The sequence below is a fragment of the Aquila chrysaetos genome, chromosome Z (genome assembly GCF_900496995.4).
Source record: "Aquila chrysaetos chrysaetos chromosome Z, bAquChr1.4, whole genome shotgun sequence".
Taxonomy (NCBI): domain Eukaryota; kingdom Metazoa; phylum Chordata; class Aves; order Accipitriformes; family Accipitridae; genus Aquila; species Aquila chrysaetos.
This window is the reverse complement of record NC_044030.1, coordinates 2,645-72,213: the sequence shown is the minus strand read 5'-3', so window position 1 is coordinate 72,213 and position 69,569 is coordinate 2,645. Positions and strand designations below refer to the sequence as shown.

General features: G+C 49.3%; 5 protein-coding genes and 3 long non-coding RNA genes across 11 annotated transcripts; 4 read left to right on the top strand and 4 right to left on the bottom strand.

The window, feature by feature from the left end:
* The first annotated feature begins 1,073 nt into the window (after window positions 1-1,073).
* TOMM5 (translocase of outer mitochondrial membrane 5) lies at window positions 1,074-3,148 on the top strand. Its single transcript, XM_030005696.1, has 2 exons — window positions 1,074-1,290; window positions 2,656-3,148. The coding sequence occupies exons 1-2, from the start codon at window positions 1,170-1,172 to the stop codon at window positions 2,688-2,690; spliced, it is 156 nt and encodes a 51-aa protein (XP_029861556.1). The 5' UTR covers window positions 1,074-1,169; the 3' UTR covers window positions 2,691-3,148.
* Window positions 3,149-40,001: 36,853 nt separating this feature from the next.
* Window positions 40,002-41,586, bottom strand: EMC4 (ER membrane protein complex subunit 4). 2 transcript variants are annotated; one of them, XM_030004445.2, is made up of 5 exons: window positions 41,458-41,586; window positions 41,265-41,364; window positions 40,936-41,089; window positions 40,200-40,360; window positions 40,002-40,074 (listed from the first exon to the last, which is right to left on the bottom strand). In XM_030004445.2, exons 1-5 carry the CDS (start codon window positions 41,529-41,531, stop codon window positions 40,039-40,041), a joined length of 525 nt encoding a protein of 174 aa, XP_029860305.1. In that variant the 5' UTR covers window positions 41,532-41,586; the 3' UTR covers window positions 40,002-40,038. The 2 variants fall into 2 exon arrangements, with proteins under 2 accessions (XP_029860305.1, XP_029860306.1); XM_030004446.2 differs by lacking the exon at window positions 41,265-41,364 and having other exon boundaries at window positions 41,458-41,546.
* A 2,061-nt stretch (window positions 41,587-43,647) lies between these two features.
* Window positions 43,648-53,294, top strand: LOC115336832. Its single transcript, XR_003921936.2, has 2 exons — window positions 43,648-44,349; window positions 52,960-53,294. It is a non-coding gene; the product is annotated as an uncharacterized LOC115336832 (long non-coding RNA).
* Window positions 44,945-51,151, bottom strand: LOC121232671. Its single transcript, XR_005931564.1, has 2 exons — window positions 51,121-51,151; window positions 44,945-47,868 (listed from the first exon to the last, which is right to left on the bottom strand). It is a non-coding gene; the product is annotated as an uncharacterized LOC121232671 (long non-coding RNA).
* On the bottom strand, window positions 53,067-54,487 carry LOC121232670. 2 transcript variants are annotated; one of them, XR_005931563.1, is made up of 2 exons: window positions 54,395-54,487; window positions 53,067-53,286 (listed from the first exon to the last, which is right to left on the bottom strand). It is a non-coding gene; the product is annotated as an uncharacterized LOC121232670 (long non-coding RNA). The 2 variants fall into 2 exon arrangements; XR_005931562.1 differs by lacking the exon at window positions 54,395-54,487 and adding an exon at window positions 54,029-54,369.
* A 3,277-nt stretch (window positions 54,488-57,764) lies between these two features.
* PRX (periaxin) lies at window positions 57,765-61,533 on the top strand. 2 transcript variants are annotated; one of them, XM_030005222.1, is made up of 5 exons: window positions 57,765-57,914; window positions 58,158-58,271; window positions 58,357-58,480; window positions 58,573-58,760; window positions 59,822-61,533. In XM_030005222.1, the coding sequence occupies exons 2-5, from the start codon at window positions 58,266-58,268 to the stop codon at window positions 60,431-60,433; spliced, it is 930 nt and encodes a 309-aa protein (XP_029861082.1). In that variant the 5' UTR covers window positions 57,765-57,914; window positions 58,158-58,265; the 3' UTR covers window positions 60,434-61,533. The 2 variants fall into 2 exon arrangements, with proteins under 2 accessions (XP_029861082.1, XP_029861083.1); XM_030005223.1 differs by having other exon boundaries at window positions 58,127-58,271.
* Window positions 61,534-62,869: 1,336 nt separating this feature from the next.
* On the top strand, window positions 62,870-64,534 carry HIPK4 (homeodomain interacting protein kinase 4). The gene is given in 6 exon segments (XM_030005221.2): window positions 62,870-63,303; window positions 63,305-63,462; window positions 63,464-63,669; window positions 63,672-63,784; window positions 63,787-63,928; window positions 63,931-64,534. Coding segments are annotated over 6 exon segments (1,437 nt in total). The 5' UTR covers window positions 62,870-63,078; the 3' UTR covers window positions 64,524-64,534.
* An 853-nt stretch (window positions 64,535-65,387) lies between these two features.
* On the bottom strand, window positions 65,388-67,621 carry PLD3 (phospholipase D family member 3). The gene is given in 9 exon segments (XM_030004004.1): window positions 65,388-65,711; window positions 65,815-65,915; window positions 65,991-66,156; window positions 66,225-66,364; window positions 66,454-66,654; window positions 66,849-66,920; window positions 66,922-66,977; window positions 67,056-67,176; window positions 67,616-67,621. Coding segments are annotated over 9 exon segments (1,128 nt in total). The 3' UTR covers window positions 65,388-65,446.
* Between the last annotated feature and the right edge of the window lie 1,948 nt (window positions 67,622-69,569).

Sequence of the window (69,569 nt, the reverse complement as noted above, 5' to 3'; positions counted from 1 at the left end):
ATCATATATTATGGTTGAAACAATAGACAAAGGGTAACCCAGGAGATAATTACAAAGTCTAGTCAAGTGATTAACTAGTAATTATTCATAAGTTTTGCAGTTCTTTGCTCTTATGACTAGATGTTCCTGTACGCTAGATGAGAACAATGTTCAAAATGACTACATGTGATTGAAGCTGTGTTAAGCTTCAAGATCAAAGAACAAGGACAAGAATAAAGACTTCAGGGACAGCCAGCAAGAACTTCAAATGGGTCGGTGGTCGCAAAAGCAGCCCTTCGACTCAGATGGATCCTTCATTGCGCATGATCGGATGTAGGCAGTACTAAGATAATCAGTTGCAATTATTTTTATGTGTATGTATACTAATCTGATTAATATGCAATTAGTTATTCTATATAACCTGTTAGTGCTAAAGCTGTGGCATGCACGCTAGGTGGAACCATCCCCCGTGCACCCAGCGCTGCAATAAAGAATGCCTGCTTTCTAAAACTCCAAACCGAGTCTTAGAGAGTTTCTTCGACCGGCTTTTCGGCATCACAGAGAAACTCTGTCTGCGGAGACCCCACCCTGAGCTCCCCACCCCCCCGGTCAGACCCGTCCGTGCTTTCAGCCAGGCACAAGCCGTTGCAACCACGGCCAGCAACCCTCGGAAAAGGCAGGCTGCAAACCCCAGGCCCCCTTTCCACAGCTCTGCCCTCTCCGGGGCCAGGCAGGCCGTGCTGCCGGCGGGTAAAGCCGCCGCCACGTCCCCTCCGGGCGGAGGGAAGGCGGCTCGGGACAAGCCGCAGTTCAAATCGCGGGCCACGTTTCTGAGAGGCTGCCTGGCCCCACCGGCGCCGCAGGCCCCACCGCAGCGAACCTCCCTGCGCCTGCTAGGCCGATGGAGCACTCCGGTTCCCAGGACCCCTCGGCCAGCCGACCCTCGCGGGCGGGAGCAATTTCCAGCCCACCCAACTCATTCCAGACCGAGACCGGGATCGCAGCGGATCCCAGCTCCCGACTGAAGGAAGGCCGCAGTTTCGCCGCCCCTCCTTGCGCATGCGCGGCCGCCGCAGACCCCGCCCGCCTCCCCCGTCACGTGACGCGGCCTCCCCTCCCGCCGCCACGTGTGTCCCTCCTCGGCAGCCGTAGTAGCGCCGGTGCGGCCTTTCCGCGGGGCGGCCGGCGGCATGTTCCGCATCGAGGGCCTAGGGCCCAAGATGGACCCGGAGGAACTGAAGAGGAAGATGCGCCGCGACGTTCTCACCTCTGTCCGCAACTTCCTCATCTACGTCGCGCTGCTGCGGATCAGTAAGTGTTCGGAGCGGAGCGGGCCGTCCGGTGCTGGCCCGGGGCCTGCGCCCACCGGGAAGGCCCGGCCGGGGGTCGCCTGTTGGCGTTTCGTAGGGATGTCTTTGCTTCGGGCAGCCTGGTGACTGTCCGTGGGGCTGTGGGGGAGAGTCTCTCCTCTGATCGGCGCAGGGCTTCGTGTCCCCCGGTGGCTGAACGCGTCCCCGGGGGGAGCGGGTGAGGTTCGGCATCCCAGCGGAGCTTCCAGAGCGCCGGCGGGGGCCTGAGGAGGCTGAAGTGCTGGGTTTCGGCGAGCAACAGTGTTACCGAAATCCGGAATAAAACTCCTTAACAGCAATGGGAAGAAGCAGGCGGTTCGTTTACTGCAGCGCTGGGGACACGGGGGATCGCTCCTCCAAAAGCGTGTCCAACTTAGTATCAAAATCCATCAGTCTTTATAGACTTTTTCTGTCAGGTCATTGTTACATAAGCTCTTTACATAAAAATGCATACTATGCTCGCTCTTAAGCTTAACCTTTATAATGATTGGTCCTTTGATTATATAACCTTATCAATATTCTTATTTAAAAAACAATCATTGGTCAGTTACACTTAGCTCTACTGATTGGAATCTTCGATACTCAAATTAAGATGGGAAGGGTAAGGGGGTTTCCAAGCAGCAAACTGGTGTCCATGACAGTTTCCTTAGTTTCTTGAAACAAAACATAGAAAAACCAGTAACTTGCTGGTGAGGTTTCTATGGTTAGCTATTTCAAATTTTAACAATGTTAAGGTTCCTATAGCCACACATAACACAGCTCCTAAAGTTTCTATGGCTACATTTCAAACTTAACAATCCTATACATTGTGCTTCACAATCTTACTTCTTAATCAAACCTAACTCTTCTATGTGATTAAATTCTGATTTCTTTACCAGAATATTTGCAACAACAGTGCTTCTGTACTTTTCTAGCGCATGAAAGAAAAAGGGCTGTGCTGTCTGTCTCATAGGCAGCGCTTTAGTGCGTTGCATCAGAGGCTTGCAGCTTTCCTTTCAGGATGCCCTTCTGTTTAGCCAACAAAAAGTGACGTTTGGGTGACTCTTCCCCCCCACCACCACCACCACGCGGTGGTATCGAGAACGCGCCCAAGGCTCTGACCTGCAGCACAAGCAGGCATACCTGATTCCCCCTTGAATCGTGCTGTCTCACCTGTTAAAGCAATCATGCAGGGAGAGAAGGGACCGTGTGGGAGGCAGAGGGTGGTATCTCACCCAGAGTCTGAATGTTTTAGATGCCACATAAATGTGCTGCAGTTTCATCACAGACTCACTGCAGACTTCTTATTGTCTTCAGTCACGTTCATGCTGTTTTATTTTCTTTTCAGCTCCTTTCATCCTGAAGAAGTTGGACAGTATATGAACACATAAGAAGGCTCAGTATATGAAAACATAAAATGGACTGTAGCTGCTTTCTTCTGTTTGTTAAGTAAACGTTGTGCCAGAGGCAGACATCCAATACTAAATGGTTTTAAAATGTTTCACTTAAGTGTATCTGACCTGCGAATGACAGCCTAGTTGTGATTATGGGGAAGATGTCTGTTGTCCCTGCGGGTGAATTCTGGTCACAGAATACTCCTTAGTATCATCAAGCAATGACTTGTGGTGGAATATTTCTTGTACTGTTTAAAAAAAAGTCCATCTCCATTTTGTATGAAGTGTTAAGTGCTAGCAAGTTGCTTTGTTATGCAGCTACCTCTAAACCGCCACGCGCTATGGCTGTCAACCTTACTGAACCTGTCTGTATGAAAAATGAAATCTTTAAGGAATCCAGTTCACAAGCAGTTTGATTTCAAATAAATGGAAGAGCAGTTGTGTCAATTCTGGTAGTGATTTTTTAATAATCATCGCTTAAACTAGAGGTCATCTGGTATTTTCCTGGCTCTTGTCTTAAGCTTGCTCTCTCCTCCACCTTTAAAGTCATCTTGTATTGAGGAAAAGCAAAGGAGAGTGAAAAAGACAAAGCAATGATGTGTTTTTCAGGTTGCTAAATGTATAGCAAGTCAGCTGTGAAACATGAACATGTAGTCAAGACTCAGAGAAGTGAAGGGGGGAAGGGCAGCTCAGCTTTATCCAGCAGGCCTGTGCCACTTTCCCCTTCAATTGGAACCTCCTGGATCTTGAATTTGCGCAAAGTCAAGCAGGAACAATGCCATATTTCTTCTCTGAGCTAGTAACTGAATTTTGGTCACAGCAGAGCTCTTTTTACTGTGACAAATTGCTGTATTCTAGTAGTTCAGGAGTGTTACTTTACTCGGAGGTCGCCCGCAATATTCTTACCTTGTACTGCTTACACTGATGTCAAAATAGAGGTATTTTCTTAGAGAAGCAGCTTGCTTTGTGAAAAGGATTGTGATTGTCCTCTCTGAAAGGGATTTCTTAAGCTCTGGGGCTGATGCTTACTAGTATGCATCGGTTTCAGATGACCCTGAACTGAGTTGCGAAAGCAGGAGTTGGATTTTCAGCCATTTTGGGTTACTTCTCTGTTTGCCTAAGTCTTAAAAGATAGATTTAGGATTTGACTAGATATCCTTAGATGAGTTGCACACCAGATCTCCAGAGACTTAAATATTTGTTTCTCAGACTTGTACTTAACTCCTTGAAGTAATTTTCACCTGGTGTTACAGGAGTGTCTGCAGAGCCACTTGCAGCAAAGGCACTGCTTGCTCTTTTCAGTTGCTCGCTTGCTCAGCTGAATGAACAATCCGTTCCTCCAGTTTACTGTGCCCTTTGCTGAAAGCACAGTACCTGTATGAACCATGGTAGAATATTTGTTGTGCTTGCCCAAATCTTGTGGTCACAAAGTCTCCTATGAAAAGCAAGGGGGAAGAGATTGTTAGGTCAGTTCAGACAGAAGGGGCAGACTTTGTTGTTGGCTGGCATCAGCAAAGAGAGGAATTACAAACAATGGAGAGACTTACCCTTGGAAATGTCCACCCTTCCATTTTGGCCAGAGCTTGAGCTTGCCTGCAGAAAGCTGTTCTTGAAGCATATGTAGGTTTGAAGCTGGAAGAGGGACAGATAGAGGAGGAGTGGGGACAAACAGTAAGGCCTATATATTGCCTCTTAGCTTCAGGCCTGATTTATTGTAAAAAGGCCTCCCAAGTACCCATCCCCAAGACAGGCAGGATTTGAAAGTGCGGTTCATGAATGGCAGGCTTGGAAACTGGGTATTAATTTGGAAGCATAACTGAGTAATTTGGAGACTTCTTACCAGAGCTGACACATGGCCCTGGAGCCTTGCATGCCCACTGCAGTCAAATGAAATAACCCAGTCCTATTTAGTTCTCTGGATTTTACTGGCAAATGAAAGCAAGGATATTCTTGAACTCATTTACTCTGCTGTCTTTGTAAAGTGGAACAAGCACAATTGAATAAATCGTGGGATTATACTACCCAGTTGACAAATTAATGCAGCAGGTAACTGCAGTGAAGTTATAATGTTGATGGTGGGAGTAATGAGATACATTAAAGAGTTTGGCTCTGCCTGTGCCAGGCAGAATCCTCAGCCAACCTATCCTCTGTCCAGCTATGGAGAATGGGACGCTGGTATCCCTTTTGGTCTTGGGCCTTTGTGCAGGGTCAGAGGTAGAGCGGTAGAGTCCTCAGGAAGTATAGGGATGTGAAGGTTTCTAGCACGCCAATTTCACTTTACTGTATCCTTAAAATCACATATTTGGCACCCATTTTTGTCCACTTGTAAACACGTTCTAAGGTGTAACACAGCTGACCTCTCAGCAGTTTTGCGTACCTCTGATCCTGAAGAAATGTACTTGCTCAAGAGTGGGTTCGAACTGGCTGTTGGGCACTGGTAAAGACTCTTCTAGGAAGTTGCTTTCAGGCACATTGAGAGATGAAGCCATCTCCTTATTAAAATAGGAGAAAATAAATGGCTGGTGTTTTTCTGGTGACTGTGGTTTTCTGCAGTCTCTGATAGGCCAGGCAATTGCATATTTCTCCTCCAAGGAGAACTAGAGGAGAATAAACAAGAAATACAACTGGATCTTAACTCTATCCTAGATAGTGAACCGGGATCTACAAATTGGCAAAATTGGCTGATAGACCCTTGTATCTGACAAAGGAGTTAGAGATGAGTAGAGAAATTTTTTACCCCCAAAACAAGGAAGCAACATTGAGACCTCTAATTAAGACCGAGACTACTGGTAATGGTCAGACGGAAGGAGCCCTGCAAGTTACCATCGAACGGTACCATATTCGGTGACTGAACAATCAAAATCCAGGAAAAATAGACTAGTCTAGCTCAAGAAACCAAGACTGAATATGTATGGAGCGTATCACTGACCGGTAGAGACCGGGTTTTATTGTCAGATGATGAGGCACAGGGGTACTGGGGGCCTGGGGTAATTTTGACCACCAACAGTCTGAGAGAACCTTGGGCCTTAACCCAATGAGTTCCATATTGGGCAGGGGGGTTGGATCCCATGGAACGAGGGGACCCAGTGTGTACTGAGACCCCAGCTATAAACCACTTAATCGAATGTCTGCAAAAGACTGCTTGTCTGCAGCTGATGCATGATAGGCGTTCAGTACCTCAGCAACCCTCCCCAAAGCTATTAAATGGCAACCCCGACGGGATGACTCCCTTGATCTGGGGCTTGCCTGACTCTTTAAAACCATATGCCGTCCAACTCCAGGACCGTTTGTGGGATGCATTAGCCTCAAGGGGAGGAAGATTGAACTAGCAGGGGGGAGCTATGACCTGGGGAAGTGGCACAAGAGTTGGCAGAAGAGTTGATTAACTATGGCAGAAGGATGGGCCTCACAGAGGGAACAGTTAAATCTAAACCCTCTGTGCATAGAATAGAACAACGGGAGGACTGCCCCCCGCCATGAAATCTAGGGGCAAAAAGAAATCTGTTGTGGGCTGAAGGATTTGAGAAGGGGGTTCCCCGGGGCATAACGGATGGCCTACCTACCTCAGCCCCAGAGAAGCTTATTCAAGCATGGAAAAAACAGAGGATATTACTCCTCAGGACGGAGCAACCCTCCCAAGGGAAAGGTGGGGCGGAATCGAAATCTAACGAGATGGCGATAACTGTCCCTCAAGCACCTACTGCCCCTGAAAAGGACTTGATTGATCTTGGGTGGGGAAACTGGACGTGCTGTCCCCAATAAGTGAGCCGGGGGATGGCCAGTGGGTCCACCTAAGAAGGCTTACGGAAAATAGTAAGGGAGACTTGTTAATTACCTTTCCCCTTGGCCCTTTTAAAACCCCAGTTACATTTTTAGTGGACACTGGCACTCAAGTCTCAGCGCTCCAAGCAGATGTTGCCGATCATAATGGCATAATCGCTGATAAAAACCAGATTCGGGTTACAGATGTTTTTGGAAACACCAAGCCACAGCCAATGGCTTGGGTTAAATGCTGGTTAGCTGGAAACAAAACTGCAGTAAAGGCTATCATGATTTTGGGAGCCTTCCCCACGATTATCTTGGGACTCCATCTATTAAAGGGACGAGCCTGGGTGGATTTGAAAGGAAGGGAATGGAAATTTGGGCTCCCTACTGCCTCTATGAGACTTTTATAGCAAGCACCTGCACTTCCCCCCTCCAAAGTTGTTAGTGTAAAACCCTACACCATGCCCCTGGGAGCAAGGGAAGGGATCACCTCAGTGATAGCTGAACTATGAGAGCAAGGGATAATTGTCCCCACACACTCACCTTACAATTCCCCAGTGTAGCCAGTCCAGAAATCCAAAGGGAAGTGGTGATTGACAATTGACTACCGGCATCTAAATACCAACATGGGCCCCTTGACAGCTGCAGTGCCTAACATAGCTGAATTGATTGCGACCATACAGGAGCAAGTCCACCAAATTTTGGCAACTGTTGACGTGACAGATATGGTTTTTATGGTCCCCTTGCAGGAAACAAACAGAGATAATTTTGCCTTTACATGGAAAGGCGTGCAATTCAGTCTTACATGTCTCCCCCAGGGATATCGCCACTCACCAACCATTGCTCACTATGCGCTGTCACAAGAACTGGCCCAAATTACTCACAGAAAGGGGGTGAAAGTATATCAATATATCAACGATGTACTGGTTGGTGGCCCTGCCACCACCATGGTGGGACACACGCAGAGATAATCACCCATGTAGAAAATTTAGGGCTCCAAATTCCAGCCGAAAAAGTATAACCAACTCCCATCTTCCGAGGTGAAGTTCCTGGGTATCTGGTGGAGGGGAGGAATGGTGTGCATTCCCCCTGAAACTGTAACTACCCTCAAACAGGTAAAAATGCCTGAAAATAAGAAGGAACTGCAATGTGCCCTAGGCTTGCTAGTATTTTGGAGGAAACACATTCCCAATTTTTCTATCATAGCCTGCCCCCTCTATGATTTGACACACAAAAGGGCTACTTGGGACTGGACTCCCATCCACAAAGAAGCCTTAAAATTGTTAAATTTTGAGGCTGGGGTATATCAGGCCTTAGGGCCAATACACCCGACAGATCCATTCCATATGGAGTGGGGTTTTGCAATTCATGGACTATCCATACATACATGGCAACACGGACTGGAGGGTCAGACCTACCCCATAGGTTTTTTATTCGTGCAGTTTCAAAGATGCAGAAAAATGTTACTCAGTTTGGGAGAAGGGTCTCTTTGTGGTTAGCCTAGCTCTGCAGAAAGCTGAAAGAATCGTACAGCAACAATCGATCATTCTATGAGGACCTTTTAAGGTCTTGAAACCGGTACTGGCTGGAACACCCCACCTGTGGGAGTTGCGCAGCGAAAAACAGTGAGAAAGTGGTACACGCAATTTGATCACTATTGCTACACACAACAGATAGAGGAGGGAACACCCCGAGTGCTCCAAGTAGAAGAGCCACCCTCTGACCACCCAGACACAGAACCTCCTCCTTCATGCATAAAACCTGCTCCTCCATTTGAACCCCACCTGAAGAATGTATGGTTTACTGACGCATCCTCTAGAAGAGAGGGACAGGTATGGAAATACCAAGCAATAGCCCTGCTGCATGTTGATTCAGGGAACCGAATCATGACAGAAGTTGAGGGAAGCACTCAGGTAGGAGAATTGGATGCTGTATGGACCGTAATTACCAAAGAGGCTGAAGCTAAAGAACCAGTGTTTATTTACACAGATTCATACACTGAGTTTAAGGGATATACCGAATGGCTCCCACTTTGGGAACAAAATCAGTGGAAGGGCGATTGGGTAGCGGCGTGGCAACGAGAAAAATGGGAGGAAATCTTGAACATAGCCAAACAGAAATCCTTTTTAGCAGGATGGGTTGCTGCACACCAGACAGGAGACCATCCAGCTCACCTTTTGAATAATCAGGTGGATTTGCTGACCCGCTTAGCAAGGTTGACTATAGAGGGTGAAGAGGAAAAGTGGGAATACTTATTGGAATGGTTGCATGTAAAACGAGGCCACTCAGGGAGCAAAGATTTGTTTAAAGAGGCAGTAAGTAGGGGATGGTCCGTAACCAGGAAATTGCGCGATACCGTTATTTCAGTGTGTGGTCTATGCTGTACTCAGCTAGAAGAACACAACCCTCTTAAGGACCAAGCCTTACACCCAAGGGACAATAAGGGACTATGGGATGCATGGCAGGTGGATCATATTGGTCCTTTCTGGGTTTCTGAGGGAAAACGCAATGTATTGGTGGGGGTTGAAATAGTATTGGGCCTAACTCAAGCAGAAATTGTATCTTGGGCAACAGGGGAAAGTACGGTGAAGGGGTTAAAATGATGGTTTAGCTGCTTGCCTAAACCCAGATCAATCCAATCAGACAATGGAAGCCACTATACTGCCGGGGTGGCTCAGGAGTGGGCTTGGGACAAAGGAATCCAGTGGGTTTCCCATACCGCACACTACCCCCAAGCGAATGGGATTGCAGAGTGTACCAACAGGCTTCTAAAGCGAGCCCTAAAACCCCACAAACCGCGATGGCCACAACCGGTGCCAGACGCAGTAACGAGAGTAAACGGCCAGTGGGGAATCAATGGTTGCCCACGGCTCACAGCCTTCTGTCCCAAGGCTCTGTCTATACGTCCCGGGGAGAAGAAAACCAGGGACCCTGTGAATCCCCTCCACTACCCAGGGCAGCCAGTCCTGGTGGATTTACCCACTGCGGGACCAGTGCCACTGACTTTGAAGGCCCCCGTCAATGTGTATGCATGGACAGCTACTGATGCCCGAGGAAGGCATCATCGAATCCACACTAGGTGGATCATCCTGTCTCTTTAATTATTTTCTGGTTTATGTATGTTTTACAGATTGTAAACAACCGTCGTGGGACTTATGTTTTCAATTGTTGACAATTATTATTTGTGTCGTTTGTCTACTTTCATTAGGAATATTTTTATGTTGTACTAAAGAAGGATTGGAAAATCTTTTTTTTGGTCATTGCTGTTGCTATCACCATTGGGATAATTAAGTCACAGGATGAACCCCCCAATTTAGCCTGGGAATTGATACAAGGGTTTATACACATCTGGAATCAGATGGACCAAGGGATATGTGTTGCTCTTCCTAGCTCAGCAACAGAAGGATTTAAGTTTTTTATGATTGGCCTAAATCTAGTGAAAGCATTAAATCAAAAATTAGATCAAGCAAAACAGAACAATGATACTTGGGAAAGTGATTCAGGGCAACTTTATAAACTCCCATCTAATTCTACTTGGGAAAATTTGGTAAATTCAACTTGTGTAACAAGCCCAGAAATAGGACACAATTTGGCATACCTTGACTATGAAACCACTAAAAATTGAACTTTAACACCGAATATAACTCGAACACCTTGTATCTTTGTACCATGGTGGGGTTCACTCAGTGAAAGTGAACATTTTGAATTTTACTACAATGTGTGTTGGGATGCAAATCCATGTATTGAAATCCCAGATTAAGAAGACAATATAAGTGCTTGAAACTGCAGCTATCGTAATTGGGCCTGGTCTTGGAGACACGTTTTAGGAAATTTGACAAAAGGGGAATGCTGTATCACCATCTACAATGCCTCCACCACTGTAGAGGAAGGACGTGCAAAGATGAAGGAGGTCACCAACAAGACTGGAGAACTATTTCAGGGAATGCAGCCGGTAGATTGGTTTGATGGGCTTAGCCCCGGATCATGGATTACATTGATATTGAAGTCTCTTGGACTCACGGGGTGGGGAAGATGGTTTGTAAATATCAGTCTTATGGTATTGTGTGGATTCTTGTTCTTAATGCTAGGCCTTGGAGCAGTTAGATGTATGATCTCTCACCTTCTGTCTTCTCTTTCTTCTGTACCTGTTTGCTACGTATGGATCACAGCCATCTAAGAAGAACTTGGAGTGTTTGAGCCACGGGGCGGTGTAGGAGATGACTTGTAACTCCCCAAAAGAAAGATTGAGAGGAGCTGACTGAGGGATGCGTGAACAATGGCAAGAGACAAAACCTGGAAAAGATAAGGGGGGAGTGGCGCGGAGGCCCTCTGAGCCTCCCTGAGAAATGGCTCAAACACGAAACGTCTCAAACACTCGCAGGTACCCTGAACTGAATAATGCAGGCCTTGCGCTCAATGGACTGATAAGGCTACCCATGCGGGAGGAATAGCGAAGGATGTGGAGACAAGATGGTTCTGCTCTGGTTCAACTTGTGAAGCTCGTTACGACAATGGAGATCATGGAGATCATGCTAAACGTATGTGACTACGACACTCGTCTCTCAACCTAAATCACGCTACACATCACCTGGGGAAGGGGGGACAACCTGAAACTGCCACTGTAGCAGGAGGGCAGGTCATACTGATACGGTGAACATAAAGGGGGAAGATAGGTGCCACCGTGTGTGGAATTCCACGGAAGAGCACTCTTACGAACCAGAAACCCCCCACTGGCTGGACCAATGCTGGAACCAGGACCAGTGATCTCTTTCTGACTATCTCTCCCTTCACCCTTCTCTCTCCCCCCACCTTTCTCTTTTCTCTTAGAGTTGTTAAGTAATGCAAGACGTACCTTATTGCTTGCCATAATTTGTTACATACCTAATAAATTGTCAGAGAAACCTAGTTTAAGACATACATTAATAACTGTGGGAATCTAATAAATGTTTGTATACAGACCTTGAGAATTGTCTCACCTTAGTCCACACCACTGGGGATTTGCAGATCTCAGTCACTCACCCTCCTCTTCTGAGTGGGTCGTGACAGCAGAGGAACACTCACTCCTAGTAGCGGAGATACTGGCCTGTACAGGTGGGGATTACGACTTTTCCGTCAGTTCCATCAATTGTTCGGACAGTTTTTCCACAGCCGAGATGCAGGCTCGTAGAGAGGAAGAGACATTTTCTTCATATTGCCGGAGTTGGTGAGCCATTTCATCCACCATCAGTGCCTCTTCGTCTTTCCAGGTCAGCAGTGCCAATGGGTTGGCATATGATGATGGCGTGCTCCATACAAACTTCCACCACATGGGTCGTGTGCATTAAACTTCGTCTCGATCTCTGGGTACTTGTGTGTTGTCTGGGTCGTAATAAATCATCTTTAGCATGGCTAATTCCCTCAGGTGCTGGATACCTCTCTCTGTGGTGGTCCACTTGCCTGGTTGACATATAATATCTTCCTTGAAGGGGTACCTTTCCTTCATGCTTGACGGGAGTCGCCTCCAGAGGCTGAGGGCTTGTGTCCCTTTTCCAATTGCCTTGTCAATGCCACCCTCCCTAGAAAGCAATCCCAGCTGCTTGGCTTCCCTACCCTCTAATTTCAGGCTACTACCCCCATTGTCTCAACATCAGAGCAGCCAGGTGATGTTGTGCTCACCTGGACAACGGCTGAAATCTTTTTGCATATCCCGCAGCTCACTCAGGGATAGGGATCGGGTGATTACCTCTGGTTCTGCCTCTTCCTCCTGTTCCCGTGATGACCCTGGTTCATCTTCATCCCTCACTAAGCGAACTGATTTTTTTTGTATATTTCTTCTTCTGTATGGGGGCGACTGATCCTGGCACAGGTTGGTTCTCTGGTTCAGCTGCAGTGCCTGTCACTGGGGTTGGAGTGTTCACAGTGCCTGTCACTTTGTTGTCAGATCCAGAAACCTTCTTTTCCCCTTGAGGGTACTGAATAGTGTTGAATAGGGCTCGATAGGCATGAGCCAGGCCCCAGCACATTGCAGTGATTTGTGTCTCCCTGGAATTGTCAGGGTGAGAGCATACTTTTTCCAAATGTTCTACTAGTTTTTCAGGATTCTGCTCTTGTTCAAGGGTGAAGTTCCAAAACACTGGAGGTGCCCACCGTCCTAGGCATTTGCCCATACTATCCCACACACTCTGCCACTCATAATTTTCCAGCCTCAGGGCAGATTTCTGGGTGATATTCTTAATAGTTTTTTAACCCTAAACAAGACCTGAACCACATTCAGGAACACACTAGTTCCTAGCAATAGGACCATGCTGGTTTCAACATTCCAAGGATATTCAAAATTTTCAAAATTCTGAAATGCTGTTTTAATTAGCCAGGAGGAGAAGGGGAAGGGGAAGAAAGGCATCTAGCCCGTAGATTGGCTTTCCGAGGAGAAAAGGTAAAGGGTATAATTATTAATAGTTTCCCACAGATGGCTCCTGAAGTATAGAGGTGATGACCATGCTGAGTACAAGTACTGGATTAGTCCCACAACTGATAATTTTGTCATACCATAAGCCAGTGTTGCACAGTGCATCAAACTGAAAACCTTAATCCACCTCCCACAGACGATAAGCAGCAGCACAGGGAATATATACAGCAAGTGAGGTGGTACATAACAGAACTCCAAAAATGAGCGCCACAAATCTAAGAGCCAATAAGTCAACATTGTGACCAGCAACTCTTAAACTAATATAATGAATGCTTGTAACAAATTTGTTTTAACATGCTCTGGTCAGATCTGTCATTATCTCAACCCTTCGAGCCCCATGCTGGGTGCCAAAAGGACTGTTGTGGTTTAACCCCAGCCAGCAACTAAGCACCGAGCAGCCACTCACTCACTTCCCCCCACCCAGTGGCATGGGGGAGAGAATCGGGAAAAAAAGTAAAACTCTTGGGTTGAGATAAGAACAGTTTAATAGAACAAAAAAGAACAAAATAATAATTATTATAATAATGATAATGATAATGATGATGATAATAATAATAATAATAATAATAATAATAATAGTAGTAATAATAGTAATAATAATAAATTGGAATGTACAAAACAAGTGATGCACAATGCAATTGCTCACCAATCATCAGCTGATGCCCAGTTAGTTCCCGAGCAGTGACCCGCACCCCCCAGGCCAAACCCCCCCACACCCCCAGTCTATATACTGAGCATGACATCCCATGGTCTGGAATACCCCTTTGGCCAGTTTGGGTTAGCTGTCCTGGCTGTGTCCCCTCCCAACTTCTTGTGCCCCTCCAGCCTTCTTGCTGGCTGGGCATCAGAAGCTGAAAAATCCCTGACTTTAGAATAAACATTACTTAGCAACAACTGAAAACATCAGTGTGTTACCAACAGTCTTCTCATCCTAAAGCCAAAACACAGCACTATACCAGCTACTAGAAATAAAATTAACTCTCTCCCAGCCGAAACCAGGACAAGCACTTAGCACTAAGAATTAGCACAGAAGAGTGTTTAGTGTGCCGCTCATTTTAGATAAAAATACTGAACTGGAAAGTGTATAAAAGTGCACCTGCAAAACTTGTGATGTGTAAGCACTGAAAAGCAGCACAACTTTTTTCTAGATCAGTGTTATATACAATGCAGCCTTTTTGTTCACAGGCTTGACATCATACTAAGATTGACATGGTTGTAATAGTGTGCAGCATGAACTGCTTCCAGTGGAAACCAAGTGCTGTTTAAAAGCAAGAGAGATTAATCATTGTAACATACACTCAATGCAATATACAATGGTATTTGCAGTTATCCCCTAATGTGAAAGCAATTACTTCATCTTCCAGCCAATTAACTCTTCTCCCGCATTTAAGACCTGTTACTAACTCCTGGTTTTTTGTTACGGAAGTAACTGTACCACATAATCTTTTTTTCTTTGGTCAGCTAAATAAATTAAGTCCTAAGTCCTGCTGTACAGTATTTTTTCCAACCTCTATGCATTTGAAATCCTCTCCAGGAAAACAACAGACCTATTATAATATGGAAAGCAGAACTATTATTCCAATGCCTGTCTCACTGTCATGCAAATTAGTGCCCTGGATGTATCTGTTTATTCAGCCAGCAATTACATCCCCGTTTGCTCTGCCTCTGCAGAACCATCATGTTCAGCTGCTTGTGCACTCCCACGACTAAGTCTTTCCAGCACCCCTTCAGAGACCCCAACTCTGTCCCCAGAACTCACACTCTCTTCTCTGCTCCCAAATTCCTGCCAACACCGTGTGCTTGGAACTCCCTGTCTGCTCAGGCAAGCCTGGGGTCCCCAGCAGTCTGACTCACCTGCAGATCCACTCAGTGGTCACTTCATATGTAGCTTCAGAGGGCTAGTGGGAATTGTGAGTACTTGCATAGGACATGAACCCCTGTGTTAAACCACTTAAAAGGTGTGTGTCTCCCATTGCCCACACTATTACTGCCTTAAAATGGCTGCCACGTAAAACAAAGCTGAAAAAACTCTTGCACAGATGTACAAAAGCCTCTACCAAATTTGGAATCACAAAGAATTAAATACTTTTGAGACGGGGAGCCAAAGGAACCTTAGTAGATATAGTAGATATATGGATGTAGATAGGAACTGTTTAATAATTATCTAGCTTGTAATGAAGTTAAAGGAATTTCAATAGAGGTAGGCACGGCCCAAGGGGATGAGAGGTGATGTTTAACGTTTGCATTGTTGAGGCTGGCTGGGGCAAGAGATAGTCCCTGACAAGAAGCAGAAGTCGACCCCAAGAACCAGCCAAGACCGGCCTTATGATTTGGATAAATGCCGAGGAGCGACTGAGTCTGCGCAGGGACAGAAGGTTAAGAGTTCACCGCGAAGAAGACATACAGCCTTCATCTTCACGACCCCCGACGACCACCCCAAGGAGGCACTGCGCAGGCGCAGTTGGATGGAACTTAGGGAAATTACTTCTTGGAACTAATTTTAATATGAAGCGGGGATAGGTCATGCCTATGTGTAGGCGTATTGTGAAACTCCATGTATATGTAACATTTGATTATATAAATTTAAAGCGAGCTGCCGCGTTGGGCGCGCACGACTTTGGTGGGACTACCCCCCCGTGCTGCCCAGCGCTGAATGAACATACCTACTTTACAACCTCACTGATTGTGGAGTCTGTTTCCGCACATCACTTTCTCTTTGATCTCTTTGCCCCAGAGTCCCAGCATCTATCCTTGCCAGCATTCCTACCTTTTACTAACCAAACCCTACCTCAGGCTTCTCCACCGTGGCCAGTGTTGTCGACCCAATCCAAGAATCACAGAATATCTCAAGTTGGAAGGGACCCATAAGGATCATCAAGTCCAACTCCCTGCTCCTTGCAGGACTACCTAAAACTAAACCATATGACTAAGACTGTTTTCCAGATGTTGTCCAAAAAGCGGATTTGTTACCCAGTGTGCAATGAGCCAATAATCACACACTCAGGAGAGACATTATTTTTTTCATATTTGCGCAAAGATGGGTGCTAGGTGGTAATTCCACAAAGCTAGCACGCCACACCAAAGAAAAACAATATATTTATTCTGTTACATGATTAGTAAAAACCCACCTAAATTTATGTCCATTGGGTAGTAGTCACCATCTCATCTACTATTGGCCCATTATATTTAAATTAGCCTCACTTGCTATGTAGATGAGCATGCATGCTCCTTGCAGGTGTGTGTGGGCAAGTTCTTCCAGCCTGGAATTGAGTTGGAAGTTGTGATCTCCCTGTGCCACCTTTACCCTTCCCCCAGTTCATGCTTCTTTGGCAATCATCCGGCTTTTGGCACCTTCTGGAGCAGGATGTTTCCTTCTTAACAGTCTTTAGTTCCTTCTTCAAGGGTATAGTCCTTAGCAAAGCATGCATTGTTTATACAAAGTAAGCAGGCCTATAGAGTGAAACTGTTGAGTAATGGTCCTCCTTAAAGGACAATGCATTGTGTTTAACCTTAAATTGAGCAGTATCACCACAGTTAGGCTGTAACTCAAACATGTGACTACATGTCCCCCGCTTTGAGACTTGTATGAATATTCTTCATATAAGTCTCATTCTAAATGCAGCAATTTAGAACTATATTTAAAAATTCATTGTATGCTTACATAGATACAGACAAATATCACTGCTACAACTATTAAGATTATTATCAATTTCTTAACCCATACACTTAACTCAGGGAACCAGGAAGTCAACCGTCTAAATACTTCTTCCACTCCAGTGGCCCCAGGGACAATCATTCCCCTCCTGGTTCCCTTGACTCACCTGATTCATGAAGGTGAGAAAAACTACCCACAACATTCTTCTCATTACTGGGTTGTAAAAAGGTAGTAAACTTGTACAAATAAAACAAAAATAATATTAAAATAATTCCCACAAAACAATATAAAAACACTTCCCCTTGTGTACACTGTAAATGCAGGATGCATTTTATATTAATCCAAGTACCATTCATGTACCTCTGTGCATTTTCAGCCAGTTTCCTCAACTCTCCACATTTTAGGAGGTGCTGCTTTCACTCGGATATAGTGAATCCACGAGTCAATTCCCTGCAGCTTCATGGCAGTATTAGTTGTCAGCAATACCAAATAAGGTCCTTTCCATTTTTCTGCTGGTGGCACTTCTTTCCAAGTTCGCAAATATACCTGATTTCCTGGTTTAAATGAATGCACAGGCGAATCCAAAGGCACAGGGGTTCTTATTTAGATATACATGTGGAGGGAAGAAAGAACAACTCTTGCCAAGGACAAGAGGTAATCACTAAGTATCTGGTCACCTTTGGGGCACATTTGGTTGCCTTTTCCAGTTAAATTTGTTATATAAGATTTTCCATACAAAATCTCAAAAGGGCTAACCCCTCTTCTGACCGTTGGAGTAACTCTAATTCTTAATAATGCCAATGGTAAAACTTCAATCTATTTCATGTGTGTTTCCTGACACAATTTACTAATTTGTCTCTTCATTGTTTGATTCATCCTTTCTACTTTCGTGCTCACTTGTGGCCTCCATGGGGTATGCAAGTCCCATTTGATCTGTAAAAATTTGGATACCCCTTGGACTACTTCTGCTACAAAGTGCGGTACTCAGTCTGAGAAGAATCCTTCCAGTACCCCAAATCTTGGAATGATTTCTTTCAATAAAACCTTTGCTACTTCTCTTGCCTTGTTGGTGTGACATGTGAAGGCTTCCGGCCATCCTGAAAAAGTATCCACAATCACCAGTAGATGTTTATATCCCTTACAACTAGGTAGCTCAGAAAAATCAATTTGCCAGTAATCTCCAGGTGTAGAACCTTTTCTTACCTCTCCTATGGGGGACCTTTTCTGAATTTTAGGATTATTCTTTAAACAAATTTCACATTTCTGTACAACCCTTTTAGCTATTAACAACATATTAATTCCCACAGCATATCGTCTGGTTGCCTCAAGCAAGACTTCAACTCCCACATGTGTACTTTCATGTGTCTTTTCCATTAGCTCCTTCATTATAGGCAAAGTTACTATACACTGATCCATCAAGATTACCCACCATCCTACCGGAGTCTCACATTTTAGTAATTCTGCAAGTCTATTTTGAGTGTATACAGGTACTTCATTTTTTACAACTCTTTCTAGGATTAATGCTGCCACATTTATTGATAAAGTTGCCCTCTTTGCAGCCTCACTGGCCTTTTTATTTCCTTTAATCACATCAGTACATCCAGATTGATGGGCTTCACAATGTATAACTGCTATTTCTTTAGTCTTGTTAACTGCATCAAGCAGTTCCATAATTTCTTTGTCATATTTTATGAGATTCCCTTGTGAGGATAACAATCCTCTTTCTTTCCAAATTGCTCCATGAGCATGTATCACACCAAAGGCATGTTCTGAACCAGTATACACATTAACTCGTTTTCCTTCTGATAATTCCAAGGCTCAAGTTAAAGCAATCAGTTCAGCTTTCTGGGCAGACATATTTACAGGCAATGGTTCCATTTCTATTTCCCTCTCCAAAGTCACAACAGCATACCCGGCCTTCCGTTCCCCTTTATTTACAAATCTACTTCCATCAGTGAATAGCTCACAATCAGGATGTTGTAAAGGGGAGTCCTTTAGATCTGGATGCCTAGAATATACTTGCTCGATGGTCTGTAAACAATCATGTGTTCTGGATTTAAAGTATTAGATATTTTCATTACCAATTTCTCTTGTTCAAGCAATATTGCTTGGTACTGCACTATCCTGCTTGGAGACAGCCAGCGATGTCTTTTTTGTTCCAAAACAGCTATAACTGCATGTGGCACATAAACAGTGATTCTCTGTCCCATTGTTAACTTCCATGCCTCCTGTATTAATATCCCTGCTGCAGCTACCGCCCTCAAGCATCCCAGCCACCAGAATTTACACTATTCAGTCATTTCGAAAAGTAAGCTACTGGTCTTTTCCAGTCCCCTAAAGTTTGCACAAGCACTCCCATCGCTTAATGTCCTTGTTCATGCACATAAAGCTCAAAAGGCTTTGCCAAATTGGGGAGGCCCAGTGCAGGGACCCTCATAAGAGCAAACTTTATATCGTCAAACCCTTTTCGACGTTCCGGAGTCCATTCCAACGTTTCTCCTGGTCCCTTAGTAGCCTCATACAAAAGTTTAGCCATCAATCCAAAGTTAGGTATCCAAAGGCGACACCACCTGGCCATTCCAAGAAATCCTCTTAACTCTTTTTGATTTGGTTGGGGCAATTTGACAAATTGCTTCCCTCCTCTCAATCCCCAGTTTTCTTTCTCCTTGAGAAATTTCAAAACCAAGATAGGCCACACTTTTCTGTGCAATCTGTGCCCTTTCCTGAGGCACTCAATATCCAGCCAACCCTAAAAAGTTCAATAAACTAATAGTTGCTTCTTTACACTCCTCAATGGTATTTGCCCCCAACAGGATGTCATCCACAAATTGTAGCAAGGCAATTAATGAGTTCTTATCTTGCCATTGTTCGAATTCCTTCACTAGTACATTACCAAAGATGGTGGGGCTATTCTTAAATCCTTGGGGAAGTACTGTCCAGCATAGCTGCATCATGTGTCCCATTGTAGGACGCTCCTACTCAAAGGCAAAAAGTTTTTGACTCTTTTCTTCCAGTACAGAAAAAGGCTTCTATTAGGTCCAGAACTGTAAAATAAACATTAGAATCAACTATCACATTCAGCAGCGTGTACGGGTTTGGTACCACTGGATGGACATCAGTCACTATTTGATTAATAGCCCCTACATCTTGTACTAGGTGATATTCCTGAGAATGCAGCTTTTAACAGGAAGAACAGGGGTCACTCTCATAGCAGACCATGCTTCAAAAAGTTATTTATTGTAGGTTCCAGTCCCACGCGAGCTTCTAATTTCATGGGATACTCTTTATGTCTTACTGGCTTTGCTCCCTGTTTTAATTGCACTCTCCCTGTTTCAGCTGATTTAGCTCTTCCAGGCCTCTCTGTTGCCCACGCAAAGGGGACCACTGCATCCAGAATTTTGGAGGGGATTATAACTTGTTCATTCTTCATGTCCTTGATTCCCATTGATTCCTGTAACATATAAATTTGTGGTCCCCAGGCATTACTCTGAGGAATATGCACTTGAATTTTGGTTTGTTTTTTTTTTTTTTTTTCAAAAGTTATCTGTGCTCCCAATTTATTTAGTAAGTCCTGTCCCATTAGAGGTAATGGACATTTAGCATATACAAAAATTCATGTGTCAATGTTTTATTTCCAATTATTTCACACACCACAGGTTGGAGGCAGGGCCTAACCTCTCGCTCTCCCGTGACACCAACCACTGACATAGAGAACTTACTCACAGGTCCCTTGCAGCTATTTAACACAGAATAAGTTGCCCCTCTATCTACCAAAAATCTAACACTTTCATTCCCCAGCTTGACTGGAAGCAGGGGCTTAGCTGGGGAATTAAACTTCTCAGCCCCTGGTCCCTGTCAGTCAGAATCCTCTGTACCAATCATTAGTAAATCGGCCTCAGGGATAGGGGCAGAAGGGTGAGACCAAGTCAGTCTTTTCTTTGGACATTCATTTTTCCAATGTCCCCTTTCTTTAGAAATGGCACATTGGTCAAACCCCAAAGGGATTCTATTCTCAATGTTTCCCCCTCCTCCCCGTTCCCTTCCAAGCCCCCATCCTCTTGGGAAACCCCTTCCCCTGGAGGATGTTTGCACTTGAGTGAATGCTGCTGCTAAAATAGCAGCCTTTTGCTTCTGATCTTTTAGTTTCTCCTTTTGTTTTTCTTTTTTTTTTTCCTAACGCGTCTCTGTTATTGTACACCTTATAAGCAATCTCAATCAAGATACTGTCATTCCTGACATACCATCTGCCTTTTGCAGTATCATTAACACGTTTGAATCAGATACTGACAATCTGCATTTCTTTCTTGTTTCATAATCATTTCTTAAAGCAAAGAACATATCCACATATGGAATTTCATTCCACTTATTTTGTCTTCTACAAAACATTAGCTGTAGAATGGTATTATAATTCAAAGTTCCCATTTCAGGCCATTTTTCTTCACCATCTAATTTATACACCAGCCACCATTGAGTACAGTACTCTTTTAATTTATTCCTTGTTAGGGGTTCCCCACCAAACTTCTTCCAGTGTTTTAGGATGCATCCTAATGGAGAGCAAAGGGGAGGCTCTGCAGACTGTCCTGCCCCTGTCCGTACTGTTACCCCAAAAGAACGTTCTTATCCACACTTTCATGCACTCCAGTTGTCACTGTCAAGCATGCTCAGACTTTATAAAATACCTCTATATACCTTTATCATATACAGTACCCTCCTTGCAATGTCTCTCAAATGCACGATGCACCTTTGTGTTGCTTACCCTCTCTGGATGGGGAGAGTACTTGTGGAGTCCCCAAAACAAAAGGTTGGTGCACGCTGGCGTCTGAAGAGCATCTTCTCCCCTTCGGTAGCCAGCAAGTTGATCCAGGCAAGGCTTCACAGTTGTCCCATCTGGGTCACCGAAAACTGTTGTCTGAAAAGTGGATTCGTTTCCTGGTGTGCAATGAGCCAATAATCACACACTCAGGAGAAACATTATTTTTTTCATATTTGTGCAAAGATGGGTGCTAGGTGGTAATTCCATAAAGGAAGCACGCCACACCAAAGAAAAACAATATATTTATTCTGTTACATGATTAGTAAAAACCCACCTAAATTTACATTCATTGGGTAGTAGTCACCATCTCATCTACTATTGGCCCATTATATTTAAATTATGCTATGTAGATGAGCATGCATGCTCCTTGCAGGTGTGTGTGGGCAAGTTCTTCCAGCCTGGAATTGAGTTGGAAGTTGTGATCTCCCCCTGCCACCTTTACCCTTCCCCTAGTTCATGCTTCTTTGGCAATCATCCAGCATTCGGCACCTTCTGGAGCAGGATGTTTCTTTTTATCAGTCACATCCAACACTTCTTAGGTCTGATTATCCTTAACATTTCTTTTCTCCCTGGTAGACCTTAAGTATTCTTGCTACGTTGGTAATGCACACACAGCATTCTCAAAACATCAAGGCCTAATTGTTCCAGGGTGTCGTTACTCTATGAATGCCAACTGTGTGCCTTTGTGATTACAGCCTTAATTGTTAATTTGATATATACAAAATACATCTTGCACAAAATAGTCAGACCATTCTAAATGTCTGAGTTATTCAACAATTCCCCCCTTTGAGACTCATCTAAGGGTGCTCCTTAGATGAGTCTCATTTCTGCATCAAGTTGCTTGCTGCCAAGCAACACCTACAGTTGCATTGTAGAAGTACATACAAACACACAAAAGCTAACAAGATTATTATCAATAATGTCAACAACCTCTTGAGCCATAAGCTTAAATCAGGGAACCAAGAAATTAACCATCTCCAAGTCTCTTTGAATGCTAAAGATGTATCATCCTTTTGAATTTCGTGTAAGATCTTAGTTTGTTGCCAAATTTCATTCAAATCAGTAGCAATTCTTCCACTCTGATCTACATATATACAGCAGCTGATGTTAATTACCGTACATACACCTCATTGAGAAGCTAATAACATATCCAATGCCATCCTCTTCTGAATGGCTATATTAGCAGCCTTGGACATCTCTTCTTCTTGAGCCTTAATGGAATCAGAAGTCTCATTCCCTATTTTCTCAGTAAGGGCAGAAACGTTCAGTATTGCCTTCTCAAGTTCATTAACTCCTAACCAAGGAAGGAACCATCTTGCAAATGAATGGAAGCTGGAAGGATGATCAATTAACAGGTTGTGGCTTCTTTGATATCTTCTCGTATATGTTTGTACCCATAATCCTGCTTTGATCTCATTTATTACATTAGGAACAATTGCACCCAAAGTGCAAGTTCCTGACCAATTGGGAGGTAGGGCCTTTTGTGCTTTATTCCCACATAACCAATACGACCTGCTACTTTTTGGAAGATTCCAATATCCGTCCTTCTGTTTCTTTCTTTATAATTGTATTGACCAATCACAGTATGGGTAGTGCCCTACTGAAACATTACCAGATGACCTAGTCTTATTCATCTTCACACATTTAACATCTGAAAGATTGGAATCCCATATATCCCAAGTTTGAAGGTCAGTTTCATTCTTTCTCATGACTTTTGGTTTTATCCACAAATTATTGCAGGATGTATTAAAAGGAATTGGTATTCCCACTAAGGGGTACTCCCTTATCACTTTGTTCCAGAAAATGGGTACACACCCAGCAACTTGTTTGATTAGCTACTCTCATAGCTTTTTCAATCATTTTCAAACAAAGATTATGATTCCAAGACTCAGAGCATCCCTCCTGGTTCCCTTTAGTTGTCTGATTCAGTAAGATGATTAAAAATTATCACCATATTTCTTTCATTGCCAGGCTTTAAAAAAGTAGTGCATCTGTATAAAAGCCATAAGGACAGTATTACTGTTACTCCTAAAAGACAACCTAAGAAAATTTCTCCTTCTATACACCCTGAATGTAAAACTGATCTAATATCAGTCCAAGTGCAGTTCATTTTTCTCCGCGTATTTTTAACTTCAAAGCTTGTACTTGTTCAACTCTCCATGTCTTTGGAGGGGCCACCTTTATTCGGGTGTAATGAATCCAGGAATCAATTCCTTGAAGTTTCACAGCAGTGTTTGTAGTCAGTAGCACTGGGTAAGGTCCCCTCCACTTTTCTGTCAACAGCTCCTCTTTCCAGTTCCATCGATACATCTGACCTCCTGGCTTAAATGGATGTACAGGTGAATCCAAAGGCACAGGTGCTCTCAGTTGGACATACCTATGGAGACAAGCGAGGCATAGGCAAGAGATAATCACTCAAAATTTGATCACTCTTAAGGTGCATCTGGGTTTCTTTTCCTGTTAAATTTGTAGTGTAAGGTTTCCCATACAAAATTTCAAAAGGAGTAATACCTTCTCTAACTCTAGGAGTTATTCTAATTCTTAATAACGCTAGAGGTAAAATTTCTATCCATTTCATCTGAGTTTCCTGACATAATTTTCCAGTCTGTCTCTATTGTCTGATTCATCCTTTCTACTTTTCCACTGGACTGTGGTCTCCATGGAGTATGTAAATCCCACTTGATTTATAAAAATCTTGACACCTCTTGGAACTATTTCTGCAACAAAGTGAGGTCCTTGATCTGAAGAAAACCCTGCTGGTACCCCAAATCTTGGTATAATTTCCTTTGATTTTTACCACTTTCTCTTGCCTTATTGGTGGGACATGGGAAAGCTTCAGGCCATCCTGATAAAGTATCAACAATTACTAGCAAATACTTACATCCTTTACAATTAGGTAATTCAGAAAAATCAATTTGCCAATATTCCCCAGGTGTAAAACCTCTTTTTAACTCTCCAGGAGAGGGTCTCCTTTGGATCTTAGGGTTGTTGTTACCACAAATCTCACATGGTTGTGTAACACTTTTAGCAATCAGCACCATATTAATCCCTACAGCGTATCTCTTCACTGTTTCAGTTAGAGCCTCAGTTCCCGTATGTGTACCCTTATGTGTTTGTTCCATTAGTTCCTTCATTATCTGCGGAGTCACAACACGTTGTTCAACTGGTGTTACCCACCATCCTTCGGCAGCCTTTATGCACTTTAACAATTCAGCCAGCTTGTTTTCCTTTTCTGTATATTTAGGAGTGTCAATTTTTAAGATTCTTTTTGGAACTAAGGTTGCCATTGTTGCTGATAGAGCAATCCTTTTCGCAGCCTTGTCTGCTTTTTGATTTCCTTTAATTACATCAGTTTGTCCAGACTGATGTGCTTTGCAGCGTATTACTGCTATTTCTCTAGGTTTATTAACTGCTTCAAGAAGATTCATAATTTCTTTGCTGTATTTTACAGTGTTTCCTTGTGAAGATAACAATCCTTTTTTTTTCCAAATTGCACCATGAGCATGTATTATGCCAAAGGCATATTTTGAATCAGTATACACATTAACTCATTTTAATTCCACTCAACTCCCAGTTTCCTTTCTTCCTGAGATATTTCAAATCCAAGATAAATTACATTTTTCTGCATAATTTGTGCTTTCTTTTGTGACATTCTGTGTCCTGCCAAACCTACACGGTTCAATAGATCAATAGTTATCTGTTTACATTCTTCAGCCGTGTCTGCCCCCAACAAGATATCATCTACGTATTGTAGCAAGGTAGTGGTAGACTTCTTACCTTGCCATTGTTCCAGTTCTTTTGCCAATACATTACCAAAAATCGTAGAACTATTTTTGAATCCCTGCGGAAGCACTGTCCAGCATAACTGCATTTTGTGTCCTGTTACAGGGCTCTCCCATTCAAAGGCAAACAGCTTCTGACTTTGTTCATCCAACAGAATGCAAAAGAAGGCATCTTTTAAGTCCAAAGCTGTAAAATAAACATTTGAATCAACTGTTGTTGTCAACAGAATGTAAGGATTAGGCAACACTGGATGTACATCAATCACTATTTGATTAATAGTTCTTAGATCTTGTACTAAGTGATACTCCTGTGAATGTGGATTTTTAACAGGCAAGATGGGGTATTGTATTCAGACTGACACTCTCACAACAGTCCGTATTTTAAAAAATTATTAATTACAGGCTCTAGTCCAACCTGAGCTTCCAGTTTCAAGGGATATTGTTTTCGTCTTACTGGCTTTGCTCCCGGTTTCAATTCCACTTTTACCGGTTCCACTGATTTGGGTGTTCCAGAAGGGCATGCCGGAGGGTGCGCAGTTCCATGTTCTGATATGCTGTTCTGATCCGCTGAGCAGGGCAGCTCACCGTGCATGGCCAAAGATCAAACAATGGTCATGTCTGCAGGGAAGGGGAATTTACTCCCCAAATGACCCCCAAGCCCACCGACCCATTTCCCAAAGGTTCTGAAAGCACAAACCGTGCATGACACCTAATTAGCCTAATGAGTTCAAGTGCCCACCTGAAGAATGGGCAAGGAGATGATAAAAGGTCAGGAATTGAAGCCCCACGTGTGCATGCCCACCCGAACTGGACCCCTCGGCTGACTGAACCAACGCTGGACCCAGGACCGGTGAAATCCTTCTCTTTTCTTTTCCTTTTTTTCTGTCTTGTTCACTCTTCCTCTTTCCTTTTCCATAATCCCTACACCTCATCCCTTTAAGACATAAAACCAGTGACCAAGTCTGAGACTAAGAGTGGATCCAGCCACCCCTAAGCCCTTTTCTGAGGAGGAGTCTAGAAAGCAAGGGGGTCCACTCCGAACCTCGTGACTCAACGAGAGGACTCTCCTTCCCTGAACTGATGTATATGGTTACCACGGGTTACACGGTTTACTGAGATAGGTTCACGCCAATTCCTGTTGAGAGAAACCCCAACATCTATTGCTAATGTCTTCCAAGTTCAGTTTGCTTCTGCCATGAATAAAATGTTTAACTGTTTGTTTGATGTCGTTTCCCCGTAATTTAGCCTGAGGGAATTCCAAATTCACCACGACCCCTCCCTGTTCTGTCCAGCCCGGGTTGTGATAACCTTTTCCTTACAAATTGCACACTGATCTTTCCGCAAAGGGATTCTACTCCCTATATTTCTTCCTGCTCTCTGTCCTCTGTCATGCCCTCGTCCTCTCGGAAAACCTCTTCCCTGAAAGAAGGTTTGTGCTTGGGTGAATGCGGCTGCCAAAATTGCAGCATTTTGCTTCTGATATTTTAGTTTCTCCTTTTGTTTTTCTTTTTTTTCTAGCTCTTCTGTCTTATTATACACCTTATAAGCAATCTCAGTCAACTGAGATATTGTCATTCCTGACATACCATCTACCTTTTGCAGCTTCCTTTTTAAGTCTGCTGCTGACTGCCCCACGAACAAGGTGGTAAATGTTACTTTGTTAGCCTCATCCTCTGGACCTAAATCAGTCCATTTCCAAGCCATTTCACACAATCTTTCATAAAAAGCAGATGGGTCCTCATCTTTACCCTGCACTACCCGATACAGCTTTGCAAGATTTTTGGGTCTGGGAGGCTCCATGTTTCACTTGATATAGAATCATCTGTTGATACTGCTTAATCATTAACTGTCACACTCCTGAATTAGGATACCAGTCAGGTTCTTCTGTCGGCATAAAACAGTCTGGACTGTCTCTCTTATTCAATTTCATGTTTTCTTCCTGGGCTTTTTCCAACACCATTCTCTTTTCCTCAGGGGGAAGTAAAGTATTAAGTAACACCTGTATATCCTTCCAATCTGGGTTGTGATTCTCAATTATCATTTGAAATACCCAATACACTTTTTCTGGGTTTTCTCAATATGACCCAGCAGACTCCTTCCAATTCATTAAATCTGAGGTTGAAAAAGGGACTTTCACATACACAGGCATTCTATCCGGCCCCACCACCTGGAGCCTGAATCACCGGATTCTGCTGTGCCTGAGTTCTACCTGCAATAGGACTAAATCCTTCACTTCCTTCGCTGCTTCTCTCCCTATTATCAATTACATAGTCCTGGCCTCTTCCCAGGGAAACCATCAATTGCACATCCTTTTCTTCATTAGGACAAGAGAAAATGGCCTCAAGTTGCGGCAGGGGAGGTTTGGGTTGGATATTAGGAAAAATTTCTTTACTGAAAGGGTTGTCAGGCATTGGAACAGGCTGCCCAGGGAAGTGGTTGAGTCACCATCCCTGGAGGTATTCAAAAAGCACATAGACAAGGCACTTCAGAACGTGGTTCAGAAGGCATGGTTGTGATACCGAAAAAGCTGGCCAAAGAAACTCACTAAGACTCGATTTTGGAGTTTTAGAAAGCAGGCATTCTTTATTGCAGCGCTGGGTGCACGGGGGATTGCTCCACCTATCGTGCACACCGTCAGGCCTAATTGTGCAGGTTAACTACATGTTCTACATACACATTCACTAGATTTCCGAGAAATGTTATACATATTCATTCATTTTCTGGGAAACTATTAGCATATGCAAATGTCCTTTACGCAGGCGCATTGAAGGTCTCTGGTGGTCTTCAGGAGTCCTCTGGTGGTCTTCCATAATCTTCTCCACTTGTCCGCTACTTGACTCTTCTCAGATGATTCTGTGCACTGTGATCTTCTGCATGTTTGATACATCTTATCCTAAAGAATCCTCGTTAGTGCTTCTATTATCTATGCTTACATTTTGACGTAATTCATATGGATACTTCCAAGCTAAGTTACCTAAGAGGGCTAAAGTCCTTATCTTCTTCAGAAACTGCAAGGCCATCCAAAAGCAATTTCTCACAGATTTTGAAACATACAGAAGCCCCATCCACCACTGACCAGCCAACAATCAGGCAAAGAAACAGCAAGGCCGTTGTACTCAGAAAAACATCCTGCATCAGTTGATGGTTGGACTCAACGATCTTGAAGGTCTTTTCCAACCTAAATGATTCTATGATTCTCAGGCACCGGGCAAGCCACCGGCGGGCACCGCACCACCTCGCAGGGCCCGTACCCAACCACCGCCGCAGCCAACAACCGGGTCCCGGCGGCAGTACCGGCAGCAGCAGGGGCCCCGTGGATGCCGGCACGGTGCGGGCTGGGGACCGGGCAAGGCGATGCGGGACGGCGGGTGGACAGCCGCAGGCACCTCCACTTTTGATCGTTCACACCCCGCCGCACCCCATGCCCACCCCGATGCGCCCGAGGGATCCGCGCAAGGCTGGCAGCGCGCAGCACACGCGTGCACGTCGACACGAAAGGACCCACGCGCCTCCCCCCCCGCCTCCGTCCCCGGATCCGTGCACCCCTCACGCGCACACAGGCGCGCGCGCCGGCACGCACACACAAACAGATATAAATCACTGTGCGCACACCCTCCGCCGGCACGCACCTTCCCTGCAGCGCACCCTTCTTGCCGGCGTGCCGTGGCTGCACGAAATCCTCTGCCTGCGCACGCGCTCCAGACGGGCTCCTCCCTGACACGCCGGCACCAGTCCTTCCCGATGCCCGTACACCCGTGGGATTCCCCCGAGGACACCTTGCTCCTCGGCATGGCTGCCCAGTGCCCGAGGCACGCACCGCGACTGCTGCCAGTCGCCCCCCCCAAAGCACACCCCATGCCCCGGCGCGCCCACGCGCTCTCTGTGACTTTGCCCCGTACGCTTGCTTTGCTGCAAACGGCGTTTCTGCTCCGGCTGTCATCGGGTTCACGCAGACTCTCCTCCACACGTGGTGGAGCCGTGTCCTCTCTCGTGCCTCCCGTGCATCAGCCCAGCCCTTCTCTCCTCCTCGCTGACACGTCCTTACGTCGGCGTTGCCTCCCCTCCACACGCGACCCACGCTCATCCAGCTGGCAGGCATCTACTTCACACTTTGGGCTTCCAACAGCATCCCTCCTGGCAGAAAACAAAGCCCTCCTAAACCAAGTCTGAATGCATCACGACAAAGACCATTCAGACGAGTCCTAGTAATATATAACTTGGTTGTCCCCCTCCGCTCCCGAAGCCTGGCATGACTTTTTCTAGCACTCTGCAGATACCATTAGCCCGATAAAGCAAAACAGGACTTCCTGGGACACAAGAAGCTCTTGTCATTCGTGACATTCCAAATGGAAGGTGTTTGCTGAGAAGCTGAGGCTACAGCATCGCATTGCTTCTGCTTGCATTTCACACGTCAGGAAGACAAAATTATATTAGTTGCTGTGTCACAGATTTCTAAGGACATTTCATATGTACTCGCTCTTGGTTATTCTGAATTTCGCCTTTAGAGTCAACATCTTTGACGTGATGAATTTTTTCTTATGGCATGTAATATGTGCTGCTTGCACAAAAAAGAAAAGCTTCCCCACTGTGACAATGTCATAAGCAATAATTAATATTTATTATTAATTAATATTTAAATTATATTAATTTCATAATCAATAAGCATTGCTAAATGATACCTCCCTACACAATACTGGCATCAGAATGAAGCAAGATGACTCCTGTCTAGTCAGGATACTGACGATGTTCATTGCTAAGCGCTCTTTTGTCAGTTATGCACTGAATACTTCAGTATGCCAGCATGTTTTGCATACAAATCCTTATGTAATTCTTCAAGGTGTAATTAGGATATAAAGTGAATATGCATTATAAGTTGCAGATTAATTTACATCCACATACAGGTCTTAACCCACAACGCATGCGCAAAGGGCTCTTGGACGAGGGTATAAAGGGGGGGTGGGGAGACCAACCCCCCCTGAGGAATCCAGACAGTTACTCCCGAGGCTCTTTCCTCACTGGATCCAAGGGTGGTGATACCTACCTCTCCTTTTTTCTCTTTCTTCTCTCTCCTTCTCTTATCCCTTCTCTTTTTCCTACCTTGTTAGGAATATTTTGCTACAGCTGTTAGCTCTCAAGTTTTTTATTTGAAATATCTGCTACGCCAAATTTAGCCACACTTGTGTTATAAGTTAACATTAAATAAAACATATTTTGAGCATTTAGGCCATTTGAGCCATTGTCGTGACTTCTGTCCTAGGATTCACCGAGCGAAACGAGGTGTTGAAATTTTCCCTGTCCCTCCTGAGTCATTCTCGTGACTCTGGTGTGTGGCAATGGACAATTGAAAAGATCACCTCCCCTGAGTCCACCAAGTGGGATGGGACAAGCATTTACATGCTGTCTCAATAGTAATTTTTATATATGTGTGTGTGTGTGTGTATACATATATGTAAAGTGAATATATTTTACATACTCTATGTACTCATCTAAAAAATCACCAGGTTATCTACATAAACTTCCAATTATTGTGTATACCATGAACATGCAAGATGTAGCCTAAAACTGGGAACATATTGTTCTGGTTTTGTGTGAGTATACACCTGCTCTCATGAGGTGCCGAAGTGATAAGAAGAGAGCTGTATGTTGCGTGTTTCCAAGTGTTTTCATTTTTAAAGTGCTTTGACTTTTTGAAGAGCCTAAGAACGGCTCTGACTGCTTTAGAATAAGTGCCCATAAAGCCTAGTATCTTTTCTATAGTGGTGGCAAACAGAAATTGCCTAAGGAAGACTGGAAGAGCAGAGCAAATATTTTCAACACTCCTCTTATATTTTCTCAGACTTGTATCTGTATTAAGTAGGCGTCAAGGGATTTTTTTTTTTTCCCCCATGACTTTGTGTACTTGTTTTGAAGTTACGGGCATTTTCATCATCAACAGCAGTCCTGCAACAAGAAGTTCCGTAGGTTATTCTGTAAGTATATTAAAAAAAAAAAATCCTGTAAAAGAAATGTGGTCTTTTGTTTGCTTGGAGTATGCCAGCTACTACTTGCATTTGATGCTCCAGGGATTTTGCACTGGAAGAGCTAATGTTACTTGTTTGCTTTCTGCAAGTCACAGTGGATTTCAAATGCTATTACTGTAGCTCTCCAAATCTGTTTCTTAAAGGCTGATGAGATGTGGCCTTTTTCCGTCAATGCTGCCATGTTCCTTCTATTCTTTTTCATTGTAATTATCATAGAATCATAGCATCATTTAAGTTGGAAAAGACCCTTAAGATCATCAAGTCCAACTGTAAACCTAACACTGCCAACTCCACCACTAAGCCATGTCCCTAAGCACTATGTCTACACATCTTTTAAATACCTCCAAGGATGGTGACTCAACCACTTCCCTGGGCAGCCTGTTCCATTGCTTGTTAACCCTTTTGGTGAAGATATTTTTCCTAATATCCAATCTAAACCGCCCCTGGCGCAACATGAGGCCATGGAGCAGAAGTTCATATCAGTGTGGTAAACACATTAGGCAAAGAGAATGGGAGGCTTTATATGACATCTGTATTTTAACTGCTCATTGCAAATGGGCTTTGTGAAACCATAACTTACTATATCTGGATGTTCGACTAGACTGTAGGAATGCTCTAAGTATTTTTTGGACTCTACTCTGTATTGTATCTTGTATCATATATGGGCTTATATCATTGACAGGCTTGAGCAGTGGGCCCATGCAAATCTCATGAAGTTCAACAAGGCCAAGTGCAAAGTCCTGCAACTGGGTTGGAGCAATTCCCAGTATCAGTACAGACTGGGCCCTGTGGAGAAGGACTTGGGGATACTGGGGGATGAGCCAGCAATGCATGCTTGCAGCCCAGAAAGCCAACCGTATCCTGGGCTGCATAAAAAGAAGCATGGAGAGCAAGTCAAGGGAGGTGATTGTCCCTCTCTGCTCTTGTGAGGCTTCACCTGGAGTACTGCATCCAGCTGTGGGGTCCCCAGCAAATGAAAGATGTGGACCTGTTAGAGCAGGTCCAGAGAAGGCCACGTAAATGATGCGAGGGCTGGAACACGTCTCCTGTGAGGAAAAGCTGAGAGAGTTGGGGTTGTTCAGCCTGCAGAAGAGAAAGCTCTGGCAAGACCTTATCACATCCTTTCAAAATACAAAGGGGGGCTTATAAGAAAGATGGAGCAAGACTTTTTACCAGGGTCTGTAGTGACAGGACAGGGGACAACTGTTTTTAACTGAAATAGGGTAGCTTTAGATTGGACATAAGGAAGAAATGTTTTACAATGAGGGTGGGGAGACACTGGAACAGGTTGCTTTGTACACTCAACTCCTCCTCAGATTTTGGCTAACATGGCTCAGGCTAAGGCCTGATGTATGCTGGGAGCAGCACCATTAGGTCAAAATGAGAGCGTCATGTACACAGGACAGTTGGCCAGAAAGAGCTAAAGGACCATTATGCATTATCATCTACAGCCGGCTGTCTCCTACAGCCATCATCTTCGCATATCGATTGTCTGGCAGTTTTGTCAGAATCTGCTCATGTACAGAAGTGGTATAGACAAAACACGCAAGATAGAAGCTATAAGACATCAGCTTACCAAAAAACCATTTGAAGCAGATCCAACAGCAGCTGGACTGCTGAGGATTTCATGCTTCCTAGTGAGATTCAGAGAATGCCCGCACTGTGATGGAGGAGGAAGGATGCACACTCTCACTGTTAGGCAGAAAACTAATTTTTGCTCATAGGTGCACAAATGAAGAGTTACAGGTTGTCAGTTGTGAAGCCTTATGGCTTGGGTGGTGAATGAGTGAATTCACGTAATAGACTAGTCTGGGCAAAGGGGATTGAGGCCTTGTTTGTCACGTTTGTTTGTTGTATTTCTTAATGAGCTCACAAAATAAAGTTTACTTTGCAGAGTTTGTTGTCCTGTAAGTTTGACAGAACCAAGTGGACCGTGACAGTTGTCCGGAGAAGTGGTGGATGCCCCATCATTGGAAGTGTTCAACGTCAGGTTGCAAGGGTCTTTGAGCAACCTGATCTAGTGAAAGATTCCCTCTATAATGCATCTATCCCCTCTGTAATACATCTGATATGTACATACCTGAGATGACATCTGTATTATTACATGATACATCCCCTCTGTAATACATCTGAAGTATTAACATTCCGTGTGACGTTCCAGAGTTCCAAACCATTAAAACCACCTTTGTTTGTAATTGCTGATTCATTATTACAGGTCCACAGTGTTGGTCTTCAAGGCCCCTTCCAACCCAAACCATTCTATGATCGCATCACCCTTGCTGTGGCACGTCATGGCGTGTCAGTACCACCCCCATGGTACGTGGGACATGTCCCACCTCCCCACCTGAGGTGGGGTCACACAGCAGCGCCAGGTCCCCACCCCCTCCCCAAGTATCATGCGAAGTGATGTAAAGCCTCATGACATCACCCCTGCCACAGCACGTCATCGCGTTGTCACTGCACGTTGTATGTATCTGCGTGTGTGTCCCTGGACCCGGGGGGGGGCATGCGGCAGCCCTGGGTCCCTGCCTCTCCCAGGTGTGATGTCACGTGATGCCATGTGACGTCATCTGATATCACGCGATGATGATGTCAACGATGATGATGTCAATGGGATGCTGCCGGCGCAAGCCGCATCTGGCGTAGCATCTGTGAGCGCTGCTCCATCACCAGCTTATGCTTGTAGGTGTACGTCGGGGACATCGCTGCCGTGCTGTGGGACAGGACCCCCCGGTGGGGGGTGCACTGACCAGCGCGACGACGTGGGCCGGGGCGGGCAGACTTTCTGGCAGGCGATAGCCTCCACCAGCCCTGCCCAATAGCCCCATTGTTCAGCCATCGCCTGGAGCCACCTACACCTGTGAGGAGAGGTGTGAGAGCCCCAGGCCTCGCCCCTTCCCGCCTGCCTCTGCCCGCCCGCCCGCACCCCCTCCCAAGATGGCGGCCTCCCCCTCCTCCCCGCCGTCCCCAGGCGAAGCCCCGCCCCCATCCCTCACGGCCCTAAGTGAGGAAGCCCCGCCCTCAACCGCAAAACCACGCCCCCTCCAGGACGGCCACGCCTCCCAACACACCACCTATCCCTCCCCAGCTGCCGTGGCTGAGGCAAGCCCCGCCCCCGTCCCACCAGGCCCCGCCCACTCCCCATGCACTGCAAGGCCCCAGACAGCCCCTCCCCTCGGGGTCTCACGCCCTACACTCACGCCCGCCCCCAAGGCCCCGCCCACTTAACCGTGACCCCTCCCTCGTGTATTACAAACGCCACGTGGAAAGTGCTCGGCCATCGGAGTGACAAATATCTCATTTCTGAGCAACGGACATCCAAATTATCTATTCTCCAAAAGGAATAAAGTGGATTTGTGTTTTCTTTCAAGTTACCCTAACTGCAACATCAGCAACTGGAAACTCAGATTATCTTCCCTGGATTTTGCTCATATTTTGTTCATCATACTGACTGACAATTTGGCATGAAGTGAAACAAGCTTGTATTGATTCTGACCAAAAAACCTCATGGACCTGTAATAATGAATCAGCAAGTACAAACAAAGGTGTTTTTAATGGTCTGGAACTCTGGAATCTCACACAGAATGTTAATACTGTCAAAGATATGGTAATTTCACTGTACCTAATTCTACAGGCTGCAATCTGCTGACTAATGGTTGGCTGAGTACTAACAATAATTAGGACACAGGTGGTCCAGAAAACATATCTGGCTGTAGGGACTGTAAACCCATTTGGACAATCTGTTTAAGCCAAGAGTGCTTAATGAAATTCAGTGTTTCTCTAATCCATGGTGTCCATTCTGCAACATCACAATGACTCTGGGCATTTTATCATCTGGGTGGTTCTGGCTTTGCAGCACTGATGCCTATAAGCCTACCACCACAGCACGCAGGCACTTGTACCATGGCACTTCTTAATGCCTATGCATTTTGGTCTAAATATTTAACATTTAACTTTCAACGCACCCAATACCGTGTACATAGTAACCATGGAGTGTTCAAACCCGTAGTGACCGGACAAATTAAATTTCATAACTTTGTACATGCACTGTTTCCAAACCTGGGGTTTGCTGTGTTAGAACAACCAATTGTTAATATTTCCACTACACTTGAAATTACCCAAAATGCTACCGTAGGTCCTTTAAAGAATCTACAGACTGAGATTAATTTCCTCTCACAATTGGCCATCCAAATCACTGGGCCTTAGACTATCTTATAGACTCTTAGGGAGGTGGTTCTCTGTTAATAAATACTACCTGTTGTTTTTATGCTAACAAATCTAAAGAAATTGAATGTGATGTGAATAATGAAGGGGAAATTACAAATTGTAACTGCTCAGCAGTGGTTAATTCTTGTCCGAGGAATGATCTGGCATGGAGGGCAAGGCAGCCTACCTGCAGAAGGGGTTACCCTGGCTGGGAGCAGGGATGCCAGGGATAGAATTAACTTGCCTGCAAAGGAGTGACGTTTCCCTTGGTGAAAGAGATAAGAAACACCCTCAGCATCGTCTTGTAGCCATCCTGGAATGGGAGCACTCAGGGGCCACCTTTGGGCAGCAGAGCTGGGCCGGAGAACGGACCCGAGGCCGGGCTGAGGTGCCCCATGCAGCCGCTCACAGGACTGGTGCTGGTCCAAGTGGATATAGGGAATGGGCTTGTGGCACATATTTCCAGATTCCTTGTAGAACAGCTCACAGTGGGAGGACTCTGCCCAATGCATTCTTCATTTTTTTATACATAATTAAGCAGAAGCGTGTTTAATTCGCTTCAAGGGGTGCCATAAAAATTCCTCAACAAGATCATTCAGCAACATGTCTGTACCTTTCACTAAGTGGCCCAAGAAGAATCCCTGCTCAGAGTTCTGCCGATAGACTGGTCTTTGCTCTGGTCTTGGCTGCCAGACCTCAGAGCATGTGTCATGGCACGTTTTAATGGCATTAGCTCTCACTCCAGCTGTTGGATTTGTGCTCTTCTGTGTTGTATCTTGCATCAGATCGCTTGTGTATATTATTTTTATCTAAACTGGTACTGTATCCTCACGTCTCAACTGACAAACCCTCTCATAAGTTACACCACCACTGCTGTCCCTAACGCAGATAGATGTCTACTCCACCTCACACATTAGAAGGCAGGAGAGATGCACCAGGTATGGTGTAGTCTCACTCACAGTGACCCATCAGGGGCCGTAGGACAAGGGGTGTAGTTATGGGAGCAGCCATAAAGGCGACCTGGTTATAATAAAGAAAAATACTGACAGAAGATATTTGTTAAAACACTGACAGAGAAAATGCCAGCTGGCCTCGGAACCCAGCCTGGGAACCCAGAGCATCCCTGAGAAGCACAGCTGACATCTCTGAAGTGCAGCTGGGTACCTCAAAACTGGAGACATCCTGAGATGTCATTATCATCCCATCAATGAGGGCAAAACCCAGAAACTACTTATCATCTAGAGAGGTGAAAAATAGTCAAAAAGGTGGAAAACAGTCTGGGAAAGGAGGAATTGGTGACAACCATTGGCTGTTTCAGATGGAAGAACAGAAAAACAGTCTGGAAAAAGTCGAAACTCATCTGAGACAATAAAAAAGAACATTGTCTATTGGCAGTCCCAGGTGAAAAACAGGAGTTAGCAACATCTATTGACTGCTGCAGGTGGTGGTGTCCTATACCCTCTTACGTCTCTGGGATATAAAAATTACTTGCTTTCTAACCAGAATGGAGCCTCTCCCCAAGCACACTCTCTGTGCAAACTTTTCCTACAAGATCTCCACAGACTGGACCCTGGCCAGGGATGCCTGGCTTACTGCAGACTCTGAGACGCTGATGACATCTGAAGTGAAACTTTGTCTGTTGTTGACTGGCGTCTCCCCTGGGAGCGGTTTGATGAACACCGTACTGGAATTACTTTGAATATATTTAGAGGCACACACGTAAGTAATTATTTGTAAGTATACTTGCTGCTAATATTGAAATATGTATATCCTTGCTACTTTAGTAGTGCTGCTAATAATGAAATATACATACACTTGCTTTCTTTAGTAGTGATAATTTTTGTAATAACTTGAAATATCTACACACTTGCTTCTTGGTAGTAGTTTTGTAGTAACTTGACATACACATACATACAGAGAGAATCACAGAACGGTTTGGGTTGGAAGGGACCTTTAAAGATCATCTAGTCCAACCCTCCTGCCATGAGCAGGGACACCTTCCACTAGGTCAAGTTGCTCAAAGCCCCATCCAACCTGGCCTTGAACACTGCCAATGATGGGGCATCCACAACTACTCTGGGCAACTGCCACGGTCCGTTTGGATCTCTGAAATTTATACAGGTTATGCACGGGTTATGTTTCCCCTTTTCCAGTCAGTAGGAACTTCCCTGGTATGACATCATATGTTACACCGCTGATGATGTCAGAGGGAGGCCCCGCCCCATCACAGGCCCCCTTCATGGGGGGGGGCACCCCCCCACCAGGGCCTCAACCTGTGAGTGCCACTGGGGGGACTGGGGTGGCCTGGGAGGGCACTGGGAGGCATTGGGGTGTACTGGGAAGCACTGAAACGGCAGTGCGATATACTGGGATGGGGCTCTGAGCTATACTGGGAATCACTGTGGGGCTCTGGATCATACTGGGAGCCCTGGGGAGGGCACTGGGCTGTACTGGGACTCACTAGGAGGCACTGGTCCAAACTGGAAGGCAGGGATCTAGGCTGTACTGGGAGTCACTGGGAGACACAGGCTGGAGCCCTGGGGAGGGGTGGGGGTGGGGTGGCAAAAATGAGTGAAAATGGGGAAAAAAACAAAGGAAAAGGGAAAGATGGGAAAAAAATGAAATGGGGAAAAATGGGGCACAAATTGGCAAAAAGTTGGGAGAAAACCAGGGAAATGGGGGAAAAAACAGGGTAAAACAGGGATATGGGGCAGAAACAGGCAAAACCCAGGGGAAAACAGGAGAGGAGAAAACTTGAGGGGAAATTGTAGGAAAATGGGGGAAAATGTGGGGAAGTGGGTCAGGAATGGGGAGAAGGGGGAGAAATGGTGGAAATGGAGCAAAACGAGAAAAAAATGGAAGAGGGAGAAAGAGCGAAATCATGGAAACAGAGAAGAAATGGGGAAAACTGGGGAAAAATAAGGAAACAGGAGGGAGGACACAGGGCACAAAGGAGGCAAAACAGGTCAAAGTCAGGGAAAAAAAGGCAAAAATAAGGTGATGGGCAAAACCAGCGAGTTATGGGGGTTGGGGCAAGAACGAGGGGAATAGTCCAAAACAGGGCAAATGGGACAAAAGCAGGGAAAAATGGGGGAGAACAAGGAAAAAGTGGGCCAACACCAAAAAGAAATAGGAGGAAAAGGGGTGAAAATGGGCAAAACGGGGCAAAAGAGCAAAACTGGGGCAAACAGGGCAAAAACGGGGCAAACCCAGGGAAAACTGAGGCAAAATGGGGCAAAAGAAGCAAAAATGAGGCAGTGGGCGGAATCTGGGGGTGGTTATGGGGCAGGGAGGGCAGCTATGGAGCAGCTGGGGGGCAAACAGGGGGACACTTATGGGGCACTTGGGGGAAATCGGGTAGTTTGGGGGCATTTGGACAGGCGTGGGGCAGTTTTGGGGCAGTTGGGAGAACTGGGGGGCAGTTATGGGGCAGGTGTGGGGCAGCTGGGGGCAGTTACAGGGCAGTGGGGGTACTTAGGGGTCAGCCATGGGTCAGGCCCTTGACGTGGGTCAGACCTGGAGCTCCTGGGGGTGCTGAGGGAAGGGGCTGGGGGTGTAGGCGGTAGGGACCCCCCCCCAGCCCCTGAGCGCACCAGTATGGCCAAGTACATCCCAGTACCACACACGCACTGCCCTGGCTCACCCACCACCATCCCTGTATGGGCCCAGCTTTCTAGTACGAGCTCCAGTGCTCCCAGTACAATGCCAGTCTGGGCCAGAGCTCTGAGTATGATCCCAGTATAGCACCAGTGCTCCCAGTATGATGCCAGCCTAAGCCACAGGTCTTCAGGCATGACCCCAAAATGGGCTGCCACACTCCTAGTATGGACCCAGTGCTTCCATGTTACCAGTACAATGCCAGTCTGGGTCACAGCTTTTCAAGTAGGATCCCAGTATGGCCTCAACACTCCCAGTGTGGGCCCAGTGCTCTCAGTATGATGCCTGCCTGAGCCACAGCTGTGAGTCAGATCCCAGTATGGACCCCAGTGCTCCCAGTATGATGCCAGCATGAGCTACAGTTAAACCAAGATCCCAGTATGTTCCCAGTATGGACCCAGTGTTCCCAGTACAGTGCCAGCTTGGCCCGCAGCTCTCTGAGTCCTAGCCCAGTATGGGCCCCAAGGCTCCCAATGGACTCCCAGTGTTCCCAGTATGCACCCTAAGGCTCCCAGTATGGGCCCTGAGGCTCCGAGCGCAGCTCCAGTGCACTTCCAGTGTGGCCCCCAAGTCTCCCAGTACAAGCCCTAAGGCTCCCAGTATGGGCTCTGAGGCTCTGCATGCAGCTCCAGTGCACACCCACTACAGGCCCCAAGGCTCCCAGTACACTCCCAGTGCTCCCAGTACAGGCCCTTAGGCTCCCCGTACGGGCCCCAAGGCTCCGCGCGCAGCTCCAGTGTGCTCCATGAGTGGCCCCCAAGGCTCCCAGGGCACTCCCAGTACTCGCTTCAGTGCTCCTCCAGTGCACTCCCAGTACGGGCCCCAACACCACCAGTACTGGCCCCAGTGCTCCCAGCACATGCCACCAATAAACGGTTTTCTCTCTGACCCATCCCGGTGCCTCCTTGGGCTGACCCCCCAAAACCCTCAGAACCCCCTGCAAAAATAACATCACCAGCCTGCCATTGCCTTTATTGGTGGGTGGACACACTGGTCACAGGATCAGGCCCCCCCCAGTGAACTCCATGCGCTGCCAAGGGAAAAGAGAGAAAGGCGGTGAGTGAGGGGACCCTGGTGTCCAGGCCAGGGGGAACCCTGGCGTCCAGGGCAGCGGGGATGGGGCAGGGCAGGGGGAACCCCGGCTTCAGGGCGCACCTGTGGGGGGGCAACGAAGGCCAGCCAGTCAGAGGGGCGGGTGGGCAGCAGCCCCATGGCCTGGCACTTGTAGAGGGCCAGCGCCAGTCCCAGCCCATTGCCCACCAGGAACACCAGCCCCTGCAGTGCCCGCCGGCTCGAGCTCTCCAGTGCCTTCAGTGCTGTGGCGGGGACAGGGTGGGACTTGTCACTGTCACCCACACGCTGCACACCCGGCACCGTGGGGGACCGGGGGTAGGGATGGGTGGGGAGTGGCAGGGGAGCGTCGTGGGGAAGAGTGGTGGGGGAAGCGCGGGGTGGATGGCATGGGGGTGGCTGTTGGGCGACCGTTGGGGGACACGCGGGAGTGACTGATATGGGGCGACTGTCACAGGGGCAACTGCAGGGGTATGCATGGGGGCGAGCGACGCGTGGGTCTGTTGGCGGACGCACGGGAACAACTGACATGGAGGGAAACTGCTCAGGGACATGCGGGGAAATTGATGGGGGGGTGACCGTCGTAGAGACAACTGCTGGGGGATGCGTGAGGGCAACTGTTGCAGGGGGACGTGCATGGCGGGGGCTGTTGTAGGGATGACTGTTGGGGAACACGCGGGGACAACTGTTGCAGGGGGAGATGCAGGGCTGGGGACGACCGCAGGTATGGAGGGCAACTGTCACGCAGCAGGGGATGGCCGTGGGGGGACACCCAGGGAGCTGTCACCCACGTGGGGCTGTAGCATGGGGTTGTACTCACTGGCGGAGAGGGACATGAGGGCCTGCAGCGGGCGCCAGCCCATCATGCAGACCATCATGGCAGGGAAGATGGAGATAGTGTTGCCGGCCATATACATGATGAACAGGTTCATCGGGATCTGCTTCAGCGGTGCCAGTGCCACGTCCCAGCAACGCTGCAGGGAAAGAGGGAACCCAGGATTCCGGGATGTGAGGGGGGACGGACGGACGGACGGGGACCACCCTCGTACGGGACCCAGGTATCTGGGACACCGACCATCCCTCCCATGGTGGACCCAGGCGTCCGGGGAGGGTGTCCCTCCTTCCCCCCGCCTTTTCCCCCCAGCCCACCTTCTCCATGAGGATTTTGTCGCTTTCGTGGACGCCGCCCTCCCCCAGCTGTCGCTCGGCGAACCCCAGCGGCCCGCGGCCCTCGGCGGCTCCGCGGGGCCTGGGGGAGATAGAAAGGGCAGGGGGTAGGTGAGGCTGGGGAGACACCCGGACCCACCAAATCCCCTCACACACACACACCCCGGGGCCTCACCGCCCCCCCGGCGCCGCCGCCAACTCCAGCGACCACTTGAAACGCCTCCCCCGAACCGCCGCCGCCGCCGCCATCTTGCGAGCGCCCGAAGGCGGAAAAGGAGGGCGGTCACGTGAGGGGGGGGCGCCGGTCACGTGAGGAGGGCCCCACGCAGGGCTCCCTGCCCCATAGCAACGCCATAGCAACGGCCTGCCCCGTAGCAACGGCCTGCCCCATAGCAACGGCCTGCCCCAGAGCAACGCCACAGGAGCCTGATAGCGACGGCCTGCCCCATAGCGGCCCCACAGGGAACCCCATAGAAGCCCCATGGCAATCCCATAGCGACCTCCTTCCTCACAGCAACCCCCCACAGCCCCCTCGGTACGTTTTCCATCCCGGAACTATGGTGGAGGGACGCGGGTTCCGCCGGGAGCCGGTGCTTCTCCCCCCCCCTCTCCCCCGCCCGCAGCGTCCCTGTGGTGGTTTTGGGGTTTTCTTTCCTCTTAAGTTCTTGGGGTTGGTTTTCTGTTTGGTTTACTCTTAAATCTTTTGGGGGAGTGATTTTGATTTTTTGTTTTATTTATTTCTTTGGTCTGTGTTTTTTTGACTTCTTCAGGGTGGTTTTCGGTTCTCCCTTGGTGTTGGTTGTTTTTTTTTTTTAGCTTCTTGCAGGGCTTGATAGCATATTTCCATACATTCTCTATGGTACGTCTAAGTATTTTGATGGTTTTAATATTTTGTACCTTCTATGGAAACTGGCTTGCTGCTAGGTGACTGTAAAAGTGAGATTTGGTAAATAATTATTAGAAATTGTGAAAAATGATCATGTCCAAAACAGGATTCTAATTAAAGTTTACAATTTATTACATGAATAGAGGCAAGCAAACAGCGCTGGGTGCACCGGGAGCCTCTGCTCTACCAAGGCACACACCGACAGGTCTAATTGTGCAGGTTAAGTACAGGTTCTACATACATATTCACTAGATTCCTGAGAAATGTTATACATATTCATTAGTTTTCCAGGAAACTATTAGCATATGTAAATGTCCTTTATGCAGGTGCATTGAAGGTCTCTGGTGGTCTTCAGGAGTCCTCTGGTGGTCTTCCATAGTCTTCCTCACTTGTCCGCTATTTGACCCTCCTCAGGTGATTCTGCGCAGTATGGTCCTTTACATGTTTTGATACATTAGTGCTTGTTAGTGTTTTCATTATCTAAGTTCTCATTAGTGGTATAGAACCATATGGGTAGTTTAAGCGAAATTATCTACAAGGATGGGAACAAAAGGCAGGAGTTCTTATCTTTTCCGGCCTTATCTATTCAAGCAAGGCCTCTACTTGTGCCTTCTTAACAAGATCGTAAATTCATCGAACACTTAATTAAGTCTTGTGATTTTTCTTGGTTCCTTCTTGTTCATCATTCCCAAGTACCAGTCTCTGACAGGCTTAATCCTTGACAAACACCAGTCCTTGGTATGTAAAGTTACAGAGAGACAATCATTAAACAATAAGCAGTTTGTTCTCTATATCAATCCGCCCCCCTTTTTCTTTAAACCTTTGCAACTATAGGATTCCACTACTTCCGAGAGACCGTGTAAAGTATTTTTCGATTTCTACTTGATGTAGAAATCTACTTGATGTCTGATTTTATTTCGTTTCCAACTTTCGTAATTCCCTACTGTTATATGGTTTTTGCAGGAAACAATAACTATATATATACTCTCCTACTTCTCTTAGGCCTACGGTTATACAAGATCAAGCAAAATGGTTAAAGATTACATATGCAGAGAGGGTGACATTTCACCATGCGGCCCTATCATTGTTTTATATTGACACGAATCAGGTTAATATATTTCACAGAAATCTTATACTAACACTATGATTGAAACAATAGACAAAAGTACAGCCAAGCAATTAACTAGCAGAGGTAGTTACTCATAAGTTTTGCAGTTCTTTGCGCTTATGACTAGATGTTCCTGTACACTAGATGAGAACGATGTTGAAACTGACCACGTGTGATTGAAACTGCATTAAGCTTCAAGATCAAAGAATGAGGACAGGAACAAAGACTTCAAGGACAGCCAGCAAGAACTTCAAATGGGTCGGTGGTCGTAAAAGCAGCACTTCGACTCAAATGGATTCTTCATTGCGCATGATCGGATGTAGGCAGTACTATGATAATCAGTTACAATAATTTTTATGTATATGTATACTAATCTGATTAATACGCAATTGTTACTCCATGTAACCTCTTTGTGCTGAAGCTGTGGCATGCACACTAGGTGGAATTATCTATCCCCCGTGCATCCAGCACTGCAATAAAGAATGCCTGCTTTCTAAAGCTCCAAAACAAGTCTTAGACAGTTTCTTCAACTAGCTTTTCGGTATCAGGCTTATTTTGATTTCTTGGGGGTGTTTTGTTTTTTGTTTTGGTTTTGGGTTTTTTTAAAATTTATTTCTTGGGGAGTGTGACAGATGCACTCAATTCCTTAACCAAACTAGTGGTAGTTTGTTACAGGTTCCAAAGGAGGTAAAGGCCTGAGCCAGAAATGGGCAAAGAACTTCCCTATTTCCAGTCTGTTCTCTGAAAACCAACAAAGGAGCAGAGCGATGCAGTGAGCATGGAACGCCGATCATGCGATGAACACATGAACAGCAGGTGGCTTTCCAAGACTCATTTACCAAAGAACAAAAGTTGTGAGTACAAGGAATCTCATGCATACCTTTCCCATTGCATGTAATTTGACTACAAGCCAAACACTTTATTCCATAAATATGACAGCCTAAACCGAGCCTTCTCTGAGCTCTCCCAGCTAAGCAGCGTGGCTGCATGGCGGTGATCTCCCCTTGAGGTGGGACACCTTGTCAAGGTTGCTCCTTGAGGCAGAGAGACCTTTCACCAACGGCAGATCTTTGGTAAGTGGCCGATATCATGCATAACTTTGTATTATGATAACTATGATTTATGTCGTGTTAACTTTGATTTTGTCTTGGTAACTTTGATTTTTGTCTTGGTAACTTTGACTCTGCGTTGGTAGTTTTGAATCATTGTTCAAATGATTGTGCAGTACAGTAATACAGCGAACCTTGCCACTGAACTTTGTTAAGTCACAGTTCTACAACATCATATTTCAATAAAACCACTTTTGCTAATACCTTTGACAATGGTTCATTAAGCGATCTAAATTGCCCATTCATGACAGGGAGTTGTTTTGATTTCTTGGGGTGTTTATTAATTTTTTTCTTTTTTCTTTTTTTTTAATTTCTTGGATAATTTTGATCTCTTGGGGTTGCTTTTTTTCTTTTTTCTTCCTGGGGTGTTTTTTTCTTGGGAAGACTTTTTTTTTGGCATATGTTTTAGTTCTTGGGGGGCGTTATTTTGATTTTTTTTTTTTTTTTTTTAATTTAGGGTTGTTTTTTGACTTCTTGGGGTTTTTTTCTTTTTTAATTTTTATTTCTTGGGGGCTTGAGATAAACCCAATCTCCAGGTTGAAACAAATGAACTGGTGAATCAAGATTCAGAGGTTTATTCAACTCCACATACATGTTTAATTCTTGCAGAGTTTTTCCCAAAGCAATTAAATAATTGCCTACATCACTTTCTCCTTGTATTCTCATCTCTCCTGGTAGTCCAGGAGTCTGATATGGCCTTCCATATAACAATTCACAGGGGCTCAAACGTTGTCTGCCCCTAGGTTGTATTCTGATTCTTAACAAAGCTAAGGGTAAAACTTGTGTCCAATCCATTGAAGTTTCCTGACACAGGTTACTCATTTGTGTTTTGAGAGTACAATTCATTCTCTCAACTTTCCCACTAGCTTGAGGTCTATAAGGTGTATGTGGGTCCCAAGTAATATTTAACATTTTAGCCAATTCCATAATTATTTTGGCTATGAAATGAGGACCCCTATCCGATGACATCCCAAAAGGTATTCTGAATCTAGGAATTATTTCTTTTAATAAAATTTTTACAACTTCTCGAGCTTTATTGGTGCGACATGGAAAGGCTTCAGGCCACCCAGTATCTATGTCTACAAAGACTAACAAATATTTCAATCCTCTTGTCCTGGGTAATTCAGTAAAGTCAATTTGCCAATATTCACCAGGTGCTCTTCCCTCAGTTATTTGCCCGAAATGAATTCTATTCTGTGTTTGGGGATTATTTTTACAGCACACTTCATATCTTTCAGTTACGGATCATACACTTTCTACCATGTTCTTACTAATAATCAATTTCTGTAAATGTTTTAACAAATTCTCAGTTCCCCAATGAACAGAGTAATGTTCTTTTCTCACTAATTCATTCATGAGGGAGTAGGGAACTACCACTAGGCCCAATGGTGTAACCACCCATCCATCTTCTTGTTTTTCTGCTTTTAAGGTCTCAATTAATTTTGAGTCTTGTTTATCATATAGGGGTTTATCTGGCAACACTGTTTTCCATTCTGGAGTTATGACAAAAGTTTCCACTTGTGTGCCTTTTTCTGCAGCCCTTTTTCCAGCCCAGTCAGCTAGTTTATTTCCCTGACTTTGAGTGGTTGATCCAGACTGGTGGGCTTTGCAATACATTACAGCTACTTCAGCAGGAGCTTGGATACTTTCTAAAAGTTTCAAGATCTCTTCTTTATGCTTTATTGTTGTTCCTTGTGTAGTCAATAGGCCTCTCTTCTAACATATAGCCCCATGGGCATGTATCACTCCAAATACATATTTTGAGTCTGTCCATATATTTACACGTTTCCCTTTACTCGAGTCCAAAGCTCTAGTGAGAGCAATTATTTCAGCTTTTTGTGCAGATACTTTTGATGATAGGCCTCATGCTTCCACTACTTCAGCTATTGTTGTTAGTGCATATCCAGACACTCGCTTTCCATTTTGAACAAAACTACTCCCATCAGTATATAATTCTAAGTCTGGATTTTCAAGGGGAGTGTCTTTTAAGTCTGACCTGCTGGCATACACTTCCTCTATGGTTTGTAAACAGTCATGTTCTGGATTCTCTTCCGCCTGTTCTGTCGCTAGGAAAGTAGCAGGATTCACAACCATTGTTGTCTTAAGCTGTGTATCATCTTGCTCTAGCAGAATCACTTGTATTTTATCATTCGGCTTGGAGCTAAGCAATGTCCCCCTTTTTGTTCTAATACTGTGATTACCATATGTGGTACATATACAGTAATCTTCTGACCCAGGGTAAACTTCCGAGCTTCCTGTATTAACATCACAGTAGGTGCAACAGCTTTTAGGCAGCCAGGCCATCCTTGACTTACAATATCTAATTCCTTAGAGAAATATGCTACTGCTCGACCCAAAAGTCCAAGAAATTGGGTAAGTACTCCCAGTGCTATTCCTCTTCGTTCATGGACAAATAACTCAAAAGGTTTCACCAAATTGGGTAATGCAAGCGCAGGTGCTCTCAGTAATGCTTGTTTAAGATTTTTGAAAGCAGCTCTTCCTTCCTCAGTCCATTTTAAACAATTATTTGAGGAGGTTTTCAGTATCTCATATAATGGTTTCACCAATAGCCTATACTCATCAATCCACAGACGACACCATCCTGTCATTCCTAAGCAGGTTTGCAGCTCTCGAAGCGTGCTTGGCTCTGGAAGTCAACAAATAGCTTCTTTCCTTTCCGCAGATAGTTGTCAGTGACCTTTAAGGACTTCAAAGCCCAGGTACATCACAGTTTCTTGAGCTATCTGGGCCTTCTCCTTTGACACTCGATAACCACTAATTCCAAGAAAGTTCAGAAGACTTATAGTTAATTTCAAACATTCTTCAGGAGTTTCTCCTGCCAATAGAATATCATCTACATATTGTAACATAACACCCTCTCTGTTTTCAGTTTGACAAATTTTGAGTTCTTTAGCAAGCTGATTTCCAAAAATAGTGGGGCTATTTTTAAACCCCTGTGGCAGTACAGTCCAGGTATATTGAGTTTGCCTTCCCGTCTCTGGATTTTCCCACTCAAAAACAAACATCTCCTGACTTTCAAAGGCAAGCGGGATGCAGAAAAAAGGCATCTTTTAAATCCAATACTGCAAACTAACCCTGCTTTTCCGTCAGGGTTGTCAGTAAGGTATATGGATTTGCAACCATATATCCTGCACTATTTGATTGATAGACCTTAAATCCTGAACTAATCTGTACGTTTTTCCATCTACCTTTTTCACTGGCAGAATTGGGGTGTTACACTTAGACTCACACTCCTTTAATAATCCATATTTTAAAAACTTTTGTATCAATGGTAATAATCCCAGTTTAGCTTCAATTTTCATAGGGTACTGTTTCAACCTTACCAGTGGCGATTCTGGCTTTAAAATCTATTCTTATAGGATCAGCTCTTTTCGACCTTCCAGGTACTTCTCCAGCCCAGACAAAGGGAATTACTGCCTCTTCCACTTCTGTAGTTGTTTCTCCACTCACTGGTTTATCTTCCTGTAACAAAAATACTGATGCTTGGATATATTTAGATTCTGGTATCAATACTTCTACTTCCCCCTCCTTAAATTTTATTTCTCCTTCAAGTTTTTCTAACAAATCTCGGCCTATCAACAGTTTAGGTGCACCTAGTAAATAAAGAAATCGGTGTGTAACCCACTGTTTTCTGATTTTGAACTTGAAAGGTTTAAAAAATGGCCTCCGCTCTGAGATTCCTGTCGCACCAATAATTCTCTACTGAGTCGGTCCCTAATTCATGTTGCATTGTATTTAAAACTGAATATGTTGCCCCTGCATCTATCAAACACTCCACCTCCTCATTCCCCAGCTTAATTATAACCAGAGGCTCTGCTGGGGAAGAGTCCTCCGGTCCCCTTCAATCCTCATCCTCTATTGCTAGCACAGGTGCCCCCGCTCCTTTTGATTCCAGCAAGGAAGGGCATTCATTTTTCTAATGACCCTCCCTCTTACAATATGCACACTGATTCTGTCCCACAGTCAGGTTTGGTACTCCTCATCCTCTGCCTCTTCCTCTAAAACCACCTCTTGATCCTCCCCTTACTCCCCTCCGAGACACTTGCATACTCTTGAGCGCAGCCATTAATCTCGCATTCCGTCTTTCCTTCTGTTGATCCCTGTTCCTATACGCTATCCAAGCAATGTCCAACATCTTTCCGATATCTCTAGCCTCTGCTCCTTACAACTTTTGTAACTTCTTCCGAATATCATCAGACGATTGCCCAACAAACCAAGTTACCAACTGACTTTTTCTTTTTTCTGATTCAATATCTAGAGTAGTACATTTCTGAGCCGCCTCCTTTAGTTTATTCAAAAAAATCAGTCGGCAACTCTTTCCTATCCTGCTTAATCTCCTACAATTTAGACCAGTTTATAGCTTTCAGCATTGCATTTTGTATTCCAAACAACACCCACTTCTGATATCCTGGTAACATCCATCTATCCCTAGGATCATTAGGATCCCACCCAGGATCAGCGGAAGGGAAATGATTCTGTACTTGTCCTTGCAACATCCCTGAGGCTAACTGTGCCTGAATCTGAGTTCTCGTAGCCCTACGAACCACGTATTTTTCCATACCATCAAACAACACCTGTAAAATAGCTTCAACATCCTGCCAATCTGGATTTTGCGTTTTAACCATCATTTCAAAGGCATTCGTTACCTTTTCTGGATCATCCCGATAATTTCCTGCAGCAGCTTTCCAATTATTCAAATCTGAAATTGAAAATGGAACTTTTACCACAACCGGTCCATCATTCCCAACAGCCTGCCTACTCTGAGTCCATTCAGCTACCAGAGTGTGATGAGAAGCTTCACCAGTACTTTCCTCACTCTCATCCTCAGATTCCTTCTTATAAAGCTCAAATTCCCACCTCAGGGCTCTCAGTCCAGGCGCTACCAGCATTTCTAAATCCTCCTCAACTTCCTCCTGAGTTAGAGGAAGACATAGAAATTAAATTTAAAAAGTAACCGAGTACAAGGTGGTGCGGAAAAAAATGAAAAACAGGGAGAAGCAGCTGGTTAGAGAGAGACATATTACAAATTTAAAAGGCAATGGGTTACTGGGCAGAGTTGGCAGAAGAATAACTAGTTTTGAGGAGCCATACACATAGGTGGGCAGGCAGAGATGGAGGAAGGGAGGCAGGCAGACATCTAAAGAAGGGTGGGCTGGGACGTAGAGGAGAGGACGTGCGACTCACCGCAGCTCCTGGTGCCGGCAGCAGACCTTCACCACCCTGACGCTTCTCTCTCTGCCTCTGCCCCTTCCTCCTCCCCAGTGCCGGCTGCCCGACCCTCACCTACTCGGCAGCACGGATGCTGCTCATCCACAAGGCTTCCTTGATACGTGGCGGCTCACACGTGTAGCCAACAGAGAGGCTGGGGACAGCTCAGAGGGATCCTTCCTTGCCACAGGGACTGGCCATTCCTTGCTGGAGACACCTGCCAGCCGGACCCCCTTGGATTCCCTCCTCAGCCAGTTCCCCTCCATCAGCTCCCTCAGGCAGGCTTGCCCAGGCAGCCCCCTTTACAGCTGGAGCCTTCGCACAGCAGGACCAGCCTCATCCTCAGCCTCACTGGCCACAGCTGGAGCTGTCCCAGCCCCAGCTGGAGCCCATCGGGAACAGGGGCCATTGCCAAAGTCCCACAGCACATCACCCCCGCCCCTGCACCTACCCACATCCAGGGACACAGAGGAGGGCAGGAAAAATTTATTCATTCACGCACATAAGAAATCCTGGCAGTGAGCTGGCTACAAGGCTCGGTGCCCAAAGGCAGCAGGACGAGGGGGCATAAAAGGGAAGAGAAAAACAGGAGGAAGCACAGAGGGACACAGAGGTGCGAGACAGGGAGCCAGAAAATGGGATGCTGGGAACAAGAGAGGGACGAGGAGCAGGAAAAGGGTGTAGAGAGAGAAGAGCGGAGAGACTGAGCAAAACAACAAGGATGGGGAGATGGAGGAATAAATGACAGGAAGCGGGGGAGAGAAGGGGAAGGGACTGGCAGGACAACAAGATAGAGACAGGACAAGGGACAGGGAAAAATTCTAAAGTGATAGGAAAGAAGAAACAGCAAGAACTAGAAAATAGAAACAGGGAGCCAGGTAGACGTAGAAAAATTTCGAAAAGCAACAGCATACAAGAAACATAGGCAAGAACTAACAAACAGGCACAGGGAGATAGAAAGAGGGAGATACAGAAAGAAAATGTAAGAAGTGACAGGATACAGGACAGATAAGGAAGAGTTAAGAACTAGAGACAGGGAGATGGATAGAGGGAGACATAGAAAGAAAATTTTGAAAGCAACAGGATACAAGAATCAAAAAGTAGGTACACGGAGCTGCATAGAGGGAGACATAAGAAAGAAATTTGAAAAGCATCAGGGTACAAGAAACACAGGCAAGAAATTAAAATAAGGTCAGGGAGACAGAGAGAGGGAAAGGTGGCAAGAAAATTTAATAAGCAACGGCGTTTAAGAAACGTGCAAGAATTTAAATAGGGATGGAGAGGTAGAAAGAAAGTTTCAAAAGTGATGGCATACAAGAAACATAGGCAAGATTTAAAAAATAGGGACAGGGAGCCTGATAGAAGGAAACTGTGGTGGGTTGACCTCGGCTGGCCGACAGGTGCCCACCAAGCCACTCTATCATTCCCCCTCCTCAATAAGACAGGAGTGTAGAAAATACAACAGAAAAGCTTGTGGGTCAAGATAAGGACAAAGAGATCACTCACCAATTACTGTCACAGGCAAAACAGACTCGACTTGGGGAAATTAATTTATTGTCAATCAAAATCAGAGTACGATAATGAGAAATACGAACAAATCTGAAAAACACCTTCCCCCCACCCCTCTCTTTTTTCCCTGGGGCTCATCTTCACTCCTGACTTCACCTCCTCCTGCCGAGCAGCACAGGGGGAGCGGGGGGTTGCAGTCAGTTCATTACAAGTTGTCTCTGCTGCTCCTTCCTCCTTCATGCTCTTCTTCTGTTCCAGTGTGGGGTCACTCCCATGGGGCCGCAGGTCCTGCCAGAAAACCTGCTCCAGTGTGGGCTCCTCTTCACAGCGTCACAGCCTCCTTCGGGTGCATTCGCCTGCTCCGGCGTGGGGTCCTCCCCGGGCTGCCAGTGGAGATCTGCTCCACCGTGGACCTCCCTGGGATGCAGGGGGACAGCCTGCCTCACCGTGGTCTTCCCCACAGGCTGCAGGGGAATCTCTGCTCCGGCGCCTGGAGCATCTCCTCCCCTCCTTCTTCACCGACCTGGGGGTCTGCAGGGCTGTTTCACACTCACATTTTCTCTACGGCAGCTTCTGCACAGCATTTTTTTAGCCCTTGTTAAATATCACAGAGGTGCTACCAGCGTTGCTGGTTGGCTCGGCTTTGAGCAGTAGCAGATCCGTCTTGGAGCTGGAACTGGCTGTGCCCAACATGGGGGCAAGTCCTGGTGTCTTCTCACAGAACCCACGCCTGCAGCCCCTGCCCACTCCCCCACCCCAGCTAGCAAAACCTTGCCACACAAACCCACTACAACAGCGATCAGCTACAGGGCAGAGAGGGGGGACTGAAAAATAGGGAAAGGGAGACACAGAGGGAGAGAGGCAGGGGCTGGGGGGAAATAGCAATGGGCTACAGGACAGACAGGAGGAACTAATAAAAAGGGAGAGGGTACCAGAGAGAGAGCTGGAGAAAAACAAAGATTCATGATGGGCCACAGGGCAGAAGGAGGAATTAAAAAAGGGGACAGTGAGTTGGGACAGAGAGACTGAGAAATACCAAAACCACTGATGAGCTAAAGGGGAGAGAGAGGGGAAATAAAGAATAGGGACAGGGAGCCAGACAGAGAGAGAATGATAAAGACAAAAATGGGCTATGGGACAGTGAGGGAAAAAGTTAAAACACAGGGACAGGGACTTGGAATAAAAGAATCTAAGAAAGTAAAAGTGTATCTAGAATACAGGGCAGAGAGAGAGGAATTTAAAAATAGAGACACAGTGCCAGACAGGTGAGAGCGGTGGGAATTGTGAAGGGCTAAAGGGCAGACAGGGAGGAATTAACAAGATTGGGATAGGAAGACAGACAGATAGATGGAGAAAGACAAAGTAGTGATGGGCTGCAGGGCAGAGACAGAGGATGAATAAAAAGAGCGATGGAACAGGACAGAAGTGCAGAGAAAAAAATAAAACAGAGAGGCAGAACAACAGAGAAAGAGGGTGACTTGAAGAACAAGAGAGGGAGAGGTGCAGGAAGCAAAAAAAAAAACCTGACAGCAGTGAGAGAAAGAGAAGGTGGGGGCAGGGAGCGACTGGGATGCAGAAGAGGGGTGACACAGCCCCAGGGGTCCAGGAGTCACTGTACCTCCCAGTTTTGGAGCTGCTGGGAGAATGGGACAGTTGGACACATCTGTCTCTCTCTCCCTCTCCCTTCCTGCTCTGTAGCTCTGGTCACTTGACTGTCATCCACCTAAGAGAATAGGTTGGTGTCTTAGAGCTCTTACAATATGAGGCTTCCTAGAAACACAGCCTCACGTGTGCGCAAACTACATGGCTGTACTGTGCTTTTGGTTACACATACAGACCCTGCCGTGCACGTCGGTGATCGGATCTGCTGAGGACTACACTAAGAGGGATCCTTCCTCACCTGGAGAGGCAGGCTGTCTCCTGTCTGCAGCTGCTGGCTGGACCCCCTTTATTTTATTCTTCAGCAGCTTTACCTTTCTCTGGCCCCTCCAGCTTCAGCCGCAGCAGCTCCTGTCCACAGCCAGTAAGTGCTCCGCCTGTCCCTTTTTGCTCCCACGCCAGGAGGAGTGCGAGGCCAGGCAGAGACAGCCCACGCAAGCCTGAGGCGGGCACAGTCAGCGGCATCCCCATGGGAGGAATGGACAACCGCATCCTCAGCGCGGCCTGTGGAAGAGGGAAAGAAGAAGCAGCGACTGTTACTATCACAGATCACCCCTGTCCGGAGCCCCTCCTTCCACAGGGGCTCCCACAGACCCCGCTCTTTCCCCACGCTGCTGCTAATGGTACCCACGTTAAGGGAAACTCAGGAACACCCGCTCTTTCCCCACACTGCTGCTAATGGTACCCACGTCCAGGGAGACTCAAGACCAGTGGAGGGCCAGCTCGCTGCCCTCACAACAGGGCTTGGGGGCTGCCTGGGGCTATGGGACAGGCTTCGGCGGTGGGGGGGGGGCTGCAGCTGGGGGCAGCTACATGGGGCGAGCGAGGCCGGGGGAGGCTCCGGGGGGTCTCTGGCCAGTGGGGAAGGCACCCAGTGGCCGCTCCCTGGGGCTGCCCTGGCCCGGCTCGCCTCCGGCGGACCGGGAGCCTGCCGCACCGGCCGCTTCGCAGCTTCCCGGCCCGGCAGCCCCGGGCGGGCAGCGGGCAGGAGGCACCCCCTGCCCAGGCCGGAGGGGATCGCTCGCCTCACCGGTGGTCCCGCCAATACAGGGAAGTAACTATTTGCCTTTTGACCACTTAAATATTGTTTAATAATTCTGTTGGCCTTGTTTGTTCTTTCGAGGCTCGCGTGCCGGGGCCCGGCACCTGTGGCGTCTGTCAAGGGTTAAGCTTATCCAGGACTGGTATTCGTCAAGGACTGACATGCCAAACAAAGGGATAACAGGAACTGCAATCTTAGTCTTACCACAGAACTGGCTAGGACTTGTTAAAAACCGCTGAAATCACCAAGTAAGAAGAGAGCATGTGTAAATGACTAAAGTTCATCTAGAGAACAGAAGAAGAAGAAAAGACCCCTGAAGAAGTAAACGACCACCAGAGACAGATCTGAGCCTGCGCAAGATGACATAAACATTTTAGAACTGCTGACACAAGCTTTTGAACTAACCCCGCCCCAACTTATACATATGTATATTTTGTATTGTGTAACCCTATGAATATGTATGCTTTGGTGTAATAAATATCTGGCTGCTTGCCGAGACGGTGTGCAAGCTTTGAGGAGAAATCCCCTTGCACCCGGCGCCGAAATAAAGACACCTGCTTTATAACTCACCCTCCGAGTTGTAAAGTTTGATCCGCGCGTCACCGGCGCGCACCCACCCCCGCCAGGACCCGCGCCCCGGGCGCCGCCATACTGCTTCCGCGGACTGCGCATGCGCGGCCGCCGAGCTGCAGTACCAAACTTTGGTCAATAGACGGCAGCAGCGAGCACTTGCCAGGATGCGCCACTGCGCATGCGCCTGTCCCGTCCTGCAGTACCCGCTTTTGGTCGATAGGAAGCAGCAGCGAGCGCTTGACAGAATGCGCCACTGCGCATGCGCGGTTCCAATGCTGCATTGCCTAATTTTGGTCAATAGGAGGCAACAGCGAGAGCGCTGCAAAACGCGGCAGTGCGCATGCGCGGCCCCCGACCTGCAGTACCGTATTTTGGTCGATAAGAGACAGAAGCGAGCTCTTGGCAGAACGTGCCGCCGCGCATGCGCGGCTCCCGAGGTGCAGTACCGAATTTTGGTCACTAGGTGGCAGGAGAGAGGGCGCGGCAAAACTCGCCACTGCGCATGCGCAGTTTCAAGCCTACAATGCCTAATTTTGGTCAATGGGAGGCAACAGCGAATGCGCTGTAAATGCGTCACTGCGCATGCGCAGTTTTCAGACTGCAGTACCGCATTTTAGTCTATAGGAGGCAGCAGCCAGCGTGCTGCAAAATGCGCCGCTGCGCATGCGCGATTTCAAGACCTCAGTGCCCAATCTCGGTCAATAGCTGGCAGCAGCGAGAGGGGTGTAAAACGCACCACTGCGCATGCGCACCCCCCAGCTGCAGTGCCGAATCTTGGTCAATAGGTGGCAGCAGCGAGCGCTGGCCCAAAAGGCGCCACTGCGCATGCGCAGCTTCAAGGCTGCAGTACCGAATTTTGGTCAATGGGAGGCAACAGCGAGAGCGCCGCAAATGCGCTAGTGCGCATGCGCAGCTTGTGAGCTGCAACGAGGAGTCTTGGTCAATAGGTGGCAGCAGCGAGGTAGCCGCAAAATGCGACGCTGCGCATGCGCCGTTTCGAGGCTGCAGTACCGAATTTTGGTCAATGGGAGGCAGCAGCGAGCGCGCTGCTAAACGCGCCGCCGCGCATGCGCAGCTCGCGATCGGCAGTACCGCGTCGCGGCCGCCGGGCAGCAGCATCCCCTTAACGATCGTCTTTGAGCATCAGCTGGGTGAGAGGTGACGGACACCTCAGCCCAGTTTAGACCAGCCAAGGCCAGTAACTGCTTACTGGGCGTACAGGGCTTACATTTCCCTGCCCTTTTCCCACCCGCAGCCCGGGCCGTAATCTTCATTGCCTCCGTACCAAAAAGCATCCAAGTGGCTGGAGCGTTTACGGCAGTCAAGTGCAAAGAACAGACAATTCCAGGTGGTTGCTTCTGTCCCTGCCCCACAACCCATTACCTAGGGAGGAGAAGCAGCACAGGCAACCTGTGGAACAGGATTTTTCCCCCGGAGCAAGCCCCAGGGATTGCTGTATTGGTCTGCAAGTGGCATCAGGGTTGTGGGAGTGACAGCAACACTTGCTGGCGAGAGATTTTTAAAACAATAAGGCGACACAGGCGACATCCTGAAAGCAGTAGCGAAGAGTCTGAGACCTGCCTTATGGGAGAGGGGCAGCTATGTTTAGCGGTGTCATGGTTTAACCCCAGCCGGAGGTTCCATGTTTGCTCTGTACCGTGCTTCGCTACACGGTTTGGTCCCAAGGCTTTTGCCGGGCTTTGCCGAAATCTTCAAGGGGCCCCTGCTGCCTTCCAGAGTGCGCTGGGGCTCTTGCCTTGCACTGCATTAGTTTTGGGGTTCATTGGAGCTCCTGAGCTCAGCTGGGCCCCCTAAGGGAATTTTGGGGGATCCCACAAGGGGTTTGGGGACTCTGGGACCTCTAAGGGAGCAAACTCCTGGTCCAGGGCCCCCAGGAAAGTTTTGGGGTTCCCCAAGGCCTTTCAGTGCTTGGAAACCTGGATAATACACATATGCCACCCCTGGCTGCCGACTCCGGCCCCCACCCTGCACCAAGCAGCACCAGGTATTTGCATGGGGAGGGGGTGTCAGTGGGGCACCCATGGGTGCTGGGGGGGGCCATGAGCACCCCTGGGTGGTCAGCCATGCTGGAGCATCTCGCAGCACTCCTGGGTGCTGAGGGGACTTTGCAGCACCCCTGAGTGTTGGGGGGGGGGGCTATGCAGCACCCTTGGATGCTGAGGGGGCCTGCAGCACCCCTGGGTGCCAGGAAGAGCTCAGAGTGCCAGCATCCACCTCACCAAGGCTTGGGGTGGGTGCAACGGGTGCTGCCGAATTCCCCCGGGGCCCCCGCACCACCCTGCCATCAATCGTTCCATTCATATGTCCACCCGCGCCCATGGGTGCTGCTGCATGGGATTGCTGAGTCAGCACATTGCTCGGCTGCTCGGGGGGGGACCCAGGCGTCTGGGCTCCCCTGGGGATGCTGTGGGAGTCCTCGGGGTGCTATGGGGGTCCCAGGGGTTTTATGGGTGTCCTAGGAGTGTTATGGGGGTCTCAGGGTCGCTATGGGTGTCTAAGAGGTGCTTTGGGGGTCCTAAGGGTGCTATGGGGATCCCGGGGATGTGATGGGTGTCCCAAGGGTGTTATGGGGGGGGGTCCCAGGGGTGCTTTGGGGTCCTGGGGGTGCTTTGGGAGTCCCCAGGGTGCTTTAGGGGTCTCATGGAGGGTCCCAGAGGTGCTACAGGCGTGCTGGGAGTGCTATGGTGGTCCCTAAGAGTGCTGTGGAGGTCCCGGGGGGTGCTTTGAGGCTCCCATGGGGGGGATCCCAGGGGCGTTTTGGGAGGGTCCCAGAGGTGCTATCCCCCCGCAGCCCAGGGGTGGCCCCAAATCCTGCAGCCCACTAGCCCAGTACCCATGTACCTTTGCACCCATGCACTCCTGCACCCATGCACCTCTGCGCCTGTGCACTCATGCAACTGTGCACCCATGCACCCATGCACCCCTGCACCCACGCGCCATGCTTCTGTGCACCTGTGCACCCATGCACCTGCGCAGCCTGCGGATTGCATATGCAGGCACTGACACCCAGAGCAAGGGCAGACCCGGGCAGGGGGGGATCACGGTTTGCAGGATGTGTCCCCCTTCCCTCCAGCTTCTCCCCCACTCGGCTCACTCCCAGCTGCTGAGCCAGGAGTCCATCACTGCGGCCGCAGGCCTGGCCAGCCTAATCCAGCCTCATGCCATCCCCCGTCCCACGGGATTTTGTGCTGAGCCTCCCGAATTCCCGGAATTCCCCTGAGGTGGCAGTGGGGGGGACCCAGGACAAGGGACCCCCTTGTCCTGCCGGTGTGTGGGTGGGTGCCAGCGGGAAGTTAGGGGTGCGATGGCAAAGGAGGGGGGGTCTCCGGCGTGGAGCCAGTGACCTTTGCTGAGCAGGCGTGGGATGGAGAGCCCGGACGCCTGGGTTCTCTTTTAGGGGGGCCCGGACGCCTGGGTCCCCCCATCCTGGTTGGGGGGTTGTGGGGGGGACACAAGTATTTCCTAGCGGAGCGCCGAAGTGGGAAGGAGCTGGGAGGTAAGGGGGATCTCGGCAGATCCCAGCAGAGAGGTTTGGGGGTGCAGGGTGGAAAAGGGGGCCCCCCTCTGCTCTAGGGCTGCCTGCACTCTGCCTGCGGGTGTGGGGCAGGGGGCATTGGGGAGGTGGGGGGGCTGCAGCGGGAGCGGTGAGGGGGCTGCAATGGAAATGTCGGGGGTCTGCAATGGGGCGGGTTGCGGGGTCTGCAACAGGAGGTTGGGGGCGCGTGCACCCCATTTGCAGAAGCCTGAGCACTGCCGGAGCGCCGCCAGCCCCTGCCACCGCCTGTGTCTCTCGCGGGACCCCAGTGACACCCCCCTGGAGGAGGGGACCCCCCCCCCCCATCCCCCCATGGAGGTGAGGGCTGCGGTGGGCGGTGGGGCAATGCGTGGGGCAGGGGGGAAGGGCCAGATCCCACCCCCACCCCTCCTCTGCCCCATAGGAGGACGCGGAGCTGGTGGAGCTGGAGACGGCACCCGAGGCCGGGGTGACGGGCGTCACCGTGGCCCGTGACCGCCACGGCCTCTACATCGCCAAGGCGCCCAAATCCCTGCGCGTCCACCAAGGTGGGGGGGGGTGGGGGGTGTGTCCCCCGAAACCCACCTGGATTTAAGGGGAAGGGTGGCACTCAGGGTGACAGCCCCTGTGGTCCCTATAGGTGACCAGCTCCTCAGCGCCAGGGTTTTCTTCGAGGGGGCCCCCCCTGAGGACGTCGCACGGGTTCTGGAGAGTGCCAGGTCCTGCAAGGTCTCGCTCTGCCTCCGACGTCGGACACCCGGTACCCGCATCCCCCTTGGCAGCACCAGCACCGGCAGCGAGGGACATCAGGGGAAGGTGGCCAGGCTGGTAGGTCCCTATGGATGAAGGACTGGGATGTGGGATGCTGGGGTGGGGGGTCCCTATGGACGCAGCACCATGGATACGGGACGCTTGGGGGGTTCCTATGGATGCAGGACCGGGATGCGGGATGCTCAGGGCAGGGGTGCCGTATGGATGTGGCACCGGGGATGTAGGATGCTTGGGGGGGGTCCCTATGGATGCAGGATCACGAATGTGGGATGCTTGGGGAGGTTCCTATGGATGCAGAACAGGGATGCGGGATGCTAAGGGGTTGGGTCCCTATGGATACAGCATCAGAGGTGGGATGCTCGAGGGGGGGTCCCCTATGGATGCAGGATCATGAATGTGGGATGCTTGGGGAGGTCCCTATGGATGCAGAACAGGGATGCGGGATGCTCGGGGGTCGGGTCCCTATGGATACAGCATCAGAGGTGGGACGCTCGGGGGGTTCCCTATGGATGCAGGACTGGGATGCGAGATGCTTGGGAGGTCCCTATGGATGCAGGACTGGGAATGTAGGGTACTCAGAGGGTCCCTATGGATGCAGGACTGGGGATGTAGGGTGCTCAAGGAGGTGCCTATGGATGCAGGACCATGAATGTAGGATGCTTGGGGAGGTCCCTATGGATGCAGAACAGGGATGCAGGATGCTCGGGGGTTGGGTCCCTACGGATACAGCATCAGAGGTGGGATGCTCGGGGGGGTTCTCTATGGATGCAGGACCAGGATGTGGGATGCTCGGAGGGTCCCTATGAACACAACACCATGGATACAAGATGCTTGGGGAGGTCCCTATGGATGCAGAACAGGGATGTGGGATGCCTGGGGGTTGGGTCCCTATGAATACAGCATCAGAGGTGGGAAGCTCGAGGGGGGGGTCCTATGGATGCAGGACTGGGGATGTAGGGTGCTTGAGGGGGTCCCTATGGATGCAGGACAATGAATGTGGGATGCTTGGGGAGATCCCTACGGATGCAGCACAGGGGATGCCAGATGCTCAGGGGTCCCTATGGGTGCACACCTGAGCGCAGTGGGTGCCAGGTCCCATCTCCCCCCACCTCACCCAGAGCATCCCGATCCTGACGCCCTCCAAGAAGCCGCCACCGGCACCCAGCACGGTGAGCACAGCAGCTGCCAGCACTGTGGCCGTGGAGTTTGCCCTTCCCAAGCTCCCCAAGCTGGTGAAGAGCCAGAGCACTGCCAAACCAGCACCAGCCGCCACGTCCACTGCAGTGCTGCCAGCAGCGGAGCCCAAGCGGCCACGTGCGACGCCATCCCGGTTAACAGTGAAGGAAGCGGCAGCCCGCAAAACACCAGCGATGGAGGAGCAACCAGTGAAACCGGAGTTTCCTGGCATTGCCGCCGAGGTGCCAGCGGGTACTGGCACCCGGTTACCGGCTGTGGAGGTGGCAGCACCCAAAGTCTCCATGGGGCTGAGCCTCGCCGGCACGGCACCACCGGCCACCCTTCAAGCCAAGGAGCCGGCATTACGGCTGCCGCAGTTGGAGGTGGCTGTGCCAGCACTGACGCTGCCGGCGGTGATGCCGGAGCCCATCGCAACCATAAGTCAACCCCTAATCAAGCTGGGGGAGGGAGACACCCCCAGAAGCAGCCGTAAGGGTGGGGGGAGCCCAGTGACGAAAACCAAGCTGCCAAATTCCGCGGCGTGGCCCGAGTAGAGGATAAGGAGGGGGATGCCGGCACGCGAGGGGGGTTCACCGGCATCCGTGTCCCCTCCATCGGCATCGCCATCCCCAGCGCCGCCGTGGAGCTCGTCCCTGAGCTCAGCATGCCCAAACTAGAGCCAGCCATCTCCGTTGAGCAGCCGCAGTTGGAGGTGAAGCTGCCAGCACGGCGGCCAGAGTCGCCGCCAGCGGCACCGGCTCGGTTGGCTTTCCCGGCAGCGGTGGTGCCATCCATTGATATCGCCGTGCCGCACGTTGGTGTGGGTTTGGCATTGCCAGCGGGTGCTGACACCACAGCGGTGCCGGATGAGGGGGTTGCTGCGGTGATACCGGACATGGCAGCCAGGTTTGCCAAAGGGCTCCAAAAGCTCAGCCTGGAGCTGGAGCCCAAAGCACCACTGCCGGCGGTGGAAATCGCCACCCCAGCACAGCTCACCGGGGACGTGCCAGCAACCGGCGCCAAACCCAAACCCCCCAAATTCACCCTGCCGCGGTTCGGATTGTCCCTTGCCAAGCTCAAAACGGGCAGCGATGGCAACGGGTATCCCCCGGCATCCCGCGGCACAACCGTGCCAGCGCCACCCAGCATCGCCGTCGCCGGTCCCGCGGTGGCCTTAGACCTGGCTTTGGGGACGGCTGGTGCCACCGGTGCCGGGGCCAAGCTGAAGGTGCCCAAATTATCCCTAGCACCTTTTGGTGTCAAGGATGGGGACAAGGGTGCTGGCGGTGAGGAGGGTCCCCAGGATGCCAGCGCAATGATGAAGTTGCCACAGTTGGGAATTGGGGGTTCTGGGGGGGACGACGGGAGGTCAGCGGAACTGGGGTCCCCTGGGACCCCCCGGCTTCGGGTACCACGGGTGGGCATCGCCCTGCCGGCAACAGGCAGCCGGCGCGTGCCGTCGTTGCCTAAACTCCCTGCAGGGCCAGAGCTGGGTGGGGTGGTGAAGTTGCCGAAATTTGGGGGATCCAGCCCCGACATCCGCACTGGGGGGGGACCCCAAAATGGTGAGACGTGGAGGAAGTGCCGAGAGCTTGAGTATTGGCACGGCAGGAAGGAAGATGCCGGAGTCTCCCGGCACGATCCTGTTGAAGCTGAAAACCAGGGGGGCGACGGCTGATGGGGGGGTGCAACCATTGACTCCCCGATTCTCCGTCCCCGCTGTGGGTTTTACCATGCCAGTAGAACAACCAGAGGAGCCAGTAAGCCGGAAGATACCAAAACCCACCAGCGTGACGGCATTGAAGGTGCCAATGTTGGAGCTGGCACCGCCAGGGATGGATGGGATGGAGGAGACCACCAGGAAGGATGGAGCACCGGGACGCCAGTCTAGGGTCAAATTGCCAAAATTCAGTGCAGGTTTTGCTGGGAGCGGGTTGGAAGGGGAGGGGAGGATGAGGATGGGCAGCGTGAAGAAGGCAGTGTTGGTGTTGGTGAAGCCGAAGGAGAAAGGAGAAGACAACAGGGTTGCGGACCCCCACCCCCATGTCAATGGGGAGGCGGAGGGCAAGGCCCGGCGACGGCGGTGGATGCCCAGGGTGGGTTTCTCCCCTGGGGGGTCCCCACCGGAGCCCCCCATCACCCAACCCAAGGTGGGGAAGATGCGGTTACCCAACATGGAGCGCTCCCCTGGGGACCCTGAATTCCACCAGCGGCCAGTGATGACAGAAGTCACCCCACGCTTCAATTTGGGGGGTTTCAGGGGTGAGGGGACCCCTAAATTTCAGCTGCCTAAGCTGGCACTGACCCCCCAACCCTGTGGTGAGCAGTGAACACCCCCCGTCCCTGAGCATGGGGGTCTTCAGGGAACCCCTGAAAAAGTGATGGGGTGGTGGAGCATCACTTGTTCCCCCAGACCCTCTTTAACCCCTTTACCCCCAAAAAAAATTCCTAATCCAGCTTTTTTTGGGGGGGTGTTTGAAGCTTTTTTTGGCCCATTTTCCAGGTGTTAATATTAACCAGGGGGTGTGGGGGGGTGGGCAGCAGTATCACTTGCCTGCAAGAGCTCCTTGCTCTTAACTCAGCCAGAATAAATAAATGTTAACCCCCAAAAAAAGCCCTGAGCTTGTCTACGGAGTCTGGGGATTGGTTTGGGGGTACCAGGGATAGGTTTCAGGGGTGGGGATGGGGTTGGGGAACCAGGGGTGGGTTTTGGGGTGCTGGGGATGGGTTTTAGTGGACCAGGGATGGGTTTCAGGGTACTTAACCGGGATGGGTTTTGGGGGGCTGGGATGGATTATGTTGGGATGGGTTTCAGGGGATGTGTTTCAGGGGATCGGGGATGTGTTTTGGGGGGGCTGGGCCTGGGCCCTGGGGGGACAAGGGATGTGTTTTGGGGGATTGGGGATGGATTTTGGGGGACCAGGGCTGGGTTTTAGGGGGCTGGGATAGGTCTTGGGGCACCAGGGCTGGGTTTTGGGGGACCTGGGCTGGGTTTCAGGGGGTTCCTCCACCCAGGCTGCAGCCCCTTGCATAGGGGAGCGGTTGCTGCCGGGGACGATGTCAGCAACAGAAGGTGTTGTCATGGCAATGCCGGAATGGGCAGTGGTGCTGGGGGCCAGGTTGAAGTAGTTGGGTGTCCCAAGCCCCTGTTGGGTGCTGAGTGGAGAGTCCCAAGCCCCTGACAAGGAGCTGACCCACCATGGGGACGCTGGTGGTTGGTGCCGAGTACTACGACCTGGTGGCCACGGTGGGGAAGGGAACATTCGGGGAGGTGACCCAGGGCTGGCGGAGACGCACAGGGGAGATGGTGGCCATCAAGATCCTGAAGAACGAAGGCCACCATGGCAGGGTGGTGAAGAATGAGCTGAGGCTGCTGCAGGCCTTGCGGGAGGTGAACACAGAAGAGTCACACGTCGTCCGTTTCCCTCGAGTCCTTCGGAGATGGTGCCTGTACCTACCTGGTCTTCGAGCTGCTGGAGCAAAACCTCTTTGACTTCCAAAAGCAGAACAACTTCTTGCCGTTGCCCGTCCGGCACATCCGTACCATCACAGCGCCAGTGCTGGCCGGTAATGGCTAGCTGAAGGCTCTCTATCATCCACGCCGACCTCAAGCCAGAGAACATCATGCTGGTGGACCACGCGCGCTATCCTTTCCGCGTCAAGCTCATCGACTTCGGCTCGGCGAGCATTGTCACTGAGGTCTGCCACATCAAGGAACCCTACATCCAATCCCGCTTCTACCGGTCACCAGAGATCTTGTTGGGGTTGCCTTTCTGCGAGAAGGTGGACATTAGGGTCTTGGGTGTGGTTGGACTGAGCTTTCATTGGGTTGGACGATCTACCAACTGGGCGTCAATGAGTACGACCAGGTCCGCTACATCTGCTCCACCTTGGGGCTACCACGGGGTGTGAGTTGCTCTGCGCTGCCCGGAAGACGTGGTCCTTCTTCCAACGGGTGCCACATCCCACTGGTTCCTGGCAGCTCAAACCACCAGGCAAGGAGATGGGGAAGCCAATGGAGAGGAGGAAGTATGTCTTCTCCTCGCTGGATGCTTGGCGGTGGTGAACATCCGCCCCGTGTCTTATCCTGGCCAGGAGGCGCTGGCCGAGCACTTTGACCTGTGTGGGATGGTGGAGCTGGTCAAGAGGATGCTCACCTGGGACTCACATGAGAGGATCATGCCCAGCGCCGCCCTCAAGCATCCCTTCATCTCCTTGCAGCAGGTGAAGTCCAGATTCAAGGCCACCCGGTACTACCAGCTCTGCCAAGAGGACTTGAGAGCATGCCACAAGGATGCCAGCACGGTTGAGATCTTCCCTGGCATGGAGGAAGGTGCCTTCATACCCGCCTACACCAGGGTGCAGAATCACGACGTAGTGCCATCGCCCAGAATAGATAGGCTTCGCCGTGGTGAAGTGGTTGGGGACACCAGTGACAAGAGCCAGCAGGATGTCTGCCAAGCCCCCATCCCCACCCACTACGGCAACCGGCACCGCCAGCACCACCGGCGTCCCAAGACGGAGCCCACTGCCAGTAACTTGATCTTGCTGGGGTCCCCTGGCAGACGGGGACGCAGCACAACGCCACTGCAATTCGAAGCAGTTCTTTGGTTTGTGCCACTCGTGGAGGCAGAACCTGCCTAGAAGACCGTACACCTCGCTCCACACCAAGGTATGGCCACGGCCACGGTGAAGGGGGATTCTCACTACGGAGACAGGGACATGGTGAGGGTTGCTCTGGTAACTGGGTCTTGGGTCCATGGGTTGGCTTTGTGTCCCCCAGGTGCTTCGGGTCCCTGGATGTTCGGGGTCCCTGGTACCCCACATCATGGGTGCTTGTGGTCCCTGGTGCCCCATGTCATGGGTGCTTAGGGTCCCTGGGTGCCCCAGGTTCCCACAAAGGGGTCGGGACCCCACCCACGGGTGCCACTCACCCCCTCCCCATGCTTCTTCCCCCCCCCACAGAGAGAGCTCCAGTGACACGGCAACACCCAAGCCCCCAACGTCCCACCCTTCACCCCGAGGATGGGGCTTGGGGACGGCTGGAGTGCCCCTGCTGCTCACCCGGAAACGCTCCCTCCAGCACAGAACTGGCAACGCTCACAGCACCACTGATCCAACCCCAGACAATCAACCTGGGCCAACACTCCTGGCAGCCAAGAGCTCACCAGAGACCTTCCTCTTCCTCATCTTCAGTCACCCCACCAACTGGTAAAACCCAGCTCCATGCTGGTAGAGGATAATGTAGCCAGGGATGCACTAGGATGTGCTGTGCCGGATGCTGTCAGCTCTGGTTTTTGCAATGATCCCCCAATAAATGGTTTGTTGTTACACCCGACTTTCATCTAACTCTTTGCCAGAATAGGTTTGGTACCAAACCAACGCTGAGACTTGCAGCGGGCATCCCAGCTTCTTCCCTTGTTGCATGTGCGTATGTCGGCAAAAGGCCCAGTGCGCTCCACCACCACGGCGTGGAGGACCCCCCACCTCAATAACAGGAATGCGAAGTCCAGAAAAACTCTTTTTTTTCTGTTTTTTTTCCCCAAATTGGAGCGGGGCAGCCAGATTCAGTACAGCCAGAACCTGTGGTTACTACTCGTGGTCTGTTCCCCGGCACCTAACGGGAGCCGCAGACGGTCTCCCACCCGCTCTGCATCGCTGATGTCGGCACTGTACTGGGAGCTCCAATCCCGCTCAAAAACTGCCTGCAGCTGCTCCCGGATGGTGCTGGTGCTGGCAGCAGTGCTGGCACTGGTTTGGCTCACTGTCTCGTTCACCACCAGCGCCGATCCCGCTGTCTGCACGAAGTAGTCACCAGACCAGTTGGATTTCAAATGAAAGAGATTGGGGGGGACCCCAAAAACCACCCCCAAGCCACCGTCACCAGCAGCTGGCAGTGACTCGCACAGCGGCACCGCCACTTGCGCCGCACTCACCGATATACGCCACCTTCTCCGTCACCATGTACTTGTTGTGGTTCACCCGGGCGTAGGGAATCTGGGCTTGCGCCGCACTCGCCGGCACCATGAAAAGCCGCTGCAGGGAGCGAGGAGACCGTCACCCACTGAAACATCACCCACTGGCACGCTGCGGTCATGCTGTAATACCCACCACCTCCACGCTGTAGCGGGTCCTATTATCGGCGACGGCGGCAAGGGATTTGAGGAAGGGGAACATGGTCACTTGGCTGTGTCGCCAACAACCCGCCAACAACCGAACCTTGACCCGGCGTTCAAAGACGGCTTTCCGCAGCCGGTTATCAATTGCTGGCCAAAATCTAGGGAGGGAAAGTGGTCAGGCATCACTGGTGCTGGCAAGCCAGGGTTGGCATAGGACCATACGAACCTTTGGGGGTGGGAGAATTCGGTGGTGGGCAGGTAGCTCATCACTGCGATGTCCACGAAGTCCTCAGCGGCATCGATGACACTGAGGAGGGCACCAAGATCCTGGGTCCGACCAGTGGCGCAGAGAGCCGGCGGGGAGCTCTGCCAGAATCATCAGAGATGGATCAAGCACCGACACAGCCAGTCCTCTCAGCGCCGGGAAAACCAACCACAGTGAATTGGGGATGTACCGAGAAGTAGACGGCAGCATCGGTGTCGTTGAGCTTCAGTTCCAATGGCGTCTCCATGTTGAAGGTGGTGGAATAATTTGCCGGCCACGGTACCGGGATGGAAGCACCGGGAACACCAAGAGCCCAATAAGCTTCAAAAATTTTGCCTAAATCTTTGGCCAAGCAGCTGCAGTTGTAGACGGCAGCGCCAAGCTCCTTCACCTGCAGTGAGCGGCATGGTGGCACTGTCACATCACCAGGCAGTGCCATCATCCCTGTCCAATGCCATAAAGTCCCAATTTATGGCACTGAGCATCCCTTGATGGGGATGGGGGTTAGTTTTGGGATAGCCCTGGTACTGTTCGGCACAGGTTCGGCACCATCTGGTGGTATGATGGTGCTGCCGTGCTGCTTACCTGGGTCAAAGACCTCCAGTCCATGTTGGCGCTCCCAACGTAGAGGTGGGTGCCATCAACGAGCCAAAACTTTGGTGTGCAGCACGCCGCCAGTGAGCCGTGGCATATCAACAGTGCGCACCGCAGCACCTGCGCAACCACGACTTGGTCATCTCCCACTCAAAATCCCCCCCAAAAAAACAGTTCGGGGGTTTTTCCACCACTCACCACTCCGCTCCAGTGCTTGGAGATCATTCAGAGGTGATCTTGCCGACGGGCGGCTGACAGCTATTCGGATGGTGACGCCACGCTGGGATAATTGGAGGAGTTCTTCCAGGATTTGTTCACCCTGAATCAGCACATGGTTCGAGGCCAAAAAAAGCATAAATTATTAAAAATGATGGGAAGGAGAGAAAATGGCAGCCAGCACCAGGTTCACGACACCAAAACTCAGAGCTTGTGCATGGTTGGCAATGCCAGCAAGTGTCGGACTCTGGGCTGCAGAGGGTTCTGTGTCGTGTGTCCGCGTGGGTCCAGTGTGGTCACAGTAAGAAGGACGGGCGATGTCCAGGATGTTGGTTGACGGTCCCCAAGAGGTTCATCACGTGGAGAAGGTGGACGGATTTGGCACGGAACCATCACTGGAGAGGTCTTCCCTACTGTGGATGTCTTTCCACCAGGAACGGATCACTATAGGTGGAAATTCAGCGACACGCCACATGGTGCATTGTTAGCATCAGGATGCCAAGGGTCTCAGGGGAGTGTCACCCCCCATAAGCTCGTCTTACCGGCATGTGTCACCGCAGGATCTGGCATCGCCGCCAGCATCACTTCTGGCATCACTGCGGAGACTAGCCTCAGACGAGAGAATTTGAGAGGAGGAAGATGAGGATGAAGAGGGCGAGGAGGATGGTGGAGAGCAACGCACCGCGGGTGCACTAGGATAGAGAGGGGGTATCGGTGCTCCGAAATTAAGGAATAAATTAATTTACAGGGTTTAAAGCCACCCCCAATACCAGTGGCATCTGGCAAGGGATGGGACTGAATCGAGACAGCACCGAAGCCGGCCCCCATAGACCGGGGGAGTTACCTTCTCAGCAGGAAGCGGGTGGGCTGAGCCCCACGGTTCTCCAGTGGGTCCAGCTGTGATGGGGAAAAGAATTGGGGTAGGGAGGACCCCAAACCAGGGTGGGGGCTGGTTTGGGGGTAAAATCCACCTCAAAATGCCCAGGGTCCCCAGGGAAAGGTGCCCCTCCATCCCCCACATTACCAGGGGTCCCCGTGGGGGTTCAGGGTCTGGGTGGAAATGGGGGTCATGGGGCACCCTGGTTTGGGGTTGTAGGGGGCTGGGCAGGGTGCTATGGGGCACCCCAGTTTGGGATTTTAGGGTGCCAGGACGGGGCAGGGAGCGATGGGGAGCCCCAATTTGGGGTTGTAGGGTGCCAGGACAGGGCAGGGAGCTCCATGACTCCCAGTTTGGGGATTCGGGGCGCCACCAGCACCATACCTGCTTGTAGGTGCCGTCGGGATTCATCCCAGCGTGAGGCTGGAACAGAACAAACCGGATTTCTCTGTACGCCCGGGACCAGGTGGACCCCCCTCCGGGGTAGCGCACAGACTGGGGTTTTCAGGGTACAGATATGGGCAAAGACCCCCAAAAACCCAGGCGGGGCAGAGGCTTTGCCGGCTGACTCACGGGATCGGGGTGCTCACGTGCCCTGACCCATTTGGGGCGGGGAGGGGAAGTGCCTGTTCCTCCCACCCCTGCCATTGGGGCTGGTCCCCCTTTGGAATAGGGTGGGGCACCCCAATTTTGGGGTGCAGACCCCCCACCCACTCCCCAGGACCCCTCCCCTGTGCCTCAGGGATGCCACAAAAAGGGGGTGCTCGGCCCCAGGGATCAGCCCCCCCCCCCCCAAACCCTGCCCTGTTTTGGGGGAGGGGGTTAGGGTGGGAGAGGTTAGGGTCAGGAGGGATTAGGGTCTGGGGGGAAGGTTAAGCTCAGTTTGGTGTCACCCTCCGTCTCAGCTGAATTTGGGGGGAGGGGGGGGTCAGGGCTGTGTTTTGGGGTTAAGATGATGTTGAGGGGTGGGTTTAGGGCTACAGTCAGGGTCAGGGTGATGTTTAGGGGTTGTTTATGGCCAGGGATATATTTAAGAGACCTGGTTTAGGGCCAGGGCCCAGCTTAGGGGCGGTTTTAGGGCCAGGCACATATTCAGGGCCAAGTTAAATGGCCAGGGACATATTTAGGAACAGGTTTAGGGCCAGGGCCCGGCTTAGGGGCGGTTTTATGGCCAGGGACATATTTAGGGACATTTAGGGACAGGGAGGTGCTCAGGGCAGGTTCAAGGGTCAGGGGTACCGCCCAAGGACGAGGTCACCTTGGTGCCGCGTGCTCCCCGTCCCCCCCTCCCCGTACCGAGACACCGGCGTCTGCAGGGGCGCCTGTTCCCGGAGCCGCCCGCTGGGGGGCGCCCTCGGTCCTCCAGCGCTCTATGGTCGCCCCTTCCTTCTCCGCCTCCTCCCCCCCCTCCCCTCCACCTTCCCGCGCCGGGGCTGCCTAGAGCGGCCACCGCCCCGGCGTGCGCGACGGGTAACGCGCTGGGCCGGCCGGCGAGGTCACTTCCGGCGCTCAGTGACCGGTGTTTCCGGTAGAGCCGAGGCCGGCGCGGCGGCCGGAGGCGGCAGGATGGGGAGTGGAGAGGTGAGGGGGGGCGGAGAGGGAGGGGCGGGGGAGGACGA

Bases quoted from the DNA above. Each gene is read 5' to 3' on its own strand.
- TOMM5 (XM_030005696.1), top strand. From the start codon at position 1,170: ATGTTCCGCATCGAGGGCCTAGGGCCCAAGATGGACCCGGAGGAACTG. The intron at 1,291-2,655 runs GTAAGTGTTCGG...TTTTCTTTTCAG, and splicing joins CGTCGCGCTGCTGCGGATCA to CTCCTTTCATCCTGAAGAAG.
- EMC4 (XM_030004445.2), bottom strand. From the start codon at position 41,531: ATGGCGGCGGCGGCGGCGGTTCGGGGGAGGCGTTTCAAGTGGTCGCTG. The intron at 41,090-41,264 runs GTGGGCTGGGGG...CTTTCCCTGCAG, and splicing joins ACAAAATCCTCATGGAGAAG to CGTTGCTGGGACGTGGCACT. The intron at 40,361-40,935 runs GTGAGTACAACC...TCCCCGCCACAG, and splicing joins CCTCATGTCCCTCTCCGCCA to CACTGAAGGCACTGGAGAGC.
- PRX (XM_030005222.1), top strand. The intron at 58,481-58,572 runs GTGGGGGGGGGT...TGGTCCCTATAG, and splicing joins ATCCCTGCGCGTCCACCAAG to GTGACCAGCTCCTCAGCGCC. The intron at 58,761-59,821 runs GTAGGTCCCTAT...CACCTCACCCAG, and splicing joins AGGGGAAGGTGGCCAGGCTG to AGCATCCCGATCCTGACGCC.